Below are 72,089 nucleotides of genomic sequence, written 5' to 3'. Positions count from 1 at the left end.
CCTTTTGTGAACACAATGTGAAAGAAGCCTGCTGTGGTACTGAGCGTCGGGCTGTCGCAAGGCACTGGAAGAAGGGAGCCTGCTGGTCCAGAGCGCGCGTGTGTCCGTTTGTGTGCGCGCGTGTGTGCGTATGTGTGTGAGAGATTCGGTAGGATCCCAGAGACAACGTCTCATACTGTTTACAAAATTGTGCAGCTGGTTTCGTGCTGACCCTTAGGGTTGAGTCTGTTGGGTTTTGTTGGGCTAGAAAAATGAAAATTTTCAAATGGCTTTTTCATTCCTCTGACTGTGATATTGAGCTGCTTTGGTGTTAAAGGTGTAATCTGTACAGGGTTGTATTTAACAAGAATAAAAGTAACTTAAGTTTCCTCTATCAGATTTTAGTTCTGCACAGAGGTTAAGTGGGAAAATGCAGCTGTTGCAAAATGTATATAAATAGAGTGTTCATTTTTTTTCAGTATATTATCTGAACTGTGTTAGCAGCAGGTCTGCTTAAACTTAATCTTGTTGTTATTGTGAGTCATTTCCTTTCCTTTGATAACTAGAACTAAAAGCATTTTTAACATTCTTCTCCTGGAAGAAATGAATTACTTGAAGCATGAAAAGCACACCAGGGTGGTTGTTTATTTAGCAATTATGGTTGTAGATCTAGAAACAAGCAAAGAAACAGCACCTCCACACTGCCCTTTTCCTTAGACTCCACTTCAGAGGGGGATGCAAAGAGGTCAGCCCAGCTCCCATAACCATGAAGGTGGCACAGGAATTACAGTGTGAATGGCTGTATCAGATGTTTTTGTACCTCAGATTTAAAATATTGCTGACGTCAGATGCCACACTTTTCATTACTTTCTTCAGAAGTAGCACATTTTTGTGACTTCTATTGTCCTCTGAAAAACAAAAAAATTATTTGGAACATGTTTATACAAAAGTAAGTCTGGCCAGGTCTAAATCAAGCTTTTCTGCTGACATGAAACTGTTGGAAACTGATCTGATTTTATAAGAAACGATTTTCCCCTGAAGGAGGTGTCTGTAATTCCAGAACAGCCCAGACCTCAGCTGTACCTCATGTTCAGTAGTTTTTATTTGGGTTTGCTTTGTGAGTTAACTATGGGGGATTTAACCTCTTTTTCCAAAGAGGAAAGTGTGTGTGTGTGGTTTTTTAACGGAAAATATGGACCAAGTTTTTTTTTTTCCCTAAAGAATGTATTATGACCCTGTTTGTATGGTTATCACATCCTGTGAAGTATATATATGTTAAAATAGTGGGGTGTTGGAAGGTCGTGGCAGACTAGCTGCTGGTTAGTGTGTAAGGTAAATGGTTTACTTTGTGGAGTTTACATGGTTTTATATGCACACTAATTGTAATAAACTATGTCAAACCAAACTGCCCCTGACTCTCACTGGGGTGTTAGAGGCACTCAAGGCTCAGCCTCTGTGAAAAGGCAGGTGACACAATGGAGAGGGCAAGGGCTTGGTGCCAGATTAGGCCAGACCCTAATCTACCACAGAAGAGTTGAGAAGTCTTTGGCCGCTTACATAATGATGAGCATCAGTTTCCTCATGTTTGAAAATGGTGTCATTGTGTGCTTTCTTCCTCCAAAATTTACTGATAAAAATTAATTGGAACATTTATCAAAGTGTTTATTCTAGAATAGGTCTTTTTGTCTAATGTAAGCCTTCAGTGGGTTGTTTACAGAATTTTAACATTGGACTATTAGACCATAAGAACAGACTTGAGTCTACAGCACTTCTTTTTTTTTTTTTTTTTTGAGACAGAATCTTGCTTTGTTGCCAGGCTCCAGGCTGAAGTACAGTGGTGTGATCTCAGCTCACTGCAACCTCCGCCTCCCGGGTTCAAGCAATTCTTCTGCCTCAGCCTCCCAAGCAGCTGGGACTACAGGTGCGTGCCACCATACCCAGCTAATTTTTGTATTTTTTAGTAGAGACGGGGTTTCACCGTGTTGGCCAGGATGGTCTCGATCTCTTGTCCTTGTGATCTGCGCACCTCAGCCTCCCAAAGTGCTGGGATTACATGAGTCCAGCCTACAGCACTTCTTTACAATGGAGCTGTCTTCATCTATCACAGTTCTTCTGCAGTACTAGTGATCTAATCATGACTAGTGGGAGAACAGGACTTTGTTTTGGATCGGCACTGCCTCAGGGTAGACTCATTGTGTAGAACAGGTCCGATGAGTGGAAAGGTCTGATAAACCCTACACAGTTAAACCTAAACTAGAGAATAAGGGCAGAAAAATATTAGTCTTTCTTTTCTGGTGTGTTGCAACATCAACACATATATGATAAGGCATGAATGAGACAAGTCTAATTGTCTGATATCTTTGGTGTTATCAAATCCTACTGGGAGGCAAAGATTGTATTCTGCTACTTCTTACATTTGTGGTTGAAACACATTTGCTATGATAAGCAAGACTAATACAGGCTCCTGAAAGTTTGCTCTGGGTTTTATTATTATTTAAATTTTCATTAACATTCATAATCAGCCTAGAAAATAGAAAGGATGTGAGAGATTGTTTTGTGTTTACACTGTTTTGGATTCTTAACATGAAATCACACTTACAGGCACAACTGTATATACCATGAATAGCTACAGGCCTTTCTCCACTCTGAGCAGTCACAGCAATCCAGGTGTGGCCACCAGGTTGGCCTCACTATTTCTAAAATGCTTGCATTCATTCACGCATCAAATAGTTACTAAGATTCTGAGAGCAGTGTTCACCCTGTACTTGAGTTGAAAGAGAGGATGCCTAGTGCCTCCCCCAAATCTGAAAGCAGTTGAATCCCTCCAATGGGAAGGTAGGGTGAACACTGTCATTTACCCCAACCTGCAAGTATTTCCTCCCCAAAACACAGCCCATGCAGTCACCCCATGCCACATTGCACACCCCATTGCACCCACCCACACTACTGTGTTCGTATCCCCCGTCTCCCACTGATCTCGTTCCCAGCCTCTCCCTGTTCTGGGATAAATTCCCCCCTAGAGGCTTTAAAGATTTTTATTTTGTCTTTGGTATTCTGCAATTTTATTACCATGTGTTCAACTATGAATTCATTTGTATTCCCATTGCTCGGGGCTTGTACCTCTTGAATCAGGATTTATCAACTCTGAAAATGATCAGCCCTCTTTTTTTGTTGTTTTCTTTTTCTTCTCCTGGAAATCCTTTTGTATGCTCATTAAAGCTTCTCACCTTATCCCCCATATCTCTTAATCCCTAATATTTTTTAATCTTTTTATCTTTCTGTTCTGGGTTCTCGATAAATTCCTGAAAGACAATATGGCCTAGTGGTGGAGAGTACAGACTTCAGATTGCCTGGGCAAGATGCTGTAACCTCTCAGTGCCTGTTTTCTTGCTTGTGGGCAAAACAATATTATCCACCTACCTATGGCTGTTGTGAAGATTAAGTGAAACTTTAAGAGCACTGGCCCATACAAAGCACTGCATAAGTTTAAATATTTTAGTCCAGTTCGCTAATTCCCTCTTCTGTTATCTAATTTGCTGTTTAATTTATACATCAAGGTTTTAAATTTCTTTTTTGATTTCTAGAAGGTCTGTTGATTCTTTTTTGACTCTGCTCTTTTCCACAGTCTTGATTTTTTGGTGGCATTGATTCCTTGTTTTAATAATTTGAAACATACTAATTTGGTAATGTTTCTTATTGTTCTGTTGTCTTCATTTTATTTAGAGGAAGAGCTGAGGTCTGTACAGTGGTTTATAGGGCTCCATCAATGCTGTCCAATAAAGCTTTTGCAATAATGGAAATCTTAGCTCTGAGTTGCCCGATAGGGTAGCCACTAGCCACATGTGCCTATTGAGCACTTGAACTGTGGCTGAAGACACTGAAAAATAATTTTTTTTTATTTTTAAAAATAAAAAAAATTAAAAAGATGGGGTTTCACCATGATGGCCAGGCTGGTCTTGAACTCCTGACCTCAGGTGATCCACCCACCTCGGCCTCCCAAAGTGCTAAGATTACAGGCGTGAGTGAGCCACCGCGCCCGGCCGATAAATTTTTAATTTTATTTTTTATTACAAAATACAGGTGAGAAGCGCAGGCATTGCCTGTTAAACACTTGGTTGCCCATCTTCCCCGGCTATGCTTCTATAAATACCCTTTGTACAACAGCAAGCTCATGCTGTTCCCAAGCGCTTGCACATTCTAACAGCTGCAGAGTACAGTATATGACCAGGTGGAAAGTTAGACCCCCCGCACTCACAGGATCCCTGCAGTTAGTCTTCCGGCTCCCTCTTCCTATTGGCCATAGGTAAATTACGCCTCCACAATTTACTCCTGCCCTTGGGTCCCGCACATTCCAGGGCGACGATGGAGGAAGGTCAGGCCAGGCTAAGCATGAAGAATGAACAGTCTTTACTGGGCTCAGACCAGGAGTCCGTGGGTCTTGAAGATCCTGTGTATTTGTCACTTTTCTTCTCCACGTTCTTCTCGGCCTGTTTCCGTAGCCTCACGAGTTGTTTCTTCTTCTGGTAGTAGATCTTGGCTTTCTCCTTCCTCTTCTCCTGGGTGGCTGTCACTGCCTGGTACTTCCAGCCAACCTCATGAGCCAGGCGTCCCAGATAGGCAAACTGTCTTGTAGACTTCAGACGCACGACCTTGAGGGCAGCCGGAACCACCATCCGCTTTTTCTTGTTGTAGGGTGGTGGGATACAGTCAAACACCTTGAGGCGGTCCAGGGCGGCCTGGCCTCGCTTGGTTTGTGGGGCAGCATGCCTCACACAGTCCACCAGAACATGCGGCTGGGGGCCCGGAAGCAGTAGGGTCCTCGCGAAGGGTTGGTGTTTATCCGCTTGCGGAGGAAAGCCAAGTACTTTAACTTGTTTCTGTAGAAATTGCCAGAAATGTTGATGCCCTCACAGCGTACGACCGCCACCTTCTGGCCCAGCAGTACTTTCTTAGCCACGATGACCGCCAGGCGACCAGGAGAGGGCCTCAACCATCAAGCACCAGGATGTGAACCTCCACCATCTTCAGCAGCAGCCTAGGAAAGCTATTTTTTATAGTTTTTTAAAAATTTATTTATTTTTTTTTTCAGAGATAGGTCTGACTATGTCACCCAGGCTGAAGTACAATGGCACAATTATAGCAGGCTCTAGCTCCTGGGCTCAAGGGATCCTCCTGCCTCAGCCTCCTTAGTAGCTGGTGCTACAGGCTTGTACCACTACAACCTACTAATTAAAAAAAAAAATGTAGAGATGGGATCTCACTATGTTGCCCAGGCTGGTCTCAAACTCCTGGGCTCAAGTGATACTCCTGCCTTGGCCTTCCAAAGCTCTGGGGTTATAGGCGTTTGCCACTGTGCCCAGCCTAATTTTATTTTATTTAAATATAAATAGTCACAGGTGGCTGGTGGTTACTGTATTGAATAAGACAAATCTGTGACCTGTATCTCCCACAGGCCTTTACTTCCTCGACCCCCTCATCTCCTACTGCTCCCCAATTCACCCCATTCCAGCCACATGGGCCTGTTGGCTGTTTCTTGAACATGCCAGGGCACACTCATCTGGACATGTTTGTGCTTGTTCTGTCTTCCTAGAAAAATTCCCCTAGATATTTGTGTGGCTTTTTCTTTTGCCTCTTTCAAGTCTGCATTCAAATGTAACCTCCATGAGGTCTTCCCTCTGCCTGTCTAAAAACTGCAAGCTTCTTCTCTAACAGATTTTCTATCTCCTTTCCTGCTTTTCTCCTTAATATTTATCACCGTCTAATATAGCACACATTTAAAAATTTTTTTGCATATTATGTCTCTCTCCCAGTAGACCATATCTCTTGGGGGAAAGAATTTGTCTCATTTAGTCCCTGCATATCCCCAGCACCTAGAACAGTGTTCAGTACATGTTTGTTAAAGGAATGGTCAGAAGTTCTCGAGGCTCTATGCTGTTTGTTGTTTCTATTGAATCTTGTTGATGATGGTTTGCTGCTTTGTATATTGAGCAGGTCTTGCTCTGTTGCCTAGGCTGGAGTGCAGTGGTATGATCAGGGTTTACTGCAGCCTTGACCTCCTGTGCCCAAGTGATCCTCCCGCCTCAGCCTCCTGAATAGCTGGAACCATAGGTGTGTGTCACTACACCTGGTTAATTTTTAAATTTTTCTGTAGAGATGGGGTCTCCCTGTGTTGCCCAGGTGGTCTCAAACTCCTGGGCTCAAGTGATCCTGCCACCTTGGCCTCCTAAAATGCTGGGCTTATGGGGTGAGACACCACACCCAGCCTGTATTTGAAAATTTTTGACGTGAGCCCTTCCTTAGTGGATCTTTTTCCTCCCTGTAAAAGTTTAATGATATTGTCCTTTCTTAGTGGTTTTGCGTTTCCATCTGTCAGTGACACTAGGTAGGATTGCCAGTTAAAATACAGGACGTCTTGTTAAACTTGAATTTCAGATAACAAATAATTTTTTGTGTAAATATGTTTTATGCAATATTTGGGACATATTTGTTGTAAAAATTTGTGTCCTGCATTTTTATTTGCTAAATCTAGCAACTCTAATACTAGGAATATTGTCAGCCCTGCACTAGTTTTTAATTTTTAGATTGGTTATTTCTAGATTATGCCTTGTACTGAAAATTTAGGTCCAAACCTTTGTGGAGCACAAACCTGAGATTTTAATGTCTTGAGAGATGTTTCTCTTTTCATCCAGGACCCATTCACCCTTTGTTTTCTATTTTATCGGGCAGATTTTTTAAGGCTCACCCTTTCACTGTTTCAACTCCCTGCCATGCTCACCTCAAAAGCTTGTCTCCTGTCTCTTCATGGAGGATAAATTCCCAGCAGCGAAGTAACTGAAGCCACTCCCCTACCTTCCCTCACCCCAGGATACCTAAGGCAACAGCTCAAGTGCTTATCACTCTGTTTTTCAGTCTCTTCTTTGATTCTGATATCTGAGTATTTCCCTTTATTTTTTATGAGATTAGCTAGGCCTTGTAAAGAATTCTGATTTATTTGGTCTGACATTCCTAGGAATTAATAGCAAACAGGTTTTCATCTCATTTAGTCTGCCATCTTGCTGGAATGATGCCTCTCCAACAGGCACAAGAAAGCATACTTATTGAAAATAGCAGGTCAGGCACAGTGTCTCACACATCCCAGCACTTTAAGAATCTGAGGCAGGTTGATAGCTTCAGCCCAGGAGTTGAGGTTAACCTGGGCAATGTAGTGAGACCTCCTCTCTACAAAAAAAAATTAAATTAGCCAGACATAGTGGTACAAGGATGCAGTCCCAGTTACTGGGGAGGCAGGAGGATCGCTTGAAACCAGAAGGTGGAGGTTGTAGTAAGCCAAGATCATGCCACTGCACTGCAGCCTGGACAACAGAGAAAGACCATGTTTTTTGTTTGTTTATTTAAAAAAAAAAAAAAAAAGAGGATAAAATAGCACAGGTTTGTAACCATATAGAACTTGGGATTAACTGGGGATTTAATCTTTGTAACTATGTGATTGCAAGTACCTTAGTGGTGCTTTCTAAAGCTACCACTTTATCCCCAGAGTGGAAATTATTATAAAAGGGCTATTGTGCAGACTATATTATAGTGTTTTGCATACATTAGATGATCAGTAAATATTCACTCCTTTTCTCTCTGCCCAATCTGAAGTCATCCAATACCATCTCCCTTAGAGTCCTTTTTATTTTTCAAGTGGAGGCACCTGTTCTCCCAACCAGTGAACTTAGCTATGGCCAGGAGGCAGCACACACCCTCCTCCCTCCTGAAAGACCAATTCCACATCCTTTCCCACTCTTTCACCCCACTCAAAGCTCTGTTTTCTCTCACCTAGCCCTACCACCTTTTTCTTTTTGCTGTGACACTTAATATCTTCCAAGCCACTTTCTTCCATTCACTGAGGACATTCACCTAATTCTAGTTCTTCATTTCTCCTTTGTAATCATGCTGCAGAATGAAGTGCCCAACATGGTCATTTTTATGGTTTCTTGACTCCACTCTAGCACCCTCTACTCCATTTAAAGCACTCTCAAACACATCCACATTCTTGTCATCAGCGAGAACTCCAGCACCGTAAACCTAATCTCCAGTAATTCCCTTTCAGCTCAAAACCCCCTGAGTTCACCTTTTCACCTACTTAGTCACTGATCTCATTTAGATACCTAACCCCCAGATCCCATCATTTTCCTCTAGCTGTTAATCTTTTTAGGCTGCATTTCCTTCCCTATCCATCATTGAAATGTTTTGTCTCAGCATTTTCACTCCATTTTCTTTCCAGGAGCCCCAAGCCATGAGACCTCAACAACATAATTCCCCTTGAAAATACCATCTCTCCATCTTTATCACAGCAGCAGGGGAACACTACGAAACTATGCACACTGGGGCTGTTAGAAAAGCTCAGTTTCCAATTTACTGGGGGCCCATCACTCCTCAGTACTTTTATTTATATTTGATCCCTTTTTCCATACCCCTCAGTTATTATTCCAAAGCAGTGCCACTTTTCACACTCTCCCTTACTCTGGTCTTCCCACTTCCTTCACCTAAAAATAAAAGTAATTAAAATCAAAACCAACAACTTCCTGTTGATTCCTCTTCCCACAAAACCTGTATCCAGTTCATTCCTTTCCTCCTTCCTTTCTGCAGCAAAGAAAAGTGTTTTAAACCTTCACCTGTGATCTTCAATCCCCTTATCTTCCCCTTATCTCTTTGCTCCAATTATCCCTTTTTCCTTTATCTTCTTCTCTTCATTGGAGATCTCCCCCTCAGCCTTTAAACTTCTTCAGATCTCTCCCAAGTATAAATAATTCTCCCTTCCTATCCTAAGCCCCTCTAATTATCTAGTGTCTTTCTTCTAAGAGTGATATCTTCTTGAAATTTTCATATACCTTATTTCCCATTCATTCTTTTTTTAATGTAGTTTTTAGTCAGTTATATAGGTACACAAAATATAGTATCCCTTTCCATTTGTTCAAGCCCCTTTTGCATTCTTCAGGGGATTTTAAAGGGTGCTCACATAAATACTGCACATTTTTTGTTTAATTTAACTTAAGTGTTTTTTGTTGTTGCCGCCATTGTAAATTGTCCCCACCTCCTCTTTTATATATCAAGAACCAGTAAGGCCTAGTGGTAAAAAGCATGGATGCTGGGGCTATGCTGCCTGGGTTCAAATTCTGCCATAGTTGTGACCAAGTAGGACTTCCTTTCTATGACTTCATTTCCTTATTTCTGAATGGACATAGTAACCCACAGGGTTGTGGTGAAGATGACAAGGATTAATATATGTAAAACCCTTACAACAGTGCCTGACCTGTGATAAGTGCCATGTGGTGTTAGCTATTATATGCAGTCTTCCTGTTTGATTTCTACGAGCTAATGTGTATACTACCCCTTTACTAAATGTCCTTATTTCTAGTAGCTTTTAGTTGATTCTCTTAGTTTTTTCTGGAATTTGATCATAAGGTTTGCAAATAGTGCTAGTGCTATCTCCTTTTTGATATTTATGTGTACATTTAATTCCATTGGCAATACCTCCAATATCATATTAAATACTTCTAGTAGCTCCCTTCTTAGCATGATGCTGGCTTTTAGGCAGAGATAGATTTATTATGTTGAGGTGAATCTTATTATGTTAATAAAGCATCCATTTATTTCTTTTTTTCCCCTCAACAGGAATGTGTTTAATTTTGACCAAAGCCTTTTCAGCATCTATGGAAAATATTATTTTCCTCCATAGGACTCTTTCCTAGACCCAGTCAGATGATTAATTACATAATTAGATGTCCCAGTGTTAAACATTTGGTTATAGTATATGAATCCATTACTGTATTGAATTTGCATGGATAGCATTTTACTTAGGATTTTTACATTAGTATTTTGTGGTCTGGGCGCAGTGGCTGACGCCTGTAATCCCAGCACTTTAGGAGGCTGAGGCTGGCAGATCACAAGGTCAAGAGATGGAGACCATCCTGGCCAACATGGTGAAACCCTGTCTCTCCTAAAAATGCAAAATTAGCTGGGCGTGGTGGTGCATGCCTGTAGTCCCAGCTACTTGGAAGGCTGTGGCAGGAGAATCACTTGAACCCAGGAGGTGGATGCAGTGAGCTGAGATTGTGCCATTGCACTCCAGCCTGGCAACAGAGCAAGATTCCGTCTCAAAAATAAAAAATTCCTTTGTGAATCAGGGCTTTTGTTTTCTTTCTTTGTGGCAATCTTGATCAGATATTATTAGCTTGACAGAAACAATTTAGAATTTTTCTTCCTTTTTTGTTCCCTTGCTAGGCATTAGAATTATCTGTTGTTTAAAAGTTCAGTAGCATTGCCCTGTGAAACCATGTATTTTGGAAATTTGTGGGGAGAGCACTTTGACAACTTCTTCTATTTTTTTTTATGGAAATTGGTTTGTTTAGATTTTAAAACTTCTAGCCAGGCATGGTGGCTCAGGCCTATAACCCCAGCACTTTGGGAGGTTGAGGTGGGTGGATCACCTGAGGTCGGGAGTTTGAGACCAGCCTGCCCAACATAGAGAAAACAGATCTCTACTAAAAGTACAACATTAGCTGGGCCATGGTGGCACATGCCTGTAATCCCAGCTACTCGGGAGGCTGAGGCAGGAGAATTAAACCTGGTGGTGGAGGTTTCGGTGAGTCGAGATCAAGCCGTTGCACTCCAGACTGGGCAACAAGAGCAAAACTCTGTCTCACAAAAAAAAAAAAAAAGAAAGAAAGAAAAAAAGAAAACTTCTTTGGGAGCAGTTTTGGTAAATTACATTTTCCTAGAAAGTTTTCAAATTTATTCCTACAGAACTGAACAAAGTAGTCCATTATTGTCCTTTTAGTTTTCTCTTTTATGGGTATTTCTCTCTTATTTCTTATTTTGTATATTTGCATCTACTCCTTTTTTTATGACTAGTTTAGCCAACAGTTTGCCTTTTTTCTCTGAAAAATCAGTTTTTTTATTTTTATAGTTACTTCTACTGTTTCAGAAGCCAACAACCCATTTGTTACTGCCTTAGGCAGAGCTGAAAAATGCCCTCAATCATGGTGAAGATGACAGTAGACTGCACCTAGTGAGACTCACACAGCCTCAAATGTCACAAAAGGACGCAAATATTCGTGTTGCCGTATTGCTTCCTAAAGAATATGGGGACAGTATGCGCATGAGCAAGAGATAACTTATTCTGTAGGTATTTGGTGGGGGCAGGGGAATGCTATAGCCTTGATGATCTAGAAGTCTACTATGTAATTCTAGGAGTTCTCTCATTCTACAGCCACTCACCTACAGCCAAATAGTTTCCTGTGAAGTTCAAACCCAACACAATCATCATTTTTAGAAATCAAAACTGTATCAAACCTAGGCTCCAACAAACCTTGCACCCTTTAAGAAAAATTTTTAAAAATTCTACGGCAGTTGACAAGCATGGAAAAAAATAAAAATAATCGTTGGAAGAGGAAGACTGAAAGCTGACAAATTTCATCTATATTTCCCTTTTCCTTCTTTGTGGCCTATTAAAGTAGAATTAAGATAGGGATTTGAGTTTTGGCTCAGACACTTACTGTCTGTGTTACTCTGGAAAAGTCAGCTTTCGATTTATTTATATTCATAGGAGTATTTTTGATGATTTTCAAAAAGCATTACAGCGCTAATAAAAGTAAAATTAATAATGAATTTGGAATCTGCTGCCCCCTGCTGGCAATTTACCAAATTGCAAATTCTACCTTTCCAACGCATATAATCCAAGTTTTAGTGTCGGCCTATATTTTATCTAATTTTCCTTGTTATAGTCCATTACCTACCTTCCTTTTTAAAAATAAATTTTTACTTTTATAGATTTTGGGGTAGAAGTTGAGATTTCATATATGCATATATTACATAGTGATGGAGTTTGGGCTTTTAGTGTACCCATCACCTGAATAGTGAACATTATACCCAATATGTAATTTTTCAACCCTCACCCCCTTCTCACCCTCCCATCTTCTGTAGTCTCCAAAGTCTTTTATACACTCTGTGTCCATGTGTATGCTTTGTTTATCTCCCACTTGTGAGAAATGTGGTATTTGACTTTGTTTCTGAGTTAGTTCACTTAGGATAGTGATCTTTAGTTCCATCCCTGTTGCTGCAAAAGACAGGATTTCGTTCTTTTTTCATGGCTGAATAGTATTCAATGGTATATATTGACCACATTTTCTTTATCCAGTCATCCACTGGTGGACACTTAGGTTGATTCTGTACATATCTTTGCTATTGTGAATAGTGCTGTGATAAACATACAAGTACCAATATCTTTTCAACATAATTTCTTTCTTTCTTTGGGTGTATGCCCAGTAGTGGGATTGCCAGATCAAATGGTAGTTCTAATATCTTCCTACTTAGAAGCCAGAGGTATTTCTTTTACAACCAAATGATCTCTTAACTTAAAACTTTAAATCAAGCTTGAGTTGTTCAAATCTTCCTTCTTTCCTAATTTCCCTGAAAGTTTTGTTGCAATCTCCCACGATGATGACAGATTTAACTTTGTAGTAAATTAAGAATTTAAGTAACCTCTATCTCTAGTGATTTTTGTCTTAAAGTCTGTTTTTAAAAAATATTTAATGTAACTGTATCCATGTTCTTTTGGAGAAAATAGCCCAGTGTATGTTCTTTCTTCTTTCACTTTCTAATTTTCTATGTCCTTATGTTTTAGGTATGTTCCTTTTAAACAATAGATTGCTGGATTTTTTCCAATTTGAATCAAATGTTTTCAAATTTCAGTTCTTTCTTTTGATGAGTTTGGACCCTAATCAAGCACTCTCAAAATTCAATTCTAGCCTGGGCGCAGTGGCTCATGCCTGTAAACCCAGCACTTTGGGAGGCTGAGGAGGGTGGATCACCTGAGGTAAGAAAGTTCGAGACTGGCCTGGCCAAGATGGTGAAATCTCTACTAAAAATACAAAAATTAGCTAGGTGTGGTGGTAGGCACCTATAATCCCAGCTACTTGGGAGGTTGAGGCAGAAAGATTACTTAAACCCAGGAGGTGGAAGTTGCAGTGAGCCACGATCACACCATTATACTCCAGCCTGGGCAACAAAAATGAAACTGTCTAAAAAAAAAACAATTATAGGAGTACTCCTTTGGCTCTTGCCAGAATATGCTAGCTAATTCTTACCACTCTTTGTGTAGTCTCTTTTCTCCTCAGGCCCAGCACATCTCCCAGCCAGGTTTTACTATAATTTAGCCCTAGTTACAGGCCTGGCAGCAGACTAGATAGGGGCAGGTATTGTCTTAGGGAAGTGGTTAGTAACAGCTGCTGTAGCATCTGGGAGCATAGCAAACTACAAGGTCTTATTAGAGAAGCATGGGCTAGTTCTTAAGACCAGATGGTACAGTAAAGACTGCAGTCTCTCAGGTGCATCCATCCAGATGTCCCCATGGAATGTTTTAAGGTGCTAGGTTTTCCTCACCAGGGCTTTCACAAAATAAAAGGGGCTTGGCTGAACATTCAAGTAATACTCAGCAACTCTAACACTTAGGTGTTCAGCCTGAAGCTCAGCTGTTTCAATCCCTCCATTGTAGGAGGTAAGGCCTCCTTGGGAGCTGCCCCATCCCACTTCTGTAGGTCATCAATACAATCCTGCTGTAACCAGCTAACTCTGCTATTCTTATGGATGTTGTTCTCCCCATATTTTTCAAAGGTCTGCATCATTGAACCTCCTGGAGAGTTCCCCTCCATAAGTTACTATCTATGTCCCGAGTCTCCAAAACTGCTCCCAAGTTGACTGATTTGCTAAGACCCATCGGACAAACCATAGAGTTTTCTTCACAACTATGATTTATTAAAGAGAACACAAAGCAAAATGAGGAAAGAGAAAAGGCACATGGGCAAAGTCCCAAGAAAATCAGGTACAAGCTCCAAGATTCATCTCTAATGGAGTCGCACAGGACATGCTTAATTCCTCTAGCAATGATGTATAACAATACATCAAGTGTTGTGTACTTAGGAAGCTTGCCTGACTGAACCTAGGAGTCAAGATTTTAGTGGAGTCAGTCATGTAGGCACCCTCTGCCTAGCATGTACCAAAATTCTAGACTCTCAGAGGAAACTAAGTGTTCAACAAAAATCCTATTGTTTGTATAAACATTTCAGACACAGTAAACCACACTTATCAGCAAGGGAATGATGGGAATACTTCTGATATCCAAGTTGCTGGATGCTAGCCAAGGTCCAACCTTGCAAGCAGACATAAAGATAACAGGTTCAGGCCTGTTAACTCTTTTCTGCATACCGTTTGTGAAACAGCCACTCAGCCATGATTTTGTGCCAAGGACTAGATAAACTGTACTTACCAACCAGATGTCACTGTCTTTACCCTTTGGGTGGGAGATAAGATAGTTCCTAATGCCCATCTTATTACCTGTTTCCTTAAACCTCACTCCTGGTCCACTTGTATTAGCCTAGGCTCTCTAAGAAGCAGATGCCAACACCAAAAAGGGATCTGCTGTGTGGTAGATTTATTAAGGGCAATCAGTGAGGAAAAATAGGTAGGGAGCTGGGGTTGATAAAAGGCTGAAAGGCAATGAGACCACAATGGAGGTAAGACTCAAGGTGAATGAAAAGAGGAAGGAAGGCTAAGTGAAAGCAACTTGGACTACAGTGTAATCCTAAGTGAGTCTGGCAAAACCATCATGGAATGAACCAGCTAAAGTTGAGGAGTCATCATATAATAACCCTGTCACGATCAGTCATTGGCTGGCAGTGGCGTGGAGAAGCGTAGTCTCACCATGTACACAGGGATGGATTTCAGACTGCAGCAGCTGGGCCTTCAGTAAGCTATGCTCGCTCCTGCAGGAGAACTGACAGATGCATTCTCATGGCTGCCGCCATGGTGGTTATGGCTCTTAAAACACATGTGAAAAAGGTTCATTTAAACAAATATTCAGCACCAACCATGCATGGTGATTTGCAATACTTTTAAAGCTTTTTTTTTAAAGGTTACAATTAGAAAATCATCTAAAATAAAACACCAATTAAAAATGAAAATGCAAGTTCTCTTTAAAATGTCATAAATTGACCAATATCCTATAGGGTTGAATTCTGGGGAAAAGACTTCTTTTCAAATCACTTGGTGAATTGGGAACTTAAATCAACACACAGAAAGCATATATGTATTAGCACTAAATCAAGGTTAGTCAGTGACAAAACTGTATTTCTAATGTTCATAACATTTCTAAATGTTCATAACTCAAGTCATTCATTTACAAGTATTTTCCAAAAAGTATTTTACGTATAACATAGGTACTTCTAAATTATATATACTTAGAGGTCAAAATGGAAGAATATCCTTTTAAATGGTGTCTTAAAAATAGGATTGGTTTTCTGACTTTTATCAATGTTTCCCTCATACATAACATCAGCTGCCAATATTTATAACACAAAATTAAGCCAAGTCCTTTGCACAGACTTTATGATAATTGGTACAAATAATAGAAGCTACTAGAAATAAATAATAAGCCAAAATATTTAATATGAAGGAAACAAAATGTTTATTTAAAAAAATGAGATCAATATCATTTTAATGTAGAAGATGCCATCTTTATTTACAGGCTAATAAAAAATATTAAACTCAAATTAACTAGCTATAATACATTGTCATAAATGCAGTAGATTTGAGGCCAACCATAAGTGTAAGACTGGATAGATGGAATAGGAATTACATAAGCAGGATGTCAAATACGGTGCATCTTACACATGAATCACATGAAACCTTTTTGTTTCTAAACATGAAAACAGAATAAGTCCACTGTGTACAGTAAAAACAATTTTCTGTGGGGGGAAAAAACAGCACCACAGACAAGCAGTGCTAACTTTTGGTAGCTGTTGAGTTATAATTATCAAGACTCACAAAATTTTCATCTTTCTTAAATCTATTTTAATAATAGTCTCATTACCAAAATGTTGCTTTTCCATCATATTCATAACAGAGAACTGTAGAAGAGAATTTTAGAGGTTAAGTGTAAATATATACACACATCCATACAACCCTCACATTCTATCAAAACATCTTCTCAATCATTCTGTCTGTGTACACATGTGTATATTTCTCCTACTGTCCCTTTCTCAACGAAATGGCTTTGTACCAGTTCCCTCCTTACTTGTTTGGTTTTGTCCTAAAAGCTTCAGGGACATATGAATTTCTTTCCTATAAATGTGAAAATAATAAAACTGGTTCTCAGTCCTTTGGAACTAATAACTAATTCTTAGTTCATCCCCAAAGACCATATATTCTAAAATAAACTTTTAATTAGTTACTTTCTAACACCTGATAGGAAGTTCACAGTAGCATCTGAGCAACAGTGCTCTACCGTAGGCTTACAAACCCCAGTGACGCAGGAATGTAAAGGAAACTGACCTGTGGAGTTTTAAACTACTTGGGAACTTTTCATTCTATTTATCATTCCTTAAAAGGAATTTATGTCATAACCGTCTCATACAATCCTTCAAATTACACAGTGACCTCATAAAAATTCCAACTTGAAGTTCTAGGAAAAAGAAAACAACACCTACACTTATTAGGTAGCTCTTGAAAATCAAAGGGTTCTAGCTTACATTTCCTACGGATTCAGTCATAGTAGATAAAGGATATTCTCCAAAAAAAATGCCATGGCCATTCCAACCCAGGCTGTGCTTTAAGAAGATAAGAATAACATGGTTTCATGTCACAGCAAAAAGGTTATCAGGTCAGCTACAATGGGAAATTCTTTTTACTAAATAAATACAGTGGCTAAAATCCAGTTTGCAGATCTCATGTCATGCATGGGAGGTATGTGTTTGGCATAGGGAGATACATAAGGAAAAAACAAGTTTTTTCTTTCTTTCTTTCTTTTAAGAGCCCTACCCTGTCAAAAGCAAACAATAACATGTAACTTGCTTATTCATTTGTACAATTAAATACTAGCTTTTGCTCGGAGGCAATGCTATAAAGTATTTTAGTATCAGTAACAATATACACTATGAAGTGCACTTCTATTACAAATTAACATGGTGATATACAGATGAACACCACCCAAAACAAACCATAAATGAGCAACAGTTAAAACATTAAATTTATAAATAGCAAAATCACAAAATAAAGTATATACATTTTATAGATTTACCCTTGAACAAATATATAGTGCATCTGGGAAAGACAAAAAAAAGTGTTTTGTCACATAACATCTGAATACCAGAAATGAAGATACTGATAATATTGTTAAAGCCTTGTAGGCTTTCTCCCACTTAATATTCCCTTAACTGTATATCCTTTAAAACAGTGATATTAGCAAAACTATCACCTCTTTAATGCAACATTTTGACTTTGCCCAGCCGGTCACAATGACCTGCAGAATATTAGATCAGAGAGGAGGCACTCCATATTTAATCATGGGACAAGAGACCTTGCACATTTATAAACCTGCATATGAAGAGAGCTTTAGTCAAACATAAACTGACACATGAAAACCCAACCAAAACAATTACTGTGTAAAAAGGTCTTCATCTCATCTTGCCCACATTTTAGATGATTTGAAATCATTTACTTAGAAAGAAAACTGCTGTTTGATTTGAATGTACTGTGTTTCATAACATAGTAATAAATCTGAATTTCTACTACCAGAAAAATTTATCTTTAAATGCCAAAACTATCACAAGACAAACTATGAACAACTCAAAATGTATAAAACTGTCTTTTGTGGATCCCAGAAAACAAGTATTTGAGACTCAACATGAATGGGTAAATGCTCCAGTACCGTGCACACAGATCAACATAATTGAGAACAGATGTTTTATACTCATCTGCATTTCTTTTAAAAACCAAGAAAGTCAAATGTTTAGTAACTTTTGAGAAACTACTTCTAGTGCAGCATTGATTGATAAAGGATTGCTTAAAGAAAACTATTTCGTACTGCATTGAATAAAGCTGAAATGCAAACTCATTACAATAAATGATCATTAAGTATTGATTTAGATTTCAGGATGCACAACAAATTTTTTTTTAAGTCTAAAACCTTTCTTTCAGTTAAAAAAAATTAAGTCTATATTTCTACAATTCATTTGAGTCAAGTTCTGTTTTCTGAAACACCACAGTTAACATTCTAGAATATATAATATGAATTCATGTACTCTCTGTATTTTAAAGGGTATTTCTTATAAAATTCCAATTAGCACTGTCCTCCTACTAAAGGGAAAAGGAACCAAATAAAACAGTAGAGTTTCATTTGGTACTTAAGAGCCCAGTAATACCCTTTGGGAAACACATGCTTTGGTGCTTACAATTTCAAGAAAATCAAAATTGCTTACATGCAATAGCTAATTATGGCCTACCACAAAAAACAGGGGGTTTTATGCATTTAGAATTGTTCACATGAAGCCCTGAGGTACCTGCCTTAGATTTAGGCAACAAACAGCCTCCCCTGATTTTGTATAGTCTTTGTCACCATCTTCCCCAGTGCCCCAAATTCAAAATAGTCTGATTAACAATCTTGTCTGGAGATACAGTCAATTTAGTAAGACTTATTATGATACAGACTGTGCAGATCATCTAATTTTGAAGCACTGTCATCTAGTGGAGTTTCACTTGCATTGCCCAGGTCTCCATTTTCATGTGCATCAGTTACTGTCTTCTTATTAAATCCTGAAAGAAAGGAGAAAACAAAAAGCAGATACTTTCTGGTTTAAAAGTTAGTTTTGGCCTGGCATGGTGGCTAACACCTATAATCCCAGCACTTTGGGAGGCCGAGGCAGGAGGATCACCTAAGGTTAGAAGTTCAAGACCAGCCTGGCCAACATGGTGAAACTCCATCTCTACTAAAAATAAAAAAATTAGCTAGGCATGGTGACGCATGCCTGTAATCCCAACTACTTAGGAGGCTGAGGCAGGAGAATTGCTTGAAGCCAGGAAGTGGAGGTTGTAGTGAGCTGAGATCACGCTATTGCACTCCAGGTTAGGTGATAAGAGTGAAACTCCATCTCAATTAAAAAAAAAAAAAGTTAGTTTTATAATTTTACTAGTGAAAAACAAAGGAATGCCCACTGTAATTAACAGTAGTAATCTGAGACAAAAATAATTCCTTATATTAATCAAATTAGCAATTCCTAACAGGAGAATTTTTCCCCCTTATGGCAGGTATCAAATATTGTACAGATTTAAAAATACTACATTGGACTTATCTAAAAATTGTATTAAATTTCCTATCAAGTTTTCTTTTCCTTTTTTTTTTTTTTGGGACAGGGTCTCACTCTATTGTCCAGACTGGAATGCAGTGGTGTGATTACAGCTCACTGCTGCCCTGACCTCCTGGGTTCAAGCAATCCTCCCACCTCAGCCTCTTGAGTAGCTGGGGCAATAGGCATGTGCCACCATATCCAGTTATATTTTTTAAAATTTTTTGAAGAGACAGGGTTCACTATGTTGCCAAGGCTGATAACTCTTGGCCTCAAGCAATCCTCCTGCCTCAGCCTCCCAAAGTACTGGAATTACAGGCATGAGCCACCATGCTTACTCCCTATCAAGTTGTCTATAAGACTTAGAAGTAATATATATAATTGTAAAATTCAGTCAATTCTACTTATATAAATATCTACTGAACGGTGAATCATCTTTTTATTTTACATTGTTGCTTTCATATTACATTAACTTCAATTAACTGAGGCATATACTAGTTGATTGCTTAAAATGTAATTTGTTGGCAAGATGATGTCTAGCTAAAATTTAAAACTAATTCTGATCATCTATAAAATAAATAATAGGCTTATAAATAAGTGTTGACTATATCACCTATTTATTGAGCTATAAAGTACGAACATGTGTGAAACAATAACAAATAGATTTTTTTTAATGTGAGTCAGTTAAAAGTGATATATGCACACAAATTTTTGGTTGAGTCACATTTTAAGTGTCTGCAATTTGCACAGGTGACAGAGAAGCCTTCTAGTCTCAGTTACAAAAAAAGGAAGAGACAAGTCTTCTAATCCTGACAGAAAACAACAAAAAGGGTGAAATACAATGAAACCATATGGAGAACAGCCCAACAGTGTAAGGTTTTGACATACTGCCACAATAATGTTGCTCAAGATGCACAGTGAGAACAATAATTGCTACTGCTATCTTTGTGCAGACAGTTGCAACACCCAAGTTTATCAAAAGTGCAACAGTTTATCAGTTCACCATAAAACTCCAAGCCAGGAGTTCAACATTTTGGTCTCAGGAGGCCTTTATACTAAGCATTGAGGACTCCAAGAAGCTTCTGTTTATGTGGATTATAGCTACTGATGTTTCCCATATTAGTAAGTAAATCTGAAAAATCTAAAAGAAAAAATTCATTTCTTTGTTAAAAATAACATAAATCCAAATTGTTAATATAACATTTATCTAATGACAAACAAAAAAATTATGTTTCAAACAAAAAAATTCTAGTTAGAAGAGTAGCATTATTTTATAATTTTGCAAATCTCTTCAATGGCTTTATGGATGATAGTTGGATTCTCATATATCTGCTTCCATTCAATCTATTACAAGTATATGAAGAAAGTTCAGTCTCACACAGATATGTAGTTGAGAAATGGAAGAGTATTTTAACAGCCTTTTCAGATAACTGTCAGTATTGTTCTCTGATATTATACAAAAATTTGACAATGTAGAATTTGAAACCTTATCAGTGAACTTTTCACACTGTTTCATTAAAATCCATTTGTCTATCTTGCATTTTGAATGGATCTTTTACCCATGCATAACTTAATAACATTATTTACTGGTGATGTGAAAAATATTGGACTGTTAAGTTATGCAGTAATTCCAAAAGTTGACACAGTTGACTTTACTATATCAAAAAATCACATTCATTAATATCATCATTAATATCATCTGAAAAGTTCTTAAGTGTTAGAAAGCTGTCAAGCTCATGGTGATCAATGCATGTTTTATAAAGTTCTTTTACTTGAGAGCTCACATTTTATCATTGGCAATAAATATTATCAGTTGTCTTTCTTAAAGTGATGGACTAACTTTGTCCATTTTTAAGAAAATGGCTTCCAAACAGTCTGAAAAGCCATACTTTGTTAGTCATTCTTTCAAGTAAAAATTGTCTTTCATGAAGAAAAATGGCTAGTTCAGTCACTTATGTACTTTCCCTTGAGACCAGCATCTTTGTTCAGTATGTGGAATAAGTGCTTTATGCATACTTCCCATCTCATCACACAGAATATTAAAAAGACATGTACTGAAAGGTCATTATTTAAAAATTAACTGTTTTTGCCATTTCATCAAAGACATTTTTAAGCAAAATTGGCATCTTCTTCTTCTTTTACTATGAATGGATGGCAAGGAAGAACACAATGATTACTAGTACAGTTACTAGTATTAGCAACACTGCCTTGATTAGTGCTAAGTCACCAGCAGTTTTACTGCAATTGCTTTTGCACCAACCCAATACCATCAGTGCAAATATCAACATAGCAAAAAAAGACAAATGATGTCTTAGTATTATTATGAAAAGATTTGACCTCATGAACTCCCCTAAAAGATCTCAGGGACCCTCAGAGATCCACAGATCACAATTGGAGGACTACTGCTCTATGTAAAAGGACGTGCTAGAGTTTTTCCTTAAAATATGCGTCAATGATAGCAAAGGAACTAAAGCAAACATCCCCAAGATAAGTTAATTCTAATAACAATCATGACAGTATATGTCAAACTTATTCATAATTAGCTTAAAATTCATTGTATTATAAGAGATGAATTTCCATCAAGACAGAGAGACAATATAGTCTACAAGATAGATCTAATCAAAATAGCATGTTGGTCTTTGTTTCAGAGTCTAGAAAAAATTTTATTTATTTTTCAAGGATCACTTGCAGTAGAGTAACTGGTAATGTATGTGTCTTAACAATCCAAGATGGACCTAGAAGAACATATATCATAAATAAAATGTTAGCATAGTGTACAATAAAACAATAAACAAGGAAAACTCTTCATTCCTTTGATTTCTTCACCATTAAAACAGTTTTACTGAAGAAATATTCTGAGGCCTTCGCACTTTAAGCATTTAATAATAATGAATATGTTAATAATAATTTTCAGAGTGATTTTTACCTTGTAATACTTTGATATCCCCACTTGTGTCTTTGCAACTAGCACCAGGATTACCACCTCCTTCTAACTCATCAAGGTACAAACGGTAACGATGTCCACTCTCATCTTCATACTCTACGTTTTCATCATCAGAATCCACTTCAGGAGCCACATAAACTACTTCAAATTCAATCTCTCCTCTCTAAGACAGGAAATGAAAATGAGAAAGTCAAGTTACTGTAATTGTAATTTTAAAAGGATTTCCAGGCCAGGAACAGTGGCTCATGCCTGTAATCCCAGCACTTTGGGACGCCAAGGCAGGCGGATTACCCGAGGTCAGGAGTGCGAGACCAGCCTGACCAACATGAAGAAACCCCATCTCTACTAAAAATACAAAATTAGCCAGGCATGGTGGTGCATGCTTGTAATCCCAGCTACTCGGGAGGCTGAGGCAGGAAAATTGCTAGAACCCAGGAGGCGGAGGTTATAGTGAATCAAGATTGCACCATCACACTCCAACCTGGGCAACAAAAGTGAAACTCCATCTCAAAAAGAAAAAAAATAAGGATTTCCAAATTCTTTGTGGGGAGGCTTAGGGGTGGAGAGATCTCAGAGACAGCTCATATCCAGAAAACAAACAATAAAATTCTAGACTCTAAAGAGGTAGTGAGGCCATCATGTCTAGATCAGCCCCATGAATCCTCTCTACAGGTCCTTTACACACTCTTTCTACTGACCATAATCTTTTTGTTAATAGGTCTAAAATATAAAAGGATGCTTAACTATTAAATTTACAGAATTTTAGAACAAGTATTCAGTTTAAAAGTTATTTTGCCATGTTGTACTGCACACAGAAATTCAGCAAATACATCTAAATAGTCAGATATTAAATAAGGATATCATACAAACTTTCCTTAACTGATTCAAGAAACCCCTACAAAATGACTTTTTTTTTTATTCAATAATAGTAATTATTATATTTATATATTTAATTATAGCCTTCAATCCTTAGAATAATCCTACTATAGTCTCTTTTACATGAATGAGAAACCTGAGTGAGTCTGGAGAAAGCAGATAACCTTCCCTATATAATAAACAATAATAAAGAAAAATAAGTTTGACTCTACAGTCTTTGCTCTTTGTATTATGCTAGAATAATTGTGTAATATTTATACTGTCATTCTTTAACAATGACACATTCAAATAAAGTTACAGATCATGCCAGGCACAGTGGCTTATGCCTGTAATCCCAGCACTTTGGGAGGCTGAGGCAGGTGGATCACTTGAGCTCAGGAATTTGAGACCAGCCTGGGCAACATAGCAAAACCCAACTCTACAAAAAAAAATTAGCTGGGCATGGTGGTATGCACCTGTAGTCTTAGCTACTGGCAGGCTGAGGGCGAAGAATCTGTTTGAGCCTGGGAGGTAGAGCCTTCAGTGATCCGTGACTGTGCCACTGCACTCCAGCCTGGGTGACAGAGTGAGACCCAGCTCCAAAAAAAGAGTTACAGATCATTTTATGTTAAAAAAAAATTCAAAGCTATAATTGTAATTTAATAAGAGACTCCAACCACTACATACAAGTGTGGTGTTAGCAACTCTGAAAATTATGGCTTGCCTTCGCTCAAAAGAAAGCATGCTATGTTTAACTGCTACTCACTAAGTTAGTCTCTTTGGTGCTCTTCTTTCCCAGCAGTTTAAGGTTATACCTCAGAATTTAATATGTGCTTAGTTAGCATTTCCTTAAAACTTATGACTGCCTATTGCTAGCTCCTTCAGAAGTCATCCCACTCTTTTGTGGGATGACAGTCAAGATGGGTTGATAAAACACTAACTTGAGAGAATAGGGTAGCACTCTTGATCTCTTTTATCAGATAATGCTTTAAAAATACCATTTTGCAGAAAGAGACAGACGATGCAGTGGTCTTCCGCAAAGTTTTACATTCACAGAATTAGATCTGTGGGTAGCTGTCATGGAGACACAGATTTCAGGCTTAATATGAGGAAAAGCTTTCTAAAAATCAGTCCTGTATAACAATGGAATGGGTTGATATCAGCAAGTCTTCCCTTTAATATAATTATTGAAGTAGTGATGTTGCAAAGATTTATGCATCATATAGGATTGAACCAATGAACTATATTCACTTTCAACTCTGAGATTCAATTCTACAGAGGCATACCACACTGATGATCCAAAAAACATCTCATTGTACTACCAATGCCTCTAATTCCCTCAACTCTATTCTTGAAAAAAATAAACAAAACAACATTTTAAGTACAAATGTATGACAAATATGACTCCTGAATATGAATCTCAATTCTATAATGTATTTGCTCGGCAACTTTGAGCAAATCCTTTCATCTTTAAGAACGTTAGTTTACTCATTTTAAGAAAGAGAGTTGGGCTAGATAGTTTCTATGGATAATTTCAATTTTAATATTCTATGACTAAAATCAATCCACTTCTATCATTGTCTTTTCTGTAATACCTTATATATAGTGTTTTACGCATTAAGGATGCTGTTTTCTCAGTCTCAGGTCCTGTTCTGAGTCCTTTATATGTATTAACATACTTAATCATCACAGCTTTCTTTCAATCCCTCCCACACAGGTGAGGACACTGTGGGAGAGAGGACTTAAGTAACCTGCTGAAAGTTATGAAGTAAACAAAATGTCCATTTTCAGTAAATACAACTGAATGTCATTTATAAAAGTATTAAATCAAAGGAAACAAGATCTACGTATAAACATTTTACTGCTTTAGAAACTTCATAGGGAAGTATACAGTGTTTAACAGATTTATAAAGAACTAACTGATAGATCCAATTCTAATTATATTAAGGGAATTTACCTGCTGGGAAAGAATGGTTACAGCCTCTTTATGCTTTGTGTCCCTTAGGTTAACTCCATTGACTGCCAAAATAGCATCCCCAACATGCAGCCCTCCACATCTATCAGCAGGTTGCCCCGGATGGATCTCAGAGATGAGGATTGGAACACCATGTTCTTTCCCACCCTAACAACAACAATAAAAGGCAGTAAATTAAAGCATTCTTTGTATAGTCACCGATTAATCTGGAGATAAACTATTTTCTTAAAAATCTTTCATTAAGCACCTATGCTGTCTCTATAAATGTTGGGTAAAATTTTATTTGCTACTTAAGTAATGGTAAAAAAAATTATCATCGAAGAGTAAATTGGCTAAATTCTGAAATTAAAAAAAATTATGTTAGTACTCCATAGCACCATTATATTTTATCAAGTCTGAGTCACCACCAATGACAAGACCAATTATTTTAGGTGCCACAAAAATAATTTTAAGATTATACAATTAATTTCAATTTCAGAGAAGTTAAAATATGAAAATATATGCAATGTAGAATTGAAGAAATACAGTACTTGGTACCTATCATTCTCTAGCTTGTATCATTGTTGCATAGGGGGGTGTGTGTGTGGGGGTGTGTGTGTGTATGTGTGTTTATCTTATTTGTCCCGCTAAAATGTATGCTCTTTGAAGGCAGCTCATTAAAAAAGGTAAGTATTCAAGAAATATAGATTAGATGAGCTTTTTATTATAAGGAACATTTCTACATTAAGCAATACCAAAAAAATGAATGAACTTGCCCAGTGCCTAAGTATTACCAAATGAAAATTAAAGCCACCTTGTTCATTAAAGCACCGAGACTACAGCAAAATGACTCCTAAAGGCATCAAATTTAAAAAAGGAATATATAATATTTAGACCCAAAAGCCAGTGAAATCTGACAGCTAAGAAATGAGACGAGAAAGAGACACATACTTTGAGAGAGAACAATACAATCTGAAGCCATTTAACATAGAAGACAACAGCCATATCTATTCCCAAGGGCTCCTAGAGGCATCACACTATATGGTACATAACTATTATGTGAGTCATAATAAAAATGTTAAACTATGCTTACTAAAGGTATACTTAATAGTTGCCAAGAAGATTTGTTTTTTAAAAAAATGTTTACACAAAAGCAAACATTTATCCCCATAGGGATAAATTTAGTTATTTAAAAATTATATCCAGAATATTCTGTTCCCCAATGATATCCAACAAACGAGTATGGCTAGATAACTGCAGAAAAGGAGACTGGAAGCACTACTTCTTACTGTAATTGAAATGCCAAGGCCTTCATGATCTTCCTTAAGGAGGAGAACTTTTCTAATTGGACCAACACCTTGGCTTTTCTTTAGGGAATCTTGATCCTTATTGGGAGGAAAAAAGAAGAAAAATTAGTATCATTTAAATAGCATACCAAATAGAGTAAACTCATACTATAAAACTTGCTTTTAGAAATCTTTATTAATTTCCTCAAATGGATAAACAGTATAGGGTTAAGAAAGTAACAGATAAAATAGAAAAATGAAAATAGTTGTTCTATTGATGCAAAATTTATAGATGATTTTCTCACCCTTTTGCCAATAATTTTTAAAATATTGATATATTTCTTTTTAAATTGTAGGACATTATATAAGAAATTATTTCCAGGAATTAACTGAGGAACAAATAGCCTCAAAAAATAAAAGTGAATGTCTGTCTTCACTGGATATCTTTAAGATCTACATTCATTTTAGCTGAGTTGTAGAGTTGAAAAACAAATTTCCAATTGGATCATTAATTACTTATATATTCCTTGGTGCTCTGGAGTCTACCTCTTAAATAAAGGACCTTGATCCATTAATAATTCTTTCTCTGGCACCTTTACTCTTTCTGTCTCTACTAAACTGTTTTCCTCTTCAGCAGATAATGAATTCCAAGCCTCTCCCAGTTTTAAAATACAGATCACGTGCAAACGCAAAACAAAACAAAACAAAACTAAACTAAAAACCTTTTGATCCTTCACTATCTTCCTTGGCAACTTACCCCTTTCCTTAACCTCCACACGAAGTTCATCCTCATCATATCTACTTCCTTGCCACTCATATTCAGTCCTCTGATTTCTGTCATTAGAGTTCTGCCCCCACACGCACCACTGGGATTTTCTTCTCTGTGGTCACTAGTAATCAATATTGCTACACACAATTAACACTTTTTGTCACTACCCTACTTGAAACTTGCAGGAAGTTGATACTGTTCACCAATCCCTCCTTGAAACCTGCTCTTTCCATTGGTTTTTATTATACTACTTTCCAAGATGGCCCATATCTGATAGCTCTATCCCAGGCTCCTTCCTTTAGTGATCTTTTCCTTCTCCCATTCTGTAAGTTTCCATCTTTCACCTCCTATTCCTTTTACTATATTTTATAAATATATACTTGGAACTGACTTAATCAGTTCCAAGGTTTCAAGTATAATAGATGGATAATTTCCCTAATATTTCTTCAAATCAGATTTATCTCCTGAAATACAGAGTCACATATCTAACCAGATGTATCTTGGACATCCCACTGTCACCTCAAGCACTACTTGTCTAAAACTGATCTCATTATCTTTTCCCAAATCCTTCCTTTCTTCTATTTCCCTTATCAGTGAATGCCAGATCTCACTCAGTTGCTCAAACCAAAAGCCCAGACTCTTTTTCTTCACTATTTAATAAAAAGCAGTTAGTTACCAATCAAGCCCTCCTGATTATAATCCTCTCAAATCTGTCCTTCTCAAATACCACTTCTCCTGTCCTCATCACTTTCTCCTTGGATGACCAAAGTATCTTTCTAATATATCTCCTGGACTCCAACTTGGTCCTCTTCACTATACCGAAATAACTACTAAAAAATGTAAATTTTGGTTGGGTGCGGTGGCTCATGCCTGTAATCCCAGCACTTTGGGAAGTCGAGGCGGGCAATCACCTGAGGTCAGGAGTTCAACACCAGCCTGGCCAACATGGTGAAACCCCATCTCTACTAAATATACCAAAAAATTAGCCAGGCATGGTGGCACACACCTGTAATCCCAGCTACTCAGGAGGCTGAGACAGGAGAATCACTTGAACCTGGGAGGCGGAGGTTGCAATGAGCCGAGATGGCAGCACTGCACCCCAGTCTGGGCAACAAGAGCAAAACTCTGTCTCAAAAAAGAAAAATGTAAATTTTATGAAGTCTGCCATTTTATTTCAAAGTTATCAGGTTAAAGTTAAAATTCCTCTATTTGGTATAAAATAATTTTTATAATCCAGCTACTACCTAAAATCCCAACTGCATATTTAGCTAATTTCACAAGCATGCTTTTATCACTCACACATATCTGATACAAACTACTTTTGTCTTCCTCCTAACCTCTCCATTTCCAAATCTACTGGACCTAGAAATTAATGGGGACCACCAATGTCCTAGAGAAGACAATGGCATAAGTGCTTATCACTATCTCCACTTCTCTTCCACCAACTCTATGTACATATCAATTCTTCTTACAAAAATATTTGCAGAGGCAACAAACTATTTTACTATTTAAGGCCATACCTTATCTGGTACTAAGATATGTGAACCCTTGTGAGACATGCTTTTGTATAGTAGGGTCTTTATTATCAAGCAGCTGTTGTAATAGAATTTAATAAATATTTATCCAGATAGAAAGATAAACTTTTATACAATGGTGGCTACAGAAACAACTGGCTACTGATCTCAAATTCCATCTTAATCCAAGACCAAACAGGTATAAATATTAGTTCAGAATCAACATTTGGATTCAGTTACCAAAAATGTCCTTAAAAAACTACCCCAAAATATTTGCCAATTTATCAATATGATCACACACTCTAAGCTAAGCTCAAAACAAATTTAAGTGTGCCCAATCATGATCTAGGAAAAACTGGAAATATGGCCCAACATACTAGCAATATGTATTTGCCAACAATAGTTCACTATTTGCAGAAACATCACTCTTAGGGCATCAGTAAGTCTGTGAAGAGCTACTAAAATTTCTATGGACTGTTTAAACTTTATCTACTTTGAATAAGTTAAATCCCATTTTCCCTTTTTAAATAAAGGTTTCAAACAATCCTAGAACAACAGAAAGAATGGAAAGTAATTGTGACTAAAGAAAGAAGGAAGAGGCTGAGTGGGAAGCAGCAGCAAAGCAAACATACATGGCCTGGTGGTGCTTGCATTGGTCGTTTCAAGTCATTACGTCCTCTGCAGGCTCTGATCACGGTTTTGTGACGATGCAAATGTATTTCAGCTTCCAACTGGTTCCAAAGCTTATCATGGGCAGGTCCCTTCATATCTCGTCCTAGCAATTGTATTTGTTGGACCCTTCATATTGGGAAAAAAGTTCATTTAGCTGATTTTTCATTATGCTTACTATAGTGAGAATTCAGAAAAAATACTGAACATAAGTAGCTTTTGCATGAATCTCAAATTAGTGATAAAACTAATACTCGGGAACTTCTAGATGTCTCTCAGATTCAAAAAAATATGAAAAACTCTGAAAAGAACAGGTATCTTCAAGGGAAAAACCAGTAAAAAAAATTTTTAAAGAAATTAATGTGAACTCATTTAGTCATATAGACAATTCAAATAAATCTATAAAAACAATTTATGAAAAAAACAATTATGAGATTGTCAATCTGTTTTATGTACTACATGCAAAGTCATCAAACTCAGATACTATTAAATGTTACCTTTTTTTTTTTTTTTTTTTTTTTGAGACGGAGTTTCGCTCGTTACCCAGGCTGGAGTGCAATGGCGCGATCTCGGCTCACCGCAACCTCCGCCTCCTGGGTTCAGGCAATTCTCCTGCCTCAGCCTCCTGAGTAGCTGGGATTACAGGCACACGCCACCATGCCCAGTTAATTTTTTGTATTAGTAGAGACGGGGTTTCACCATGTTGACCAGGATGGTCTCGATCTCTTGACCTCGTGATCCACCCGCCTCGGCCTCCCAAAGTGCTGGGATTACAGGCTTGAGCCACCGTACCCGGCCAAATGTTACCTTTTAGATGAGATTAACTGTACACAAACATTTCTTCTAATTAGAGTTTCTTTTTACCAAATAATTATTTTAAATGTGGTTAAAAGTTACTAGAACCAGCCTGGGCAACATGATGAAACCCTTAAAAAAATTAACCAGGTGTGGTGGTGTGCTTGTGGTCCCAGCTACTTTCGAGGCTGAGGTAGGAGGATCATTTGTGCCTGAAAGGTAGACACTGCAGTGAGCCGACACTGACCACTGCACTTCAACCTGAGTGACAGAGTGAGATCCCATCTCACAAAATTAAAATAAAAGTTACTAGAAAAATTTGTACTTCAACATATTATAAATTATTTTTTCTTTGTTCCACGTTTTTAATGTGACATTAAAAGAATATGCATAAAATGATTTAGTATAAGTCACCAAAGTTTAATAATTTACTTAATAAATACAAGCAAAATTCTGTGTATTATTATAATAAAATCACTGTCTTTAACTTAATACCAACATTTTTTTTTGAGAGGCAAGAAAGACTGGGTTTCAGTGATCATAAAAAGAATTCCTTATGGAAGTTCTACTATGCATGGGAACATCGGTTGTACTGGTCTTAAGGCACAACATAGTTGAAAAGTGCTGCTCTACAGAGTTGTTAGCATTTAGATAGATACTATCAGTTACTATAGTATCTGATACTATTAGTTAGATACTATCAGTGTTTGTGTGTGTAAATTAAACATATTTAGTATGAATAAACAGATCTGCAATACATAATGCTATCAGTATTAATTTAACAACAGTAAGTTAAAACCAACCGTAAAATAATTCTGAGGGTAAAGATTAATGCTTCATTTACCACAAGAAATAAGACTCAGCTAGGAACAGTGGCTCACACCTGTAATCCCACCACTTTGGGAGGCCAACGTGGCCAGATCACGAGGTCAGGAGTTTGAGAACAGCCTGGCCAACATGGTGAAAACCCATCTCTACTAAAAATACTGGCCATGGTGGCAGGTGCCTGTAATCCCAGCTACTCAGGAGGCTGAGGCAGGAGAATCTCCTCAACCTGGAAGATGGAGGTTGCAGTGAGCTGAGATCACGCCACGGCATTCTAGTCTGGGCAACAGAACAAGACTCTGTCTCAAAAAAAAAACTAAATAAAATAAGATTCAACCTCATTGAATATCCAATTTATCACCTAAGAATGCAATAATATCCATGTTTTTTACACACCTTCCTGCCAGTTCCTTATCCAAGTACTTGGCAGCCAGTCTTGCCCCATATACTTCAGCCTGGAGAACAGCTATATGTCTACGAAGGGCTTCATTCTCTTTTCTCAACAATTTTACTTCAGCTTCAAGTTGCGCTTCTTTCATTTTTTCTTTTTTGTTTGCCTCAAGTTCTCTTTCCTATGTAATTTTTAAAAATATATAATTTAATGAAAATAAAAACTCTTTAGCACTAGACCATGTTATTGAAAATGCACAAAAGCCTACAGTTCAACAATATACCACTCCATCTCTATGAAATGCAACACAAAGGTCTGGATTTAGTTCTTTTTAACTAGTACCGTAATATCTTGGAAATACTTCTAGATAAAACAATTGCCCGCCATGGAGTCCCTGATACAGAGGATAATAAGAAAAGTAGTCTACTCTAAGCTCATGTTATCACATATTAGAGTGGCTTCAATGGAGAGTTGAATCTGCTATTTACTTTCTAAAACTGACTTAGAAAACTAGACTAATATAAAAAATAATCATTCTGGTGGTTGTTCCCAAACATTTAATTAACTTTAATGCAATAAGTCTATAAAGTAAGTCAAAATCATTCAGTTACACAGATACAGGTTATAGCTAATTTATCTTGGAGGACCACAAGAAACTTATAATGAATAAACTAGAAGAGATATACTAGTTTTTTTACTAAACATTTTATAGTCATGAAAAACTGTTAGTAACAATTGCATTAAAACATTTACACATTAAAATGTTTCTATAGATAAGCACATCTATGGTGTGGATTACCACTGAACTTTGAGATCTGGCTCATTTATTTGTCTGTATGTTAGAGTGAATGCAGAACATTTTTCTGAGGAAAACACTGGCCTCACTTGCCTCCTATGTTCCTCTTGGTAGATAGTCCATGTACGTGAACATAAAAATGTTAGCCAGAGACTACAAGCGCAAGATCTTTACCATCAAATTTTTATCAGAAGTTCATATATGAGAAAAAATGTTCAATTTACCTTAAAAGTAAAATCTTTCCTATAGATCAAGGGTTGCAAATGTAAATGCCTTCAGGATCCAAGTGCAGAAACAGGCAGGTACAAGACAAAATAGAGTGCAAAATGGAAGGTACGAAAAAAATCCTGCCCAAAGGCAGGCAAATTCAAAATCAAACATACACACAAAACTGTGTGGCCACATAAAACACTTCTAAGAATTAAGTAAGGGACCCAATAGACATTTTAAGTGTTATTTGTGGATCAAAAAAACCACCTCAACACTGAAAACTTGAATTTACCCTGAGCAAAACTGCTTTTACAGAATCCACAAAAGCTATGAAAACATGGTTACATTTGTTCACGATATGTAGAAGACATTATTCCCTATACCACCATGTCCCTTTTGTGAGGATGTAAATAAAAACCCACCTTAGCACCAGAAAAACTGTTTCTCTTGAGGAAATGACGAATAGTATTGTCCTATTGTATGGGCACTGATTATTTTACATAATATTTCCCTTTTTATTCTGGATATTCAGAAGCTAAGAAACAAATTTGAGCAAACTTTCAGCAATTCATGGAATATATTTTGGTACTAATTTAATGTGTCTTCTTTGGTCTACTGTTTTGAACAACATCAAAATAGATTTCAATACTAGTCAGTAAACACCATAATCCTAAAAAATATATATATTTACTTACACATACATAAACACACACATGAGCTAAAACTAGTGACAACTACCAAATGCTAGATATATTTATCACTTCTTTGATTAAAAAAATTTGTTATACATATGACAAACAGATGAAAGATTAGCAGACTCTCTCAATTTCTGGAAAAAAAAGACTAGAACATAATTTCTAGATATTGTTTTTAAAGGACCTGAAAAACTCTAGAATCCTCCTTTTAACACAATTTTGGAATTATTAAAGTCTTTATTTCAGAGCCTATGTCCTAATAGGGCAAGTATCTGTTTCAAATGAAAACAGTTTGGAGATACGAATAAAAAAACTTTTTATTACATTTTAAAGTTGGTGCAACTTTAAAAAAAGCATTTCTAGATAACCAAGATTTCTTTGGCTTATGTACTAAATAAACTTTATGTTGAGGATTAACTACTTCCAATTACTTTAATGAGCTATTTATACTACATTAATGAACTGTGAGAGACATACTAAGCTATCACTTACTGGAATTTTAATGATCCAAATCCCTAATGAATCTGACAGACTCTCGGACCTGAAGTTAACAGAGGTAAGCAAGAATAAGACTAAGAAAACTGAAGTTAAACATTTCTAGATTTCCAGAAAAAAACTTTTTGGTTCTTAGTTAACCTGTTTGTTTCTAGGTAACATCCAAGATGTTCATTTTACATTTAGCTATCAAAGATTGTATCTTTAAAGGAAGTAAAGCCATAAGACAAAATGGAACTTGATTAGGTTGGGGTAATGGGAAAAATATTAAAAATGTATTGTTATTTTCTAAAATAACTTCTTCTAAAGCATTTCAAAATTCAGTTGTTTCAAAGGCCACACGATTATTCTCAAGACTCTTGAAAAGCTGTAACACATGCAGTAGATGAAGAAAAAACCAACATGCACATTCTTTTCTGGAAACAATTTCAAATAGAAACTTAAGGGGGTTAAAAACTAGGTCTGCTTGATATATCTGCAATACCCTGAGGTGGGAAAACCAATTGTTCTTTGAAGTAGAGATGTGAGCAAGTTACAAGGCTCAGAAATTGTCAAAAATTAACAGGCTCTGCAAATAATGGTTGTAAATCACAAACAAAAGAAAAATGTTTAACAACATGCAGTGACAAAAGAGCAATGGGCCATACAGTGAACTTTTCAGGTACTGGAACATTAAAAAATTGCCATCATTAATGCTATTTTCAAATACAATGAGCGACAACACATAATATGCAAATAAAACACTAAGAACACTTCAACATGACATATTAAAGCAAAACAGAAACAACATACTTACCAGCTCCTCCACAGAGGGGCCAGACTTCAGATATAAGAAAAAAGTTTTATCATTAGAAAAATAGCAAACAAATGATTTTATCTAGTGGTATAATCATTACAAAGAAAAATCCCACATGTTGACTATCATTTGGGTAAAGTTCATTAGAACAAATCTATTTGCAAATCTATAAACAATAGTAACTATATAGTATTAGATTAAAATTTTTTATCAAAATTAGTCATCATAACTGGCACAGTGTTTTTTTCACTATACTCTTTAAAACTCTAATGTTAAAACTTCAGGTAAATTCTTTTCTAGAGAAAATGTAGATTGTTTCTGAATGTTAATGTCAAATAGCTCAAAGAAACAGTTATGAGCTTTCATTTCAGTTAAATAAAACCCTACTAACACAAATTGACAGACTTTGAAAACTTAAGAGTTTAACTTAGGAGAAGATAGTTATTTTTGTGAATTTTAAAGTATCAGTACCAGGAACTAATTAACCAAATGAAATGAACTAAAAACAAGTAAAATTTATAAATGTATTACTATCATCACATCATCAACATCATTTCATGTCCTGCCTCTGCCAAGCATACTGTCTTATTGCTGTGTCCCATATAGTAACAAAATGTCTGATATCTCTTACACACTCAAAACATACATGGTATACAGTGGCAGGAAAAATGCTTACAATACACTTAGAGGAAAAGAAAAGAATGTGCTACTGGTTGGTACCCGATTACATTTTTTACTTCTTCCTTATTAACAGAACTCCAATTCTACTGGAAGTGGCCATGTGACCAATAAGAGACTGGCATGCAGCTGAAGATGGTCAATGAAATGCTGGCAAAAATTACTGAGAAAGATTTCATAAAAAGTTCTTTAAAGAAGGCTAACACAATGGAGAAGCATCTTTTTGCTCTTTCCTTAGATTAATCCTTCCTGCCTGAAATGCAGACATGAAGAAATCCTGAGGATGGAAACCACGATCTAAAAATGGCAGAGCACAGTGATGAAAGGAATCTGGATTCCTAATATCTGCGGATCTGCCGTATCAACTCTAGACTGCCAGTCTCAGAATTCTTTTCAGAGAAAAATTAGTACTGTTCAAGAATAATCCCAATGTTACTTGGGATTTCTGTTACATGCAACTTAATTTAATCCAACTGATACAATAGACAAGAAAAATCTTATGTTATAATCACAAATATCTTTTAAACATATTTATAATATATTTTAAATAGGAAAAATTCTATCAGTTGGTTGTTGATATTATCACTGATTATCTCTATGTGATGAGATTGTAGATTATCATAATGATCATAAACTTTATAGTTCTTATATTTTCTAAATTTCCCACAATGAGCAGGTATTATATTTCATAATTTAAAAGTCTCACTCCAAAATGTCCTCTACACATGTAAGGGCATGTCGCTCTGTAAACTACTTACCAATTTTGCCTTAATGGTACCAGAGTCAACACTTTGACCAGTTTTAGCATGAAGCTGAAGCTGAATAGAGTGCAGCTGTAAAAGTTGATCATGTACTTCTTTCTCCAAAACAACTTTCTCTGCTTGGGTTTCTGTCAGTTCAGATTTCAGGTCCACCAACTGTGCCTTATAAAAACAATACAAGAAATTAAGTATGCCTCATTTTCTTTATTTTGACCAATAATTGTTATTCAAGAATGACAAGAGAGACTACCTTTGAAATAAATACACGAACACTAGAGTAATATTATCTAAGATACAAGACATCCATCTAAACTGACAGAAAATCAATAGTAAAAGTCAGATATTTGAGTGGCAAAAGAAATCTACTATAAGCCGTATCTTCTAATAACACAGAATGCTACTTCCATTTTACTTTGCTTACTTTAAGAAAGCTTTTTACTGTTTCACCTATATCTTCAAAGCTTATGAAAACACAAAAGTATGAGGTGTTTCACCACATGGTAAAGACAATGTGTGTGCTGCGGCGGACCACTAACATTAATAGTATTAGAGAAGATGCCAGTAAGTGAGTTGTGCTGTGTCTTCAATCCAAAGAATACTAACCCAAATCAGCCTAATCATTATCTAGTAAAGTTATTTTAGGTGCTAAGGCATCAACTTCTGAGACTATAGTAAGCTTAAAGATCAGCGTTAACCAAGTCATCAGGACTACTTACCAATTCAGTTTGAAGTTTTCATTTTTGTACAACTGATATATCGTTTTACAACTGTGCACAGGATATGTCCCTTGTGTTTTTGGTTTTCCCAGCCAGCCAGTAGATTAAAGATCAAGAAATGTCTATGTTTCCTATGTTTCCTATTCAACTCAACATAATTTTGCTAAGCATCTAAGGGCCTAGAACTATGCCAGCACAATGAGAAAAAAATTGTAGATAATATTTTTTAAAATCATAGATCATAATTTATGCCCCCAACAAGGTTTCATATCAACTGGGTTGATAAATACACATGTGAACCAACTTTAAAAATGTGGCAAGTTATACACAGAGAGAGAATTGACCCAGTCCTAGTAAAGAAAGGAAGGCTTAAAGAAGAGACATAAGGAAAAGATTCATACTGAGAGGGAGTTTAGCAGGGCTTTAAAGGAAAACAACAACAAGGACAAAATAGAAGCAGTAACAAAATACAGAGATGGGAAGACTAGCAAAGGCAAAGAGGCAGAGAGACTAGAAGCATTTTAGGCGCATTCTCTGAGTATAAATAGGGATCAGATAATTGGAATATGCCTCTAAATCCCAATTGTACCAACCAGTGCCTAGTGCATAAAAGATGCTCAAACTTACCTGTTATGTTGAAATAAATTCTAATACTAGTCCTGTGATTCTAGATAAAACATTCTGTCTTAAGTTTCCTCAGTTTAAAACAATAATAATATCCATGGCTTTAACTATTCTCATAAGATTATTAATCTTATATACAAAAGTGCTTATTAGAATATGAAAATGTTATTATCGAGGAGACTGGACTACCTCAAGGGATGGTATATTGACAGACTGGATAAGACTGGATAGGAGAAACGAAACAATATAATAAATGGCTTTGGATGATAAACCAAAACTGATACTCAATCTAATAAGAAATCATTCCATGCTCTAAATGACATTTAAAAAAAATTTTAATAACATCTTTATTGACATATAATTTGGTATCATAAAATTCACTCTTTTAATGTATATAATATAGTTTTTAGTATATTCATAAAGTTGTATAACTACAGTCACTATGTAATTTTGAAGCATTTTCTCTCAATGGTATTTTAGCAACATATATGCAGGTAATCCGTGAAGACAAGGACATAATAGCAACACCCTAATTGTAGCTTTCCAAATGACAGGTAATCATGGTAACTTTGTAAATGAGAATAAAGGATTTTATAATGCTGAAAAGAAATTGTTAGCAATACTTAGTTATAGGGTGAGGTAGCACAGTGGATGTACAATGGAAGATGAGGTAAAGAATAATGCAAATATTTCAAGTTTTGAGAATAGTGAAGCCATTGATGGAAATAGTAAGATTAGGATGACAGCTTATATAGACATCAGAGAGAAAAAAAGATAAATTTAAGTTTTAGGCATGCTGATTTTGTGTCAATCATGATATAATCAACAGGAAATATTCCACAGAATGCAGGAAATAAAGAAAATAAATAAACAAGTGAAAAGGTGGGATCTGGGTTGAGACTAGAAGCAGAGATGTGAATTAATATCCTATGACTGAGTTACAGGAAGAACAGAGTGTCAAGGACTGGAATGGCCCAAGAGGTAGGAGAAAAGAAGCAGCATGCTATAAATTAAACCAAGATGTGGCATAATATAAATACTGGGCTTCCTCTTGCTTTTTTACTTCCTAGAGATCACTCCCTATCAATAGAGCTCACTCATTCCTTTTTTTTTTTTCATAACTTTTTAATTCATATATAAACTTATACACGGGAAGTACACAAATAACACATTACAAAAAATAAATATACTCATTTAACTACCACCCAGGTCTTTAAAAAAAGTGGGGGTGGGCAGTGCTAGCACCCCAGGATCCTTCTTTTGACCCCCTCCAATCACTACCTCTGCCTTCAACCACAAAAGTAACCATCAGAGTACATACTAACTTCTAACATCATAAATAGTTTTGTCTGTTTTTGAATGTTTGAGTATGCTTATAAGATTTATTCATGTTGTTTTGCATAGCTGTACTTCATTTTCACCACTATATGATATTCACTAAATAAATATATAACAATTTACTATTTGTCATTCACTCTACTTTCCCTCAACTTAATTCTACTTCTCATACTATTTCATTCTACTTTTGATGGGCATTTGTGTTGTTTTGAATTTTTGACTATTAAAATGATGTTGCTATGAATCTATCTTTTAATACACACTGTATATATTTCTCTTGATTACATATCTAGGAGGGAAGCTTCTGGGTTACAGAGTATGTAGTACATTAGACTTCAGTAGAAAAGGTCAAACACTTTTCCAAGTGATTGTAGCAACTGACATACCCACCATGTATAAGAACTCTGATAGCTTCATATCCTTGCCTTCACTTGGCAATGTCAGTATTTTTCATTTTAGCAATTCTGGCAGGGATGCAGTGGTGTTTCACTGTGGTTTTAATTAAAATTTCCTCATTGCTAATAAGGTTTAACTGCTTTTTCATATTTTTACTGACATTTGAATACTATCTTTTGGGAAGTGCCTGTGTTAGTATCTTGCCTATTTTTCGAGAGAGCTATCCATATTTTTCTTACTGTTTTTTCTCTCTCTCTCTCCCTACACAAACACACACACACACACACACACACACACACACACACACACACAAATATTGATAGAGGCAGGAGGCAGAAAAATTTTTGGCAGACAGGGGCATATCCTTGGCAAAACCCCACCTTCGAGCCTAAAAGCCTGAAACCCAGAGCCCAAAGTGAGAACTTCCATCCCTGTGTGCCCATTTTTTCACAGTTGGTTCTTTCTGAATAAGGTCTTTTTACCAATTAAATGTTGTCTTTTCTAAAACTATGGCCTGGCCTGCCCCACATCTTGTGCCTATAAAGTCCCCAGACTCAGCCAGTAGAGAGAAGCAGCAGCTGAACTTCGGAGATAGGTGGCATGACTTCAGAGATGGCAGACAGACACTGGAGAGAGGCAAATTGACTTCAGGGGGAGTGACCTGCCCTTCCCATCCCCTTTCCAGATCCCTTCTCTGCTGAAAGCCACTTTCATCACTCCATAAAATTCTCTGCATTCACCATCCTTCAATTAGAGGATGAAGAGGCAGTTGCCCCACACAAGGCAAAGGACTCACTGAGCTGATAACAGACTTCTGTCCAGCAGAGCTAAGGGAGGCTTGTAACATGCCCTCTGGCACCTTGAGGTCACAGGCACCCTGGCCGGGATGCTGCCACAGGGCCTGAATGGAGTTTGCTCCTGCCAGTGCTAAAGCAGCTGGTCAATTCCTGCACCTGCTTGCCTACACGCTCCCTCTCATGAGGGGTGAAGTGCACCTGGACCCAAATGAATGGAGTTTGCTCCTGTCAGCGCTGAAGTGGCCAGCCAGTTCTTGCACTTGTTCGCTCCTGTGCTCCCTACTGCCAGGGGTTGAGTGAGGCGGGCTGAGTAAACAGGGCACCCCTGTCATGAGTACCATGAAGGGGTCAAGAAAATACCTTGCATCAATATGAACTCCTTTATTGGGTATGAGTTACAGATACCTTCTCCCATCCTGTGTCTTCTTTTCACTTTATAAATGTGTATTTCAATGAACAGAGTGCTTAATTTTAACATATCTCATTATGTTAATAGTTTCCTCCCCAACAATAAATGCTTTTGGGCATGAGTTCTACCTTATCTGGTATCAAGTTTGCAACCCCTGGTTTCATTTTATTTGCATTTACTCAGTATAATTGTGTCCGATCTTTTACGTGTGGCCTTTCATCCTATTTGTCATGTTATGTTTGTATATAGAACACACATGTAAAGTCTTCACTGCTCTCTCTGCTGGATTTAAAAATTTATTATTATTTTTTTATTTTCTGGTAGTTCTGTATCTTTGTTCTAATGATCACTGTTATATTATATTCTAATTTCTTCTTTCAATTGTATTTAAGGTATTATCCTTTCTATGAGCAGTCATGAAATTAGCTAGTTAATATCTCCCCTCACTCTTCTCATTTAACAAAGTGTTATCCCCAGCTAATAACTATGAGTGATCATCAAGCTTATTATACATTTTCAGAATACTCTTCTCCCATTTTGAGAGTTGAAAACAAAATCTATATTGTAGCACATATAGCATTCAATATTATTCCATCATCTTTAACTCCAAGTCTTTATTCTGCTATTAAATATATTCTATGCTCACTATCAGACCTTTAACCAAAGGTACTCTAATGATTTCAGCTCATTCCCTGTAATAGATTTCTCAGAAAGGTTTCTTTAGATTAGTGGGTGTTTTTCCTGTTCTCTCACTCCACAGCAATCATCACGGAAACTTCTGTGACCAAATGTGGGGGATTTCACCCCACCAACAAACAAGCAATCAATTTTGCAGCAGACATCAGTCGGGTGTCCTCCAATTCAATTATGACACTATCTACCTGGAGACGCTGTCAGATCCCACAGATTGAGGGGTCTGTCCCACAAGACTGCCCCCATACCTTTCAGACACTAGTTGCAAGTCAATGCTTCCAGAACTTCCAACTGAATGGCTTCAAGTTGGGGTTCCCACATTTCCCTCTCTGGGTTCAATTAGTTTGCTGCAGCAGCTCACAGAACTCATGGAAGCATATTTACCAGTTTATTATGAAGATATTACAACAGATACAGATAAAGGGATGCACAGAACAAGGACTGGGGTAAGGGACATGGAGCGTCCATGTCTTCCCTGGGGGCACCAACCTCCACGAAATTCCACGTGTTCATCTATCCAGAAGCTCTCCTAACCCTGTCCTTTTAGGTTTTTATGGAGGCTTCATTACACAGGTGATATGGTTTGAATGTCTGTCCCCTCCAAATCTCATGTTGAAATGTGATTCCCAATGTTAGAGATGGGGCTTGGTGAGAAGTGACTGGATGGATCACGAGGGCAGATTCTTCATAAATGGTTTAGCACCATCCCCTTGGTGATAACTGTGTACTCATTCAGTTAATTCATACAAGACCTCACTGTTTAAAGGTCTGGAACCTCCCTCACCTCACTCTCTTGCTTCTTTTCTTGCTATGTGATCCATCTGCTCCCCTTTCGCCTTCCACCATGACTGTAGGCTCATTGAGGACCTCACCAGAAGATGTTGCCTATACAGCCTGAAGAACTGTGAGCCAATTAAAATTTTTATAAATTACCCTCTGCTCGATATTTCTTATAGTGACACAAAAACGAATTAACACAAGAGGCATAGCTGGTTATAACATTGGCTATTGGTGATCAACTTAACTCTAAGCTTCCTTCACTCCCTGGAGGTTGGGCACCAAAATCAAAGTAATTTTTTTATTCAGTTTCCTATTAATCTATTTGGCCTAAACTTTAATCTTCTACCTATATTATTTTCTAAAAATAACAACTGAACAATTTTTATTTTAAATATAAGCAGGTTTTTATTTCTTTAACTGTCTTATGGACAAATACTCCAAGTATTTTTGTATATTTAGTATAGATGGAGTTTCACCACGTTGAGGCTGGGTTCGAACTCCTGACCTCAAGTGATCCACCGCCTCAACCTCCCAAAGTGCCAGGATTACAGGTGTGAGCCAGGCATGAGCCACTGCATCCAGCCTTCGGGAAAATTATAATCAAGGCAAAGGGGAAGCAAGCAAGTACATGGCCAGAGCAGGAGGAAGGTGGGGGAGATGTTACATACTTTTAAACAACCAGATCATATGATAACTATCATGAGAACAGCATCAAAGGGAAAATCGTCCCCATAATCCAATCCATTCCCCACCAGGCCCCACCTCCAACATTATAATTTGACATAAGGTTTATGGGGGAACCAGACCTAAACCATATCATTCTTCTAAAGTGCTAGTATTACAGGTGTGAGCCACTGTGCCTGGTCTGCACTCACAGTTTAAGAAAAAATAGTTCATTTAAGAACGTTGTTCATGAAGCAACAAAATGTCTTAATTTTTAAAATTCTTGGTCCTTGAGAACATGTTTTTTCAATATTCTATGTGGTAAAGTGGGAAGCATGCAAAAGCATTTCTGCTGCATAGCAAGCTACGCTGTCTCAAGGAAAAAACACTCATCCGGTTGCTTGAGCTGCAAGCTAAACATGTTGTGTGTGGAACATCATTTTAATTTGAAAAAAGAACAAACTTCGGTTATTCAGATTAAAATATTTTGCAGACATGTTCTTGAGAATAAACAAAATAACCTGTTTCTTTAAGACAATAACTGACAGTATTTGTTGCCAAAAATAAAAATTTGAGCTTTCATATGAAAAACAGAATTTTGGAAAACCTGAACCCATCAGCATGAGCTTGACAACATCTCAACATTTAAAGATTTTTCTGATGAGACTGGTGAAACTAACAAATGTGATTTTAAAATACTGCATGAGATGTGTCAACAAGATTTGCATAACTTGGCGAACCATTTCAAAATGCCCAGTGTATGATGTTATAAAATCATGCCTCGGTATAAGATCCATTCAAAGTGCTAGAAAGACCAATGTATGTTAATGCAACAGTGCATAAAAAGTTCATTTATATAGTTTAAGATTCCGCATTGCAACTAATCTTTAAGACGACCTCTTGTCAACTTTTACTACCAAAGAAGAATATCCACAGTTATCTGAAAAGGCTGTTAAAATACTCCTTCCTTATCTAACTGCAGATGTCTGTGAGATCAAATTTTCTTCCAATTGTTAAACCATAACATATCACCACAGATTAAATACAAAAGCAGATGGGAGAATTCAGCTATCCTCTATTAAGCCAGGAATTTAAAGGTTTGAAAAAATATAAAACAATGCTATTCTTCTAAAAAAATTTTTGTTTTGGAAAATACAATTACTTTTAAATTTAAAATCATTTATATTAAATTAACATGTAATTAGTTTATTGTTGTTATTTTTAAAAGATGTCATAAATATTCAGTTTTCTCAGTTTAATTTCTAATACAATAAATTTCACTATATATAACCCATATTTTAAAAAACAGCTCTTTGGGGTTCTCAAAATTTGTAAGAATGCAAAGGTGTCTACAAACCAAAAAGTTTGAGAACCTTGACTTAGACTTTCTGAGAAAAGGCTCATGTGGCTACACTATATAGAGAAGGGGTACGCAATCTTTTGGCTTCCCTGGGCCACACTGGAAGAATTGTCCTGGGCCACACATAAAATACACTAACACTAATGATAGCTGTGAGCTAAAATTTAAAACACACACACACACACACACACACACACAAATCTCATAATGCTTTAAGGAAGTTTACGAATTTGTGTTGGGCTGCATTCAAAGCTGCCCTGGGCCACATGCAGCCTATAGGCTGAGGGTTGCACACGCTTGATACAGAGTAAGAGGAAAGAATGGTAAGAAACATAGGAGGGATACCCAAAGGCTGGATCACACAGAGCCTATCTGCCATAATTAAGAGTTTGAATTTTATTCAAAGAGCAATTGACAAATTTATGGTTTTTTTATTTTTTATTTATTTATTTTTTTGAGATGGAGTTTTGCTCTTGTTGCCCAGGCTGGAGTCCAATGGTGCGATCTTGGCTCACTGCAACCTCTGCCTCCTGGGTTCAAGCGATTCTCCTGCTTCAGCCTCCCAAGTAGCTGAGATTACAGGCATGCGCCACCATGCCAGACTAATTGTATTTTTAGCAGAGACAGGGTTTCGCCATGTTGCTCAGGCTGGTCTCGAACCCTTGACTTCAGGTGATAATGCCCGCCTTGGTCTCCTAAAGTGCTAGGATTACAGGCATGAGCTGCCTCACCCAGCCCTAATTTTTTTTTTAAAAGGCAGCTATGTGTAATATGAGAGACAACATAAATGAACTGAGTTTGCGGATGTGAAATGGAAACCAGTTGATAAATCTGACATGTACCTTTGAAAGTTAAAGTATTTTGCTGTAAACCTCTAATGAAGATCCAATCAATACAAAATATTTCCATTTTAATGTCAAAGCACTCAGTTGCTCTATGATCAAACTGGAAATGGGGTGAGGAGGAGAACCAGCCTACCCAATATTTTAGGAATATCACAAGTACTAAATGCATACTCAATATTCTCTTATTTAATGATGTTTAAAGTTATTTTTAATCAGTTTCAATTTTTTCTCAAAATGAGATGCCATGAAATATTAACTCACAAATTATATGCTTGTAAATTACATACCAGGGAAATAAATGAACCTGCAGATAATTCATTCAGTAATGTGGCAGGCACTGTACACTATGAATACAGAGTCAACAAGACAGACACCATTCCAGCTCTCATGAAGCTTATATTACAGAATGATTGTAGTTAATCTTTAAAGATTTACAGCAAAACACCAGATGTGTTTCAAACACATTCATTCATTCAAATAAACATTGAGTACTCACTGTGTACCACAATCTGGGGACAAAAGAATGAAAAAGACATGGATTCTAGAAGTTCCCTGTCTATTAAAAAAAGATAATAATACATTTCCAGGCTGGGCATGGTGGCTCACACCAGTAATCCCAGCACTTTGGGAAGCCAAGGTGATGGACTGCTTGAGCATAGGAGATCAAGACCAACCTGGGCAACAAAGTGAAACTCGGTCTCTACAAAAAACACAAAGAATTAGCTGGGCGTGGTGGTATGTGGCTGTAGTCCCAGCTACTTGGGAGGCTGAGGTCAGAGGATCACTTGAGCCCAGGAGGTAGAGGCTGCACTGAGCCATGATTGTGTCACTGCACTCCAGCCTGGGCAACAGAGTGGGACCCTGTCTCAAAAAAAAAAAAAAAGGTAAAAAGATTGCATTTCCAATTGTGAGGCAAAGTGTAGTAAGCACTATTTGAAAGACATGTGTGATGTATCAATTCAAAAAGAGGTGAGGGGAGGTAGTCAGAAAGAAGTTCTCCCAGCTTTAAATAGAGATCTGCTAATATAGGGAGTGGAAAGGGAAAGGTGAGATATGAAAACACTTGACAGGTGAAATAGGGAGTAACTAGTGCAAAATGGCTGGTATTTAACACATGAGTTCAATTCCCAATTTTAAAAAGGGGCCAAATATCAATTCTGTAATCCATATATAAACCAATCTGATATCTATTCCAAAGGAGTTACTCAGCACTCAATGTGGTTTGGGAGCATGGAAGCAAAAAATACAAACAAACAAACAAAACTTTCAGAAACCAAACTAGCTTCACAAAAAGACAATGCTACCTTCTAAATCAGCTTCACAAAGCATTTGATGGTTCAAATTATTTCCCCTAAAACATGGTTCTGACTTTCAAACAGCTTACATTCTAGAGGTATAAAGACGTGGCAATTGCTAATTATAGTACAAATTATGTAACAAATCTAGCAGTACAAGTAAGTTCAAGGCCTAGGGCAGGCTCTACCTATAAAAAGCAGAGAGGAGTGGAGTAAGGAAAGCCCTCACTGAGACAGTGATGTAAGTAGAGTCTTGAAAGATGAGTGGGTGTCTGATACCGTAGACAAAGGGTACAGAGAAGGCATTATACACCAAAGCCTATGCCAAAGTAGAGGTGCCATAAAAGAGCAAGACCTATTTAGAGAACTGCAAATAGACCAGTTTTATTGAGGCAAAAGCAGCTAAGAAGGGGTGATAAAAGATAAGGACAGACAGGGCACACTGATCACTGTGCCAAAGAATTTGACTTTTAGGGAGATACAGAAAGAAAAATGACAGAATCAGATTTGTCTTTTTAAATACAAACCATTAATAATTCCAGAATGATCAGGCAACAACAGGATGGTTTGGAGGGAATAATAAATGATTAGGAGACTATGTTAGGAATATGCAAAAAGCATAAGGACCTTAATTATGCAGAATATCCTAATCTTATCTCATTATCTTTCCCAGACCTGCTCCTCCTTTTCCTGTATTCCTTACTTCAGTAAATAGTAATGTATTAACTTCCTAGGGCTGTTATAAAAAATTGCCCAAGGCTGGGTGCAGCGGCTCATGCTGGTAATCCCAACACTTTAGGAGGCTGAGGCAGGCAGATCACTTGAAGTATGGAGGAGTTCAGAGCAGCCTGGACAACATGGTGAAACACCTCTCTACTAAAAATACAAAAATTAGCTGGGCGTGGTAGCTGGCGCCTATAATTCCAGCTGCTTGGGAAGCTGAGGCAGAGAATCACTTGAACCCAGGAGGCAGATGTTGCAATGAGCTGAGATTGTGCCACTGCACTCCAGCCTAGGCAACAGAGAGACTCTCTTAAAAAAATAAAAAAATAAAAAATAAATTAATTAATTTTTTAAAATTTACTATAAACATCGTGGCTTAAAACAACAAGTTTATTCTTTCACAGTTCAGAATGCCAGAAGTTTGAAATAAGGTATTGACAGGGATGATTACTTATGGAGATCCAGTGCCTCTCTCCTAGCTTTCAGTGCTGTTGGTAATCATTGGCATCCCTTGGCTTGTAGATACATCACTCCAATCTCTGTTTCCATCTTCACACAGCCTTCTTCTCTGTGTCTGTGTGTGGCCTTTTCTGTCCCCTATCAGCATACTTTCATTGGATTTAGGGCCCCTCCAATCCACTACAATCTTACCTCCATCTTTACATAATTACACCTGAAAAGACCCTCTTTCTAAATAAGGTCATATTCTGAGGTTTCAGGTGGACATAATTTTTGGAGGGATACGATTCAACCGACTACTGATACTGACCAATACATTTCCCAAACAGAAATGTTATCCTTAACCCTTTCTCTTATCTTCTGAATCTACATAATTAACAAATTGTCAATTCTCCTTCCTTAGTACTTATCTCCTTTTCATCAGCCCATTACCACTTTCACTTCAATAACACACTTGTCTGTATAACAAACTCCTTTGCTATAACATTGAATAAACCTAGTTATTACTCTCATTACCATTCCTGTACCTAAATGGATACGCATTGCTAGAGAAAGTCACACAGCAGGACAGACTGGTTGCACCATAATATATGATAACTAACCCCATGCAGGTCCTCAACAATGCCTGGCAGTCCTGTTTCTATGGCCAACTGGCTCTTCCACTCTTCCAGAACTATTTCAAACCTCTTCTACTAGCCTCATGCTCTTATTCTCACCTACTTTCAGCAACTGACCTGGGCTCCTATTTTACAGAAAAAAAAGAAACCGCCAAACAAAAACTTCCACAACCTCCTACTGTCTGCTCTCATTCTAAGTAGCTATTATTACAAAATCTTACTAATATTAATCACCCTACTCTTTTTCTATAATATTTGGTTTTTCTCTCAAGCAGATGCTTCTCACAGACTTATTTTATTTTTATTTAAAAACAAAATGAAAACAAAACCTCCCTTGTACCCTATACTCTCACTTCTTGCTATCTATTCAGCCACACTCATTCTTTCTGCTTTTCTCTCCACCTCCTCCATCCCTCATCAGACATAAATATGTGTTTGTGCAGAGACTGATTTCTCTAGCTTTGTAGCCTCAGGCCTCTTACTTAATTCCTGTAAAGTTGGAATAATCGTATTAATAAGCCTGTCTCACAGGAATGTTGTGAGAATTGGATGAATCAATCTATATAAAAGACTCATAAGAGAGCCTGACCCATGGTAATTGATCAACAAGGTTGACAATATTGTTATTGCTAATAATATAACACATTCATCTATCTATTCAGGCAGCCAGCTGCACAAGACTGCCATCTTGGATTTATCCTGAATTCCCTCATCCCTCTGTTCCAATCCATCTCTAGATTTTTTATTTATATCTCTCCAGTTTTTTTTGTTCTGAATACTTTCCCCTACCTCCATTATCTTACTCTACAATATCAATAATCTCACATAAACAGAAGCTTTCTAAACAATCTTCTACATTCATTCACGTCATTCTCTCCAACTTTCTCCACACCATAGCCAGAGTGAACTATTCTAACTTCATATCTGAGGTTACTAACTGGTTTAAAACACTTCCCACCATTATGACAAAGGCCGAAATCTTTTTGCATGGCCTATAAAGCCATGTAGAAATGGTCCCTCCCTATCTGCTCAAATTTATCTTGCGTCTTGCTTCTTTTGTCCTCTTCTCTTGTAGCACATACCAACTCTCTTGAATCTTCAAATGCACTATGTTCTTGCCCATCACAGGTGTTTTTCACTTCCCATTCCCTCTACCGCAATGTTGAATGGCATTCCTATTTCTCTTAGCTTAATTCATTTCTATTCACACATAATTCCTTTATGTCTTAGCTCAATAATTTCCTCAAAGAAGCCTTCACTGACATCCCAAAATAGGATCTCATTACTCTTATGTACCTTTCATAGTATTCATCAAAGTTGCAATTTCTCATTTACATGATTATTCTCCCAATGAATTCCTCCAATAGAATCCAAGCTCCATTAACAGCAATGACTACGTCCCTTTTTCACTCTCCACTGTATCCCAAGTACCCAATACAGCATCTAGCACATAATTCGTGTTCATAAGTAAGTATTGGATCAATATTAAACTTCAGCTTCAATGTTGCAAAATAGCCTGTTTAAAAACAGGACAGATTTAAAGCAGTAAAGGGACAAGTATATCACCAGTTCATTATCAATGAGGCTCTAGATCAAAGTTAAATGTTTCTCTACTAATGGTTATGAACAGTAAATCACTTCAAAGAGATACTAACGGAACAACTGCCGAAGGAAAGGAGGGTGTGACAGAAGATGTATTGTGCTCTTACTTTAAAAAAGGAGTAAAAGGCAAAACACTGTATTTCAAGGCAGAGGTGAGTTTTTTAAAGTATTGGTTCACAACCTTTGTTCTATTCCAACATACCTACTACTGCTACTATTACTATTCCTACTGTCAACCTAAAAGGAAAAGGCTGAAGTTCAAAATAAACTTTAGTTTACCTGAGCCAAAATGAGGACAGCTACCCAAGACATATCTTCCAGATGCCTGGAGAGTGCTCTGGCACCTGAGTTACAAGCAGGTTTTAAAGGGAAAAAGGAACAAGGCAGATACAAAGTTGCTTGATAAGAATTCTCATTGGTTTACAATCACTGATTAGTGACTGGTTATCTATTGTTGCACTATAAGGTATGACTTATGGTGTCCAGTATATGGCATTTTATGGCTACTTGGTGTCAGTTAGTCTAAATTCTACACAGAAGGTGGCTTCAAGAGATATCTACTTAGGTCAAAAGGGAGTGCCATAACTACTGTTTCATTCCAATGCCTCTCTAGGCTTCACAATTTAAAGGGACTCACTTTTTTGTTTTTGTTTTTTTCAGTATGTTTCTGGGGAACAGGTGGTGTTTGGTTATATGAATAAGTTACTTAGGGGTGATTTCTAAGATTCTGGTGCACCCATCACCTGAGCAGTGTACACTGTACCTAATGTGTAGTCTCTTAAACCTCATTCCCTTCCCACCCTTTACTCCAGATCCCCAAGGTCCATTGTATCATTCAAATGCCTTTGCATCCTCCTAGCTTAGCTCCCATGTATGAGAACATACATTTGGTTTTCCATTCCTGAGTTACTTCACTTAGAAAAATGGTCTCCAATCAGTTCCATCCAGGTTGCTGCAAATGCCATTATTTCATTCCTTTTTATGGCTGGGTAGTATTCCATAGTGTGCGTGCGTGCGTGTGTGTGTGTATATATGTATATGTGTGTGTGTGTATATATGCACACACACACACACACGCATGCACACACCCTATTTTCTTTATCCACTCATTGATTGATGGGCATGTGGGCTGGTTCCATATTTTTCCAACTGTGAGTTATGCTGGTATAAATATGCATGTGCAAGTAACTTTTTCGTATAATGACTTCTTTTCCTCTGGGTAAATACCCAGGAGTCATACTGCTGGATCAAATGGTAGATCTACTTTTAGTTTTTTGAAGAATCTTCACCCTGTTTTCCATAGTGGTTGTACTAGTTTACATTCCCACCAACAATGTAAAAGTGTTCCCTTTTTACTACATCCATGCCAACATTTATTATTTTTAAATTTTTTAAATTATGGCTATTCTTGCAGGAGTAAGGTGGTGTTGCATTGTGGTTTTAATTTGTAGTCCCCTGATCATTAGTGATATTGAGTATTTTTTCCATATGCTTGTTAGCCATTTGTATCTTCTTTTGAGCATTATCTATTCATGTCCCTAGCCCTCTTTTTGAGGGGATTGTTTGTTTGTTTTTTTGCTGATTTGTATGAGTTCCTTGTAGATTCTGGATATTAGTCCTTTGTTGGATGTACAGATTGTGAAGATTTTCTCCCACTCTGTGAGCTGTCTGTTTACTTTGCTGATTATTTCTTTTGCTGTGCAGAAAGTTTTTAGTTTTAGTTTAGTTTTTAGTTTACTTAATTATAAGTCCCATCTATTTATCTTTGTTTTTGTTATGTTTGCTTTGGGGTTCTTAGGCATGAAGTCTTTGCAAAAGCCAATATCTAAAAGGGTTTTTCCAATGTTATCTTCTAGAATTTTTCTGGTTTCGGGTCTTAGATTTAAGTCTTTGATCCATCTTGAGTTGATTTTTGTATATGGTAAGAGATGAAGATCCAGTTTCATTCTTCTAATGTGGCTTGCCAATTGTCCCAGCACCATTTGTTGACCAGGGTGTCCTTTCCCCACTTTATGTTTTTGTTCCATTTGTCAAAGATCAGTTGTCTATAAGTATTTCACTTTATTTCTGGGTTTTCTATTGTGTTGCACTTGTCTATATGTCTGTTTTTATACCAGTACCATGCTGTTTTGGTGACTTTGACCTTATAGTATAGTTTGAGGTTGGATAATAGAAGCCTCCAGATATGTTCTTTTTGCTTGGTCTTGCTTTGGCTATCTGGGCTCTTTTTCAGTTCTATATGAATTTTAGAATTGTTTTTTCTAGTTCTGTGAAGAATGATGGCCGTATTCTGATGGGAATTGCATTGAATTTGTAGATTGTTTTTGGCAGTATGGTAATTTTCACGTTATTGACTCTACCCATGCATGAGTGTGGGATGTGTTTCCATTTGTTTGTGTCACCTATGATTTCTTTCAGCAGTGTTTTATAGTTTTCTTTGTAGAAGTTTTTCACCTCCTTGGTTAAGTATATTCCAAAATATTTTAATTTTTTGCATGTCTTGTAAAAGGGGTTGGGTTCCTGATTCTCAGTTTGGTCACTGTTGGTATATAGCAGGGCTACTGATTTGTGTACATTAATTTTGTATCCTGAAACTTTGCTGAATTGATTTATCAGTTCTAGGAGCTTTATGGCTGAGTCTTCAGGATTTTCTAGATATACGATCATGTCATCAGCAAACAGCAACAGTCTGACTTCCTCTTTACCAATTTGGATGCCCTTTATTTCTTTCTGTTGTTTGACTGCTCTGGTTAGGACTTCTAGTATTATGTTGAATAGAAGTGGTGAAAGTGTGCACATTCTTCACATTCTTCAGATAAAAAGTTTATTTTCTTTTTTTTCTTCTATAGTGCTACTACTATACTAATCAATGCCTGTAATTCCAGCATAGCCATCAGTGGCTCACCATAGCAAAAAATTCTCAAGCGGTGGAAAGTATGAGAGATGTGAGCAATTTGAAATGGCACCATGTCAAAATACACTTATATTGTCTGCTATTCCCTTCTCCTCAGATATGCCTCTTCCCAAATATCACTTATGGCAAAAAGCAGTCACATGGATATCATTTATACTTAATTTTAAGATGTAACCTATGTCCTCAAAAAACTAAAAATAGAACATATATACTGGGTATGTACACCCCCTAAAAAGGAAATCAGTATGTTGAACAATATGTGCACTCTCATGTTTATTGCAACACTTCACAATAGCCAAGATACAGAAGCAACCTATGTCTCCACAACTGATGAACAACAACAAAAAAAAGTGATGTATATACACAATGGAATACTACTCAGCCATAAAAAAGAATAAAATCCTGTCATTCAAAACCAAATGGATGAGCTTGCAGGACGTTAAGTAAAATAAGACTTACTCAAATGTAGAAGCTAACAAAATTGATCTGCCAGCCATGGTGGCCCACACCTGTAACACCAGTACTTTGGGAGGGTGAGGCAGAAGGATCTCTTGAGCCCAGGAGTTCAAGATCAGCCTAGGCAACATAGTAAAACCCCATCTCGAAAGAAAGGAAGGAAGGAAGGAAGGAAGGAAGGACGGAAGGAAGGAAGGACAGAAGGAAGGAAGGAAAGAAAGAGAAGGAAGGGAGGGAGGGAGGAGGGAGGGAGGGAGGGAGGGAAGGGAGGGAAGGGAGGGAGGGAAGGGAAGGAAGGAAAAAGAAAAGAGAGGAAATGAAAGAGAGGAAAGGGGAAGGGAGGGGAGGGGAGGGGAAGGGAGGGGAAGGGAAGGGAGGGGAGGGGAGGGGAGGGAAGAAGGATTAGCCGAGTATGGTAGCTCATGCCTATAGTTCCAGCTACTTGGGAGGCTCAGGCAGCAGGATCAATTGAGGCGGGAGTTGGAGGCCACAGTGAGCTATGATCGCACCACTACACTCCAGCCCCGGTAACACAGTGAAGACCTGTCTCAAAAAAAAAAAAGTTGCTCTCATAGAAGTAGAGAACCGTGGTTACTGTAAGCTGGGAAGGGTGAGGTGGGTAGGAAGATCTTGGTTAACACAGTGGTTACCAACCTTTTTGACATCAGGGACTGGTTTTGTGGAAAACAATTTTTCCACAAGATGGCATGGGGATGGTTTCATCAACAAGCATTAGATTCTCATAAGAAGCAGGCAACCTAGATACCTTGCATATGCAGTTCACAACAGGGTTTGTGCGCCTATGAGAATCTAGTGGCATCACTGATTTGACAGGAGGCAGAGCTCAGGCTGTAATGCTCACTCGCCCACTGCTCACCTCCTGCTGTACGACCAGTTCCTAACAGTCTACTGACCAGTGATGGTCCACAGCCCAGGGTTGGGGACCCCAGGGTTAACAAAATTATAGCTAAACAGGAGGAAAACGTTCTAGTATTCTACAGCACTGTAAATGATTACAGTTAATAGTAGCTTAATGTATATTTCCAAACAGCTAGAAGAGCAGGTCTTGAATTTGTTTCTAACACGAATAAATAATGCTTGAGGTGATGGATATGCTAATTACCCTAATTCGATCATTATTCACTATGTGTACCCAAATACCACACTGTGCCCCCTAAATAGGTACAATTATTATGTCAATTAAAAATAAAAAAGAATAGCCCTAATAAACCATTCAAATAAAAAAGTAACCTATGACTTTTTTGCAGCAAAATTTAATATTTTAATAATGAACACAGTGTTTAACGTTAACTACATTATAAATTACCAAAATTGGAGGTACCTGTGTCTTCATTATATAAAAATATTTTATTACGGTAATATGATTTAAGGTATTAACCTCTGAAACCATGGAATGTCACCACATTTATCATATTAAACCATAAGTGGTCTCAAATATGTCTTAATGTCCATATAATTAAAACAATAGAACTAATTCAATCTGACCCTTATTAAAAAGCAAAAAAGGGCAAGAAAATGACAGTACAGCAGCAACGTACTTTGAAAAGCACTGCTGACAATGAACCTCTTTCCACAGCAATACATAATTGATTCCATGAAAACGGCAGAAGCTGCTAAATGTTTACAGATTAACACCGCTAAATGTTTACAGATAAGTCGACTGTAACTGAAAAAAACATGAACAAACAACAAAAATCGTTAGATTTTTTTTCCCTTCCCATTTTCCTAAGATCTTTAAATCAAGAGTTTCAAGCATGTTTAAAAAACATGCTCACAAAAATAAAAAAGTTAAAAAAAAGAAAGAACAAAAAACATGCTCACATTGTGATATGCTAGCATTTCTTATTTTGAGAAACAATGCACCCTCCTAAACTAGGACATAAAGTCAGAATATGCTATTACAATTTCTGAAAAAAGAACATGCACAATTTATTAAAATTCTGAATACTCATCTAAAATATTTAAAGACAAAAAAATGGAGCACCACCTCTTACTCAAAAAATTCTCCTTCCAAATTTCTATTTTTATATCTGACATCAAAAAAACAATCAGTTTAAAGTTTCCTTAGGTCATTTTAAAAATAAATAAAATATTGTTTCATTTTTAAAAAGTTGTTAATGCCTGGTGAATACTGCAGTTGTAAATGATATGAAACTTCTCATGTGATGTTTTAGTCCACTTTCTGTTGCTTATAACAGAATATCAGAAATTAGGTAATTTATAAAGAAAAGGAATTTATTTCTTACAGTTATGGAGACAGAGAAGTCCAAGGTTGAGAGACCAGATCTGGTGAGAGCCTTCTTGCTGGTAGGTGATCTGTGCAGAGTATGGAGGCAGCATAGGGTGTCACATGGCAAGGGGGCTGAGCATGCTTACTCAGGTCTCTCTTCCTTTTCTTATAAGCCACCAGTTCCACACTCCTATAACTCATTCATCCATTAACCCAATAATATATTAATCTATGAGTGGATTAATCCATTCATAAGAACAGAGTACTCATGATCCAGTCTCCTCTTAAAGGCCCCACATTGGAGATTCAATACTGTCACACTCGGGATTAAGTTTCCCACATACGAAATTTGGGGGACACATTTGAATTATACTATGTGGCAGAAGCTAGTCTTAATCTTTGTTATTTAAAGTTAGCGAACTAATGGCCAGGCACAGCGGCTCATGGCTGTAATCAAAGCGCTTTGGGAGGCCGAGGCAGGAGGATCACTTGATGCCAGGAATTCAAGACCAACTTGGGCAATAAAGCAACTCCATCTCTATTTTTTAAAAATATAGTAAGATAAAATAAAATGAATAAAGCTAAAGTGCCATTTCTAAAAAACATTAAATGCAATTTCACTATCTGAGAAAAATAGCTTTCTTGTAGAAATTACTACTAATAAAGAAATCAACAGACGTTTTCATTTACCTACAATAAGAAGTGATTATCTTCATATTAGCACTTTCTAATCTTTTCAAAAAGGATAGAAGAAATCAACATTTCTCTCAGTGGAGAAGAACCACAAATTCTTGGATATGTAAATCTATGTCAATCATAGATTAATTATGCCACGTATTTCATGGCTAATAGGAGAGAAAGAATGCTGACCACTAGGCAAGGAGAGGATGTTTATCTGACATTCATATTGATATGGATACAATGGGCATTCCCAATTACAACTAGTAACAATGATTTCTTAGGAAAGCTAATGTTCAAAGAACTTCGTACATCACTGATTATCCTATTTTTATCTATTATACTTTTTGAAAAGAAAGACCCATTCTCTTAAATTGCCTAGTTAGAAAGTACTCTCTATGCAATAATGTTAATCCATCATGATTTCTAAATATTGTAATAATGCTCTTTTTAAATTTTCTGCACAATGTGACAGTTTTTTTTTTGTTTTTTTGACTCACAGCCACTCCATCCTCACCCACACACAGGATCAGAGATTAAAGCAAATGATTCTTTATACTCTCTCAAAAATAAATCTAGACTTTGGAAAATTACACAGCAATGTACAAGCATATAAAAACTCAGTGTCTGAAGTCATTTGAATAATTGCAGGGAGCTCTCTGGAGGTATCTGCCTGTAATTTAAGGACCAACTATGGATGTAAACCGAGAGAGACAATGATACTATCGTTATGCACCACGAAATTTTCCTAAGAGCTTTGATCAGATTCCCCTAAATAGTTTATGCATGTCTCTGTATGCAATCATAGGCGCTGACCTGCTAAAGTTAAAATGAAAATAATCAGGGCTGTATCTGTCTGAACATACACAAATTTGGTTTATCAATGTGAAAGTAGACGTGCAAAACCCAAACGTCAAAAGGTGGCTTACGGTATTTTCATGACAGAGAATCTTTGTTAGGTTTGTTAATGCAGCACGTATATGGGAGGCTAGTGTAATTAGTTTCCTTCTCAGAGAAATACTAGGAAGTTGAATGACTGTACCCCGGGGAGACTCACAAGTCAATCTAGGGCCCTTTTTGTCCCCCACCCTCACCTCACTCCTTTCCTTCCCAAACACAGACATGCACTCTCCTATCACATTTGAAGCCCCGGTGGGCAGTTTTCTAAGGCAGTTTCACTGGTGCATTAAATGGGATCTGACGCCACGGGGCAGCCTGAGGTTGGATGCCATAGCTGCCAGCGCCCACGGCTCACCTCCAGCTTGTGGTTGATTTGAGACACAGTCTGGGCTTTGTGGCAAAGCTGTGCAAAGCAGGAGCTCAGGCTGGTCATCTTCTGCCGCCCCTCATAAGTGATATCCGCCTGGTCTGGATCGATCTCGCCCAGGAGCAAATCCACATCCACAAATGCCTTGTCGAATTCCTTCTCCAGCACCTCCAGCCACCGGAACATGGATACCCCGCCGGGGGAGACACCCACGGGGCAGGAGGCGCCCCCTGGGCCCCCTCCGGCTGCTGCTGGGCATGGACCGCCCGCCGACATGGCGCCGTCAAGGGCCTCTCCCGACTGCTGAAGACCCTCGCCGCCCACCCTGCACGAGGGGAACTGCTGGGACTGACGGGACCCCCACGCACTCACGCACGCTCCGTCACCTCCCTTCACCTTGCGCTGGTAACGCCAGCTACAGAGCCCCAGAACCGCAAGAGTAACGAGGATGAGGCTGAGGCGGCAGCGGCAGCAACACACGGAAGCCTTGGTCCGTCCCACCTCCCAGCCCGCCCCCGCTGCGCATGCGTAGCGAAGAGCTGGGCGGACGCAGTCAAGAGGGACAAAATGGGCGGGGCCAGGAAACAACCTTGGCCTATGAAAGGCCTCAGCTTGGGACCGCCCTGTCAGCGGCCATATTGACAACTGGCAAAGTACGGCTTCAATCCCTGAGGAACGGAGGCGCGTGGTTTCTGCATCCTGGTTGGAAAGGCCCGAGGATGAGAAAAGTGTCCACGTCGCAGAAAGGAAGGATTTCCGCCGGTTTGACTTAACAGTTGGCGGGAGCCGTTCCAAAGTCTTCCCAGAAAGTTTGCTGCGGTGGCATCCACGGTTAGGGAGGGGAAGAGGGAGGAAAGGCGGTGTGAGCATGCGCAATAGCCACGTTTTACCTTTTAGATTCCAGTTTCAGGTTAGGGAGGAGTGGGTGTACGCTCTGGCTGTTCTTGGCAAACCAGACCCCAAATTCTAGGTGTGGACTGCCTAAAGCTGCGCATTGAAGCGACTGACCAGATTTTGCGAATTAATGGAAGACTTTTTATCTTTTAATTAAGAGCCAGGTAGACCTGGCTTCAAGTCTTCACTCAGTCACATACTAGCTGTGTCACCTTACATGTATTAGTTAATCTCGAAACCAAGTTTCCAAATTTTACTTAACGCAGTTGTAAGGTAAAATGCTTAGCGTCACTTCTTGGCACACGGTAGTCCTCTTAATTCCCCATGGGTCACACATTTCAAAAGCAACTACGGTAATGTTTCACTTAAGATGGGGATATGTTCTTACTAATGCGTCCTTAGGTTATTTCATCCCTTAGGAAACATACTAGAGTGTATTTAAACACAAACCTAGATAGTATAGCCTACGACACATCCAGGCTATATGATGTAGCCTATTGGTCTTAGGCTACAAACCTGTACAGCATGTTGCCATTCTCAATACGATAGGCAGTTATAACACAGTGGTAAATATTTGTATGTCTAATCATATCTAAACAATAGACAAGGTACAGTAAAAACGTGGGATATACTCTTATAGGATCACCATAGTTTATGTGGTCCATTCATGATTGAAACCTTGTTATTTGGCACATAACTGTACTTTAAAAGGTGTATTTATTTGAAAACGGGTATAGTGTCCCCACAAGTGACATTTCAGAAAATCGAAATTGTGAATTCATATATATATATTGAATGCAGAGCTCTGTTGAGACATCGAAGACACAAAAATGAGTGAGACATGACCTTTACTTAAGCTCAGATAGGCTAGTGAGGCTACTCTCAACTATAACCTTAACTTGAATTTTTCAGTGCCTTTGTAAGTGTTCAGCAGCTCCTCTCTTCACATTCTGCCTACTTCCACTTCAAGGATAGACAGTCCTGGAAAGGGAAAGAGAAACCTGTGTGATTAGAGTAGGCTGGTGGAAACTCTCTCCTGTATTGCCTAGAAGGATATTTTGCTGGCTGAGTACAGTCTGCTGTTACCTGTTCTTGGGACAGACCCCTTCCAGTTAATCACCCCAGACCCTGCACTGTGTGCCCCTTTGCCAATGCAAGGCCACTGAGGAGCAAGAAATCATACTGCAGGGCAGACTGGTTAGTATGAAGCAATAAAGTCCTTTGGCATGAGCAAACTTAACTAATCAAAACGTATCACAAGATCCTGACCTTACACTTAAGTAGGGACCTTCACACAGGTTTTAGTACACAATAAATAATGTAAAACTAAAATTTGTATCTTTCCCCATTCCCTTCCAAAATTAACATCTACAGTATTTGCAAATACATCATTGTTACAGCTATTAAGCTCCCAGCCACTTTCTCTACACATAATACAGTGGCAACGCATTTTCAGGAACTTGAAGTAAATAATTTAAAATTATCAGGGCAGGGGGAGAATACATGGAACCACAATTATAATAGCTTTCAATTATTGAATCCTTACTATGTGTTAGTGATTGTGCTATTTGCTTTACTTCTTTGATCCTTACAAAATCCTGTAAGGTAGGTATGATCACGTCTTTTATTGTTGTTGTTGAGACAGGATCTCACTCTGTTGTCCACACTGGAGTGCAGTGACAGAATCATTGCTCACTGCAGCCTCACTTTGTTGACCAGGCTGGTCTGGAACTCTTGGGCTCAAGCAGTCCTCCTGCTTAGGCCTCTTAAAGTGCTGGGATTACAGGTGGGAGGCACCACACCCATCAATCACTTTTTAACAGATAAAGTCACAGATAGCTTAAGTGTCTTGGTAGGGTCAAAAGCTAGAAAGTGATTGAGGTAGTATATCAACCTAGGTGTCTTTCTTCTAAGTGATTGCTGTTGACCATGGCATACAAAAGAATGAAGGACTCTATTTCTTCTTGAATAAGTTACCAGTATAATAAATTGGCAAGTCAGTTCCAAAAGTTCTTTTTAATCTCTTCATAGTTAGAAACCACATACAAATCTATTAACGTATAAGAAATATTACCAAAAAATTGTAATAACTCATTTTCTATTACTTATAACTCTATGTGAACCACACTGGAATGTAAATTTAATTTCTTTTAAAAAAATCAACCTCCAGCTACATTGTGTGGGTGCAGCTGAGTGACATTTTAAGTGTTTATATGTTTCCAGTGCACCAATGGTTTGTGGGTACCATTCAAGATTGCAGAACCCAGTTTAGTATCTGTTACAACCCTTACAACTTCAACAAGTCATATCTTCTGTGTCTCAGACGAGTTTCATGTCGTGTTGTCTCTTCTCATTACCATAGTATGTAGACATATCTTTTGCCCACCTTGATTGCGGTTATGCAAATCTACAAGTCACAGCAAAACATGGATGTGAAAAGAAGGGCATTATCATCAGAGGCTGATGTTCACGTGCTGCCATCTGTTGTCCGTGTACTCTATCTACACTTACTGCCTTATCCTTACTGTGGAATTTGAGATTGTATGTAATGTCAATACTTCAGTGATTTGTTTTTCCACAGATATTAATCTTTATACTTCTGTTTGCAGTTGGATTGGCAGAAGCTTCCAATAACTGTTTTATGAATCATGCATATGTGATTTTTAAAAAAATATAACTCAAATGTGATACTCTTGTTTTAGGAATTTATCCCTACAGAGTTTTGTCGCAAGGTATTACTAAGAATAAATAGGGTGGGGACTGAGGAAATTGGGGAAAGAGAGAAGATGTTAAGGATTTCTTTGATAGGTACTGGTAATTAACTGTGGGGTCAGTGTATAGTTTAAATATTTATGGAGCATCATTGATTGCAAAGGCACTGTAATAAAAGGGTGTATAAGACTCACCTTGGACTGGAGAGGGAGATGGTCACTTATTGAACTCTGTGTCCCAGGCCCTGTACTAAACTTCAGATTTCATTTAGTTTTCAGTAATCCTACCAAGAGAAGGAGTTAAATATGTGCTGTTGGTGGCTATAATGAGTTGCATGTATGATGAAGAAAGTAAAAATCCACTAGCCTTTTACTTACTCAGTGTAGGAAAGTATTGAGTGTTGTATTCATACATATTATTTATATTTCTTAAATGTATTATTCATATCTACTAACAATTTAAAATTTTCAGATACATATGCTAAAGAAGTAAGTTTAGGAATCCAAAGTGATTTATTAGCCTTATTCTTCTGATTATTTATCTTATATAAACAAATGGATTCGGGTGTAGTGGTGTGCACCTGTAGTCACAGCTACTCGAAAGGCTAACGTGGGAGGATCTCTTGAATCTAGGAGTTTGAGACCCTCCTGGGCAACATAATGAGACCATGTCTCAAAAACAAAAAAGAGGACAACTTTTTGCTCACTTGTTCTTACAACTTGGGAATTTGGGTGCAGTGATTTAGAATGAGCTCAGATACCTGCCCTTCCAGGAAGCCTTCCTTCTTTCTCCTCATATGATGCTTTGGGTTCCATCCCCAATTAGTTTCCTGTAAGTATTTTTTACAGCACTTACCATATTATTTTGGAGCCCGTTAGACTGTGTCCTTGGCAACAATAACTCTATCTTACCTTTGTATCCCAGGTCCTAACACAGGACCTAGAATGTGGTAGGAATGCCGTAACTATTTGTGGGATAACTTCAATAATTAAGATATTCGAACATTCTACCTAGGAAACTCTAAAACAGTCACTTCACTTGTCAAGACATACTTGTGATACATGCTAGAGAGCATAGCTAAATATTAATTTATTTTTATATTGCCTCAGAGGTTAGGATATCTATAAATTACATATTAGTCTTTATTTTTCCAAACCAAAAGATAACGTTTTATTTTATAATGATCTGGCTTATTGGACTAATAAATCCATTATAATTTAGGCTTCAAGGATTCTTTTGCCTATTCAATTGTTAAAATTTACTAGATACTACGTTTGGAAAGTATATTCAACCTAAAACCAAACATAACTTTATTAAAAACCCTTGTTGCAGCCAGGCGCAGTGGCTCACGCCTCCTATAATCCCAGCACTCTGGGGGGCCTAGGTGAGCGGATCATGAGGTCAGGAGATCGAGACCATCCTGGCCCTGGTGAAACCCTGTTTCTACTAAAATACGAAAAATTTCCCGGGCGTGGTGGTGCATGCCTGTAGTCCCAGCTACCCTGTAGGCTAAGGCAGGAGAATCTCTTGAATCCGGGAGATGGAGGTTGCAGTGAGCCGAGATCATGCCACTGCACTCCAGCCTGACAAAAGAGCAAGACTCCGTCTCCAAAAAAAAAAAACAACAAACCCTTGTTGCTATATTTTTATTTCCTTACACTAACAAAGATGGATTATAACTGCTTTTCCCCTGTTAACCCGACGTACATTCTTCATCTGCCACTTCCCATAGCTCCAGGTTTGCTTCAGCTTTGTCTGAAACCACCATTTATCAACAGTAGTATCAGAGTTTCCTACTCAAGTTTTCTTCTTTCATCCACTGTCAAGCCACTGTTTATTTCTCAAGTGACAGAGTTTAAGGATCAAACATAGACTTCCCCCATCAGAATCTGTTATTTATGGCTTTTATAAATTAGTCCACTAAGGATCTCCTGAACAATTGCATTCCAAATACCCTTAACATTAATTATTTTTTCAAGTTTTGATTGAAAAATATAAGAATAAGATATCTAATTAGAATTTTGGCTGATGGTGGTGGCTCACACCTGAATTCCCAGCACTTTGAGAGGCTGAAGCGGGCAGATCACCTGAAGTCAGAAGTTCGAGACCAGCCTGGTCAACATGGTGAAACCCCGTCTCTACTAAAAATACAAAAATTAGCTGGGCGTGGTGGCATTCATCTGTAATCCCAGCAACTTGGGAGGCTGAGGCACGAGAATTGCTTGAACCCAGGAGGTGGAGGTTGCAGTGAGCCCAGATCACGCCATTGCACTCCAGCCTGGGTAACAAGAGTGAAACTCCATCTCAAAAAAAGAAAAGAGAGAAAGAAAAGAAAGAAAGAAATTTCATTATCCTTTAAACTGAAAGTCAGAAAGTGTAGTGAAAATTACACAAAACACCATATTACAACAATTGTTGGAGATAGTATTTGTTTTGCCCCAGTTGATTATAACTCACTCAAAATTTGTTTGGCTTTTGTGGCTATGGTGAGCAGAGGGAGTTAGGATGAAAAGACTTCTATAGTGAAAATTTGTCACTACACATGTTTGAGCTCCCTTTCTCTATTTAGGGAATTTCCCACCTTATGTTACTTGGTGAGAGAGAGAATCCTTCCATAATGAGCTGAAAATGTCAGATAATCACTTTTCTGGCTCTGTGACAGCTAGAGCACAGGCACGTGACCTAGGCTCAGCTAACTAGAATTTTTAACATGGAGATAGCGAGGCAGGATTGGGAGAAATCCTTTTGGTAGGGATTGGAGAGGGAGTGGAGATAGCAGTTTGAGCAACAGCCATGCTGGTGATGGTGTCCAATTCAGATTTGTGGTAGAGGCTGGTGCATTCATGTTCTGTAGTGCAGTAGGAATGGTGTCCTCACTCAACTGAGGTGCAGTTTTGCTTGTGATTCTGACTACACAGCCTTCCTTTATTCTTGGCCATTTCCAATTCAGATTCTCCAAGCATTCTTAAACTTAATTGTGCTACCCAATTTCCTTTCAGTAATTCTTTTTCTGCTTTAATTGGCCAGAATTTGTTTCTGTTGCTTGGAACCCATAATTTGAACTGATACTACCAACAACCATTTATTGAGATCCTACTATTTGCCCCTCAACTTGATAAACTTTAGTTTGCTTCATCTATTTCTTTCTGTAAAATGGAAATTATTGGCTGGGCACGGTGGCTCACGCCTATAATCCCAGTACTTTGGGAGGCCGAGGCGGGTGGATCATGAGGTCAAGAGATCGAGACCATCCTGGTCAACAAGGTGAAACCCCGTCTCTACTAAAAATACAAAAATTAGCTGGGCATGGTCGTGAGCGCCTGTAGTCCCAGCTACTCGGGAGGCTGAAGCAGGAGAATTGCTTGAACCCAGGAGGCAGAGGTTGTGGTGAGCCGAGATCGTGCCATTGCACTCCAGTCTGAGTAACAACAGCGAAACTCCGTCTCAAAAAAAAAAAAAAAAAAAAAAAAATTGAAATTATTTCCCCCATTTTATCTTGTGAAAGAACAAAAATGAGACTTAGAGAAGTTAAGTAGTAGTTTATTTTTCTGTGTTACTTTAACATCTCCAGAAGAGGAACAACAAAACATGTGTGTTCTTCAAGCACACAAGCTGTACCTTTGTTTTATATTTTCTCTGCAGTCTGTAAGTATCAACAAGACTTTGTCTCCTATCTAAAAAAAAAAAATTGACTTTTCAGCTTAACCTAAATAAATAGGTATGGTCTGGGAAAAGACAGATCTTTTATACTTCAAAACATTCTGAAACTTTTTATTATCAAAGTTATTTACATTTATAATGGTAAAATCAGAAAACAACTTAAAACTCCAATAGTGGAAAGTAGTTAAATTATAGACAATACTTTTGATGGACTATTATTTAGACATTTAAGTTTTTATTTATAGAAACTGAAATGATATGGAAAATTATAATGGTGAAAAGAGTAAAATATAAAGTTATATATGAGTATGTTTACAACCTGAGAGAACAAAACTCTTTACAGTGTAAAATATTAGAAATAATGCCAGAATTGCAGCAATCTTATAGAAACACCATGAAAAAGAAGAAAAAAATATTATAGAGTGTAATTTCAAAGCTCAGTCATAGAAAAAGGAATCCTATGGTCACCAACAAAGGATGAAGAATGGAACTCATTGCTGTGCTGCATAACAGAAAAATTTGCTGTTACCAATGGCAAATGAGAGGACAGGATTTTGCAGGCATTTTATTTCAACTAACTGGATATGAATTTACCGTTATAGTAATGCAGATAAATATGCTTAGGCTTTCAAAGCCTAAGCATAGAAAAGAAGAAACTGGAAACGTAATGTTTGACTTTAGGATGGGACTCAAGGTGACTATTCTTCCTTCCTTGCTGTTTTTTTTCCAAATATTCTTTCATTGAGCATTACTTTGATCGAAATTCTAAAAATCAAAAAGCAATTCTGTTACTCAACAAAAGAAACAATAAGGTGTTTTGAAAGTCAGAATATTGACAAAAATCTCTTTGCCATTCCCTGTCTATAATAAAGAAAACAGAGGAAAAACAATTACTAAAAAGAGTAGAAAAGTCTTTTGAGAAAAGCACACAGCAGTCCTTACTCTGGAAACAAAATAAATTGATTATTTGATCAAAGAAACTTTTAGCTTCTGTGAAAGGAAAATATCCTGGGCCCCCAAAATCACTAAGCTAAAGGGAAAAGTCAAGCTGAGAACTGCTTAGGCCAAACCTGCCTCCTCATTCTATTCAAAGTCACCCCTCTGCTCGCTGAAATAAATGCGTATCTGATTGCCTCCTTTGGAGAGGGTAATCAGAAACTCAAAAGAATGCAACTATTTGTCTCTTCACTACCTATGACCTGGAAGCCCTCTCACCATTCAAGTTGTCCCACCGTTCCAGACCAAATCAATGTTCATCTTACATATGTTGATTGATAGCTCATATCTTTCTAAAATGTATAAAACCAAACTGTGCTGTGAATATCTTAGGCACATGTCATCAGGACCTCCTGAGACTGTGTCATGGGTGTGCGTCCTCAACCTTGGCAAAATACAGTTTCTAAATTAACTGAGATCTATCTCAGATTTTTGGGGTTCACATTTTGGTAACCACAGAGGGATTCTGAGTGTAGGTGCCACCGACCTTTGACAAATCTCCTATGGGTGCTTGGTACCAGCTTGAGCGATCTTTATGGCTCAAACCAATAGAACAATTTCCTGAGGCCTGGAAGCACCCCATTCAGAGTATCCCTGACCTCCCAAAATTTGGTTGAGATCTAAAGTTTATTTTGCTGTACAACTCCTTTTTTTTCCGGAGTTTTACTTGCTTCCAACACAAGAAAGGCAAGTTTGTCTGCTTCCATGATGATGGAAGGCAGGTAACTCCTTTAGGGAATTTGAGGTTGCTTCCAACAGGGAAGATGAGGCTTTTTCCTGCTTCTAGGATGGTAGAGAGAAGCCTTCAGCTTAAGACCCATCCTTAGATAAGTAATTGAATTGCGGTTTGTCTTGGCTAAAGTTAAGATTAACAACCAGCTGGTGTTAATTTCTCCTTACCATTAGAGAACTCAGTAATAACGTAAGTTGTATGATCATTTGTTTTGCTTTATTTTTTTTTTTTTTCTGTTTGTTTCTGTTTTTGTTACTGCTTTGGTCTTTTTACCATTGGGTTTGATCAGCTCTATCTGACTTGATCAAATCTGAAGGAAGTTCCAAATTATGGGGAACAAGGCCTCCGAAGTGGGTAAATTCCTACCCACCACCCCTGCAAAAAAAAAAAAAAAAAAAAAAACAGCATGTGGTCAGGGAAGAAAAATGGCCAGCAAAAGGAAAAAAAAAAAAAGAGAGGAAAGATTTTTTATTTTGATTACTAAGGGGCTTTATTTACAAAACAAGGCCACCTTTTTACTAGCCAGACCAAACAGAAAGAGCAATGGGTGTATTTCTGAAATTGCAGCAATTTGTCCTAGTTGAAATATGGTAATTAGATTTTAAAAGATTGTTTTAAAAAGGAACTCAGTGGTTAAAAGTCAGCTTAATTAAAAGCTAACATCCAAGATATGTGTTTGTATGTGTGCATATGTGTGTGTCTGTATTTAAAAGGCCTTCATGTCTTTTTTTTTTTCTCCTAAAAGCTTGTCTTTTTGAAGATTCACAATTCAGTGTGGGCTCTGCCCAGAGTTCAGAGATCCAGTGAAAAGATAGTCCCTATTTAAATAAAATTGGACTCCTTATGCAAGCCTATGATAGATCTCTATAATTTTATGTTTGATTTGGCATCTACTCTTAATCTCCCTCCAGCACTACCAGACTTATTCTTTCCATACCTTATGATATAAATTTTGCTATTTGAGTTTTATCTGCATTGTTTCCGTTAACATGCAAATTTAAGGCTATTTAGCTGACTACTGCCAGGATTGTGAAACGCGTTACCAAGATTCTGAAAGTCTAAAATAGGGAAAAACAAAAGATTTTTTATAAATCTATAAAATGTACTTCTATTGGCACGCCTAATACATCTATGTATTATGCATTGTGAACACAATGTTTCACTACTGATATAAAAGAGCTCTAATTAATTATTTTAAGAAAATAAAAGCACTTGAATCAGATACTTTATCAGGAAAAAAGGAAGGACTAGTCAAATGGTTTTTCCTTTACAAAACTTAAGTAAAACCATTAGTAAATAAGCTGGCTTTAAAATTATTGGTAAAGTGATATTAGAAATGTCTTAAGAATTGCCATCATACATTTTTGTTTGCACATATTAATCAAGCGATTTAGTACTTAACCCTGCCAAATACTACAAGATGTCAAAATTGGGCATAGGGGTTACAAAACTATAAACCCAGGCCAAGACAGAATGATCTTTGCTTGTGTAATTTTTAATAATTAAGACTTTGATATTGGTTTAAAAAAGATAGCTACATGTTGAATTTAGTAAGATTACCATAACTTCTAATCTTGTGGATTTAGGCGGTCTAGTCCACAAACACTAAGGTTTGTTTTGGGAAAACACTGTTATTGTATTTGTTTCAAAGCTAAACTGTAAACTAAGTTCCTCCTCCTTTTAAAGCAAACTAGATATGGCCTGAGAAGGACTCTGAACTTCTATATTTGAGTCCTTATGGATGAAATGGAACCTAGCTTAATAGGTAGACAAGATTGAAAACCTAACTTAGAAGTATGTGCCTGTAACAATAGCTAAGTCTTGGCCAATCCCAGTGGCCATACGTCAACCATTCACACACTGCTGAGTATTCAAACTGTGTTCAAATAAGGCATATGCCAAACTGTAACCAGTATAGCCATTCTGGACCTCACTTCTGATTTCTGTGGATCATTTCCTATTTTTGTTTATAAATCTTCCGCCATATTTCTGTGCTGAAGTCTCTGAATCTGTGGTGATTCTGGGCGCTGCCTGATTTACAAATTGTTCATTGGTCAATTAAGCTCCTTTAAATTTAATTTGGCTGAAGCTTTTCTTTTATCAGATGGTGTCGGAAGCAGGATCCGAGGAAGAGCTTCTAATGAGCCCTAGGAGCACTGAGTGAACAAACAAGGTACCTGCAGGACCCACTTTTGTCCATTGATCTCTCAGAGCCACTGGGGATCCTGGGTAAGCTCTCTCTCAGATTTCAGAACTCCATGGATTTGTGTTTTTAGCTCTCTAAGTTTCTTCAAGCAAATTTCTGATCCAAACTGGGTTTGGAAGTCACAACAGAAACCGGGCTGGGTCTGGGAGTGGATTTGATCCAGGAATAAACTGGCTTGGACCCAGTTAGAGGCTCCTTATATCTGACTGGGTCAGAAAGGAACTGGTAGTAAGCAGTAATAGTTCAGGGGTTATAAAATATAGCTCTTGGAAAATCACAGGGATTTTTGTGTTCTACCCCTTTGTTTCATTTTTCTTGCATACTCAGGTAGGAAAAATCAACAGAACCTGAGAGTAAAGCCAATATTTTAGGTAAAAATGGGATTTTTAATTTCTGGAAACCTGAGTTATTTCCAGCTTATACATTAGGCCCTGGAGGCAGTGAAGTCTTACAGAAATGGCAAAATCTTACTGAAGATTACTTAGAGTGGAACATTCCAAATGAACAGCAACTCATTGAAGTACATTTGAAAATGATGGTTCTCAGTAAAGGCCCTTTTGGCTAAGAACAGGTTCGGCACTGTGGGATATTAACTGCTATTGTTTTTGGATTAATCTGTATTATATGTTTTGCTGACAGCTATGGGTGATAGGATAAGGCATGTACAGGACCATGGGACATGGGGAGCTTTTTCCTCCCCAAAAGGGGAAATTTGAGAGCTGATGGGACTGCTGGAAAAGATCCCTTTGCTACCAACAAGTGACTGCTTAAACTTTTCAGTGTTGCTGAAATGGGTAGGTCTTTATCTGGCCTCCCTGAGCACTTTACCTTCCCCACCCTGCCACAGGCAATACTTTTCTTTCTCTACTTTCCCTTTCCTATCTTTTCTGTTACTTAGGGCAGCCATCTTGTCCAGAGATCACATGTTGAAATTCCTAGTCGGAGCTTGGACTAAAAGATGAAGGGACCCATCTGAGGGCAAATTTAAGCCTTGCCAGTTTGATATTGGGTGTTAAGCAGAGTGGCTAATGTCTATGTTTCATCACACATACTTTGCTCTGGGCAGAACAAAAAAAAGATAATTTTCCTTTATGATGCTGGGTTGGCATCATAAAGGTTGATGGTGCAGCAAGGTGAATCCCTAGGGTTGCTTAGGGAGAGCTGTGTCAATAGGGCTGCTTTGAGAAGCCTGACATGCTGGCAAAAGGCTTAGAATTCCTTAGCAGTCAGATATCTGGCTTTTCTGCCTCTTTCTCTGTGCAAACTGGTTAAACAAATGGTAAAAATTAATGTTTCTCTCCTCTGTAAAGTTTTGATTAATATAAAAAAGAATTCTGAGGCTGGTCTTAAGCTGTAGTGAATCTGATGTGCTTTGTGTGTTTTTGTGTTGTTCTGCCATAAAGAGCAGTATCTTAGGATAAAATGCATGCCTAAAACCTCATAAGCCTGATGTTCAAGATGGCCCAGAAAAAATGGTCAGTTATATCCTTGGGAGATTGACCTTGCAACCATGTGGCCCTGCTTTCTCTTTTCACAATGGCAGCCTGAGTTCAGGGTTCAATCCCTAGCTTAGGGGATGAGCCTTTCTGGTTGATATTTGGGTGAACTTTGCCATTTTTTGATTCTCTTCCCCTCCATGAACTGTCTTAAATTTTCCTTTCTCAAAGCACCTGTGAGGTTACTTTTGGTAAAGTTTAAAAGCCGGAAATATCAGCTGTTTGGCCTGGCTAAAGTTGAGCAATGAGAAATTTTAAAAGGACTTTATTAAAGAGTGCTAAAGTTAAAAGCTTAATTAAAAGTGAATATTCAAGCTCTAACAGCCTGGGACTCCTTGGGACTCCTTGGGAAAACAAAAGTCACCAGGGACCTTTTCCTTGTCCTGTTTTTTCAAGGACTCCACCCTAAAGCCTGTAATCCAGTTAAGAAACTTTAAAACTGACAACTGAAAAGTCTTACAACTACTATAGTAATCTTCTGTCTGTCTGTGCAGTTATATGTGTTGTGTATGAAATGCTTATCTATGAGCTCTAATTGTCTTAAAGCACTTATATAGAATATTTTGAAAGAAAAATAAAAACTGTAATATCTTTTAGTTCATGTATCTTTAGTAATCTTTGTGAAATAAACACAGTTTTAAAGATTATTAATAAAATAGAGACAGTCTAAATCATGCAGGTGAGATACTAGGTTTGCTTAATGCTTTAAGGCCATAAACTGCTCTGACTTTTGAAAATTGTTCAACTTATTTTGGAGACAAATTTTAAATAAGGCCTGGGGATATGTGGAATTAGCCTTCCCCCTAGCTAGGCAAAGAAAGTTATAAATAAATAATATTTTATATAAAAAAGAATATTGTATGGTAAATTCTTGTCCTAAAGTAAAGTGACTGGTTGTTTAGAAGGAGGGATGTTTAGGACAAATCAGAAAGCCCAAGCATATCATAGATGGTTTGTATAAGTCATGAAGGAATTTGTAAAAGAAAATTTATGCACAAAAAGTGAAAGCTGCTAAGAATTACCATTATAACATGTAATTGAGACTACTGAAAAAATAGGTTTATGTGCAAGATGTGTGAAAAGAATGAAATGCATTTTGGGTAAGAGATTATAAGAAGGCATGGAATATATAATTGTGCCTAGTTTAGAGAGTTAAAGGACTGTTTTAAATTAAATAAGATAAAGCTAAAGGTCTAAATGAGTTTTGGAAAGTTTGTAAAAATGAACCTTGTAAAAGAAATAATATGTGTGAAAATATTGATTAAATTTAAAGGGATATTATATGTTTTTCTCTATAAATTGAACATCAAATAAAAGCAAAACAGGGTTTTCTTGAAGCACTGATGTGCTGCTTAACAAAAATTTGTAAAGCGTTATAAAAGGTTTATAAAAATCTTGCCTTAGTGTCAACTAATTAAGATTAAGTAGATTTATCTATGAGATTTCATTAAAAATTGGGATTCACATTAATAGTCCACTAATGAAAGGATGAAATTTGGTCTTCTCACTTAAACAAGATTTTCATGTAACATTAAAAGATAATAAAAGATATTTGTTTGCCTAATAAATACACTACCAAAAAAAAAAGAAGAAGAAAGGAAAGACAAAAGACAGATTGTTTGGAAAACGAAGGCTTCCATTAATGAGCAAAGTTTTTTGCCTTTTAAAAAAATTCCGAGTCATCATTTTGGCTAAACGAACAACTTGGGGTGACCTGGAATTCTAGTTCATAATATCAAGTGTTTTAAAGCTTTAACATATTAAATAAGCTTCCTCAAATCAAATTTTAGCTTCAAAATGATCTTCTTCCTAGGATTCTGTTTTTTTGTTGCCTGATGCTAACAATGTTTTCTTAAAGGTCTCAAGGAAATGTTTTCTTATAGCATAATATTCTGTGCAGTGCAGAACGTCTTTTCTTTGGCCTTTTGGTAACTGGCCTAATGGATTTTACATTTCATTGAAATAATTCCTATGCCATTATTATTAAGTTAGGTTTGCTTAGGAAAAACTGATATTAAAAAAAATTTTAATTAAGGTTATTAGATCATTGAATCTTCTTGTATGTCTTTTTAAGTCCTTGTGACTTTCTTTTTTTGGCAGAGTCTCACTCTGTTGCCCAAGCTGGAGTGCAGTGGTGTGATCTCAGCTCCCTGCAACCTCTGTCCTCCCAAGTTCAAGTGATTATCCTGCCTCAGCCTCCTGAGTAGGATTATAGGTGCCTGCCCCCATGCCTGGCTAATTTTTGTATTTTTAGTAGAGATGGAGTTTCACCATCTTGGCCAGGCTGGTCTGGAACTGGTGTTACAAGAGCTTTAACTCCTGGTTCTAAAAAGAACACCAAGTCCTACTAAATCTTTTTTTTTTTTTCTTTTTTTGAGATAGCGTTTCGCTCTTGTTACCCAGGCTGGAGTGCAATGGTGCAATCCCAGCTCACCGCAACCTCCGCCTCCTGGGTTCAGGCAATTCTCCTGCCTCAGCCTCCTGAGTAGCTGGGATTACAGGCACGCGCCACCATGCCTAGCTAATTTTTTGTATTAGTAGAGATGGGGTTTCACCATGTTGACCGGGATGGTCTCGATCTCTTGACCTCATGATCCACCCGACTCGGCCTCCCAAAGTGCTGGGATTACACCTACTAAATCTTAAACATTGATAGCAATCAAAGCCTCATCTTAAGACCTGGTAGAAAATGCCAAGCAAAATAAACTGCATTCCTGATACACAGGGTCAGAAATTAAAGTTATTCAACTCCTCAAGGCCCAGGAACAATTGCAGAAGAGGTAGGCATGTAAGATTGGAAGGGCCAATTTTGAGAGATAAAATAAGTTGTTTCTCCATAAACTAGTCATTAATGGCAAAGGGACACTGATGCAAGACCAGGATATGAGCCCCCGTGTCAGATTAACAAGGTTTTTTTGAAACATTAACTGACTCCTT

General features: G+C 37.5%; 2 protein-coding genes and 1 pseudogene across 3 annotated transcripts in view; 1 reads left to right on the top strand and 2 right to left on the bottom strand.

Moving 5' to 3' along the window:
• DCBLD1 (discoidin, CUB and LCCL domain containing 1) overlaps positions 1-373 on the top strand; it is a 46,625-nt gene extending 46,252 nt beyond the window's left edge. Inside the window, exon 14 of the mRNA XM_012460437.3 lies at positions 1-373. This exon is cut by the window's left edge and continues 514 nt beyond it. Within this exon, the coding sequence (XP_012315860.1) occupies positions 1-10 (10 nt within the window). The 3' untranslated portion in view covers positions 11-373.
• Positions 374-4,395: 4,022 nt separating this feature from the next.
• LOC105722753 (large ribosomal subunit protein uL13-like) lies at positions 4,396-5,001 on the bottom strand (annotated as a pseudogene).
• A 10,459-nt stretch (positions 5,002-15,460) lies between these two features.
• Positions 15,461-56,959, bottom strand: GOPC (golgi associated PDZ and coiled-coil motif containing). 2 transcript variants are annotated; one of them, XM_012460438.2, is made up of 9 exons: positions 56,444-56,959; positions 35,570-35,734; positions 34,134-34,157; positions 31,147-31,322; positions 29,094-29,259; positions 26,182-26,277; positions 24,896-25,060; positions 22,066-22,246; positions 15,461-18,609 (listed from the first exon to the last, which is right to left on the bottom strand). In XM_012460438.2, the coding sequence occupies exons 1-9, from the start codon at positions 56,729-56,731 to the stop codon at positions 18,479-18,481; spliced, it is 1,392 nt and encodes a 463-aa protein (XP_012315861.1). In that variant the 5' UTR covers positions 56,732-56,959; the 3' UTR covers positions 15,461-18,478. The 2 variants fall into 2 exon arrangements, with proteins under 2 accessions (XP_012315861.1, XP_012315862.1); XM_012460439.2 differs by lacking the exon at positions 34,134-34,157 and having other exon boundaries at positions 56,444-56,954.
• Positions 56,960-72,089: the final 15,130 nt, after the last annotated feature.

This window comes from Aotus nancymaae, unplaced genomic scaffold (assembly GCF_030222135.1).
Source record: "Aotus nancymaae isolate 86718 unplaced genomic scaffold, 86718_ANA_hifiasm-v0.15.2.pri h1tg000040l, whole genome shotgun sequence".
In the NCBI taxonomy this organism is placed as follows: Eukaryota; Metazoa; Chordata; class Mammalia; order Primates; family Aotidae; genus Aotus; species Aotus nancymaae.
Note: the sequence above shows the minus strand (reverse complement) of the source record. Positions and strands in the feature narration are given on the sequence as shown.

What these genes read in the sequence shown, in the direction of transcription:
- GOPC (XM_012460438.2), bottom strand. Translation starts at nt 56,731, where the DNA reads ATGTCGGCGGGCGGTCCATGCCCAGCAGCAGCCGGAGGGGGCCCAGGG. An exon ending in TGCAAGCACCACCAGGCCAT is followed by an intron (nt 26,278 to 29,093) that starts GTATGTTTGCTT and finishes CCTCCCAATAAG; the next exon opens with GATCAAGATTCCCTAAAGAA. An exon ending in GGATATCAAAGTATTACAAG is followed by an intron (nt 18,610 to 22,065) that starts GTAAAAATCACT and finishes CCTTTCTTTCAG; the next exon opens with GATTTAATAAGAAGACAGTA.